This window comes from Lygodium microphyllum, chromosome 13 (assembly GCF_053477565.2).
Source record: "Lygodium microphyllum isolate KBCC chromosome 13, Lygodium_microphyllum_v1.1.10, whole genome shotgun sequence".
Lineage (NCBI taxonomy): Eukaryota > Viridiplantae > Streptophyta > Polypodiopsida > Schizaeales > Lygodiaceae > Lygodium > Lygodium microphyllum.
This window is the reverse complement of record NC_141147.1, coordinates 102,261,465-102,333,553: the sequence shown is the minus strand read 5'-3', so window position 1 is coordinate 102,333,553 and position 72,089 is coordinate 102,261,465.

Here is a 72,089-nt window from a genome sequence, read left to right as displayed (position 1 = left end):
TACATTTTCTTTTCCGGGTTGATATTGAATGATAGGATGAAAACTTTGAATAAAGGATGCCCATTTGATATGTCGGTCAGAGATTTGGGGTTGGCTAAGTAAATGTCTTATACTTTGCTGATCGGTCTTAATCATAAATTCTGAACCCATTAAGTAGTGTTTCCACTGTCTTAATGCTTGTACAACAACTAATAGTTCTTTGTCATATGTGGAATATTTCAGTTCAGAGGGTTTCAGCTTACAACTAGAATAGGCTATAGGATGATTATCCTGCATAAGTACAGCTCCTATTCCTGATCCACTAGCATCGGTCACTACTAGAAAGAATGATCTATTAAAATCAGGCAACTGTAGGACAGGGGCATGGGTTAATGCATGTTTCAATAAGTCAAAGGATTTATGTTGATCTTCGGACTAATGATAGACAATTCCTTTCTTCAGAAGTTTAGTCAGTGGTAGAGCAAGTAAGGAAAAATTACGTACAAACTTCCTATAGAAACTAGCAAGACCAAGGAATGATCGTAACTCATGCACGTTTTTAGGTACAGGCCAATTCAATATTGCATCTACTTTCTTAGGATCAACTTTAATTCCATCAGATGATACAATATGACCTAAATACTCAATTTCTGTTTTAAAGAATTCACTCTTTTTAGGATTTGCATACAGTTGATTATCTTTTAGTAACTGGAAAACCAATGACAAATGCTCATAATGTTCTTTCTCATTTTGACTAAACACCAAAATATCATCAAAGAAGACAATTACACAATACTGATATTTCAAAAATATACGATTCATCATTCTACTAAACGTAGCAGGTGCATTAGTCAATCCAAATGGCATCACTAAAATGATTTTATCTTTTTCTGCATAGGTTTCCTCATGGAAATAGTCGTCAAACTGACTAATGAATGCAAGAATAGTTTTTCCCTCTCGTATGCCATTGAAAGTACGGAATTTGAATTTTCTTTTACTTATCTTTGATTCCTTGCGGATGGTTTGAGCTTCGAGAGTTGCGTCGATGGTACGTCGGATAAGATCTTCAGATTGAGGTTCTTCTTTGTCGGTAGACGATCTTTGTAAATTTGCCAATTGAACTTGCAATGCTTGCCTAGCCCTTCGTTCTTCATCCATTTGCATCATTATTAAATCCAGCTTTTGCTCCATCGTAGGCTCAGGTAGGTCGCCTTCAGCCATAAGATCATCCATATGTGGTTCCGTCATCCTGCAAAACTCAAAAGACCTTTCTCACTCAAAATCAAGTTAGCAGGATGAGCGTAGCTCAAGTTCGGGAATACAAGGCTTATGTATTTTTGGGTGTGGCTTTCACAATCTTTGGAAAATCTGCGTTTTATCCTTCTTCGTATGCTGAAAATACTTCAGCAAATCTGCGTATGGGTAGAGTACCTTACAATGAACAACTTTGCAGTTCGAAGTTTCTGCGCAGGAAAAGCCCTTCTATGAGTTTTGGACAGAAGTCAATTTTGACTCCAGTTGACTTGTCTGACTTGCAGAGTACCAGACTAATGTGACTTGCAGAGTTTGTAGACTTGCAGAACTTAGTCGCTTTACGGAACTTGCAGAACTTCAACTTGATAGACTTGCTGAATCTAATTGTGTAACCTGACTGACTCAAGCTTAGGTAACTTGTTGTTTTGCTGAATCTAATTGTGTGACCTGACTTATACCTAGTGCCTAAGAATGCTGCTTTGATGCGATAATGCGTAGGTACAGTCTGTAACTTCAATTCTTTTACTAACTTTGCTGAAATAAAATCATGAGTACTACCGTCATCATGCAAAATAATCTTTTCCTTTCCATGCACCAAACATTTCATAGTCAATAAAGAATGTGGAGTTGGCATACCTGGTAAAGTATCCGAAGGAGTAGTGATGTCCTCCTCATCTTCCATGAAATCAGGTATATCTTCATGTTCTTCATCGTCCATTGCTCCAAGGTAGTTGATATGGGCAGGTGGCTTCTTCGAATGGCAATTTGCTGTTAAATGTCCAGGCTGGTGGCATTTATAGCATACTATTGGTTTGGCTTTGGTTACATTATTTGCAATGGCAGGAAGTCGAGGTACATTAGGATTTGGCTGTGGAATAGGCTTGGAATTGCTGTGGACGTCTGTCTCTACCTCACAACTTGTCTTCAGTGTCGTGAGGTAGTGAAATTGCGTCTTCAAGAGTAGCAAGCTTGAACATGTTAACTTCAGCGTAGAAATGCCCAAGGAGTCCAGACATATACTTGCGCTTGTGTGTCGCTTCAGGTACATCTTCAAGCATGAGTAACTCGAGTAGTGCATTCCAAAAACGCTCTGTATACTGAGGAATAGGCTCACGATCCCGTTGCTGAAGAAGATCCCATTGCTTAATGGCTTTCTCATAAAATTGTGGAGGAAGGAAATTCTGCATGAACTTCTTCTTGAAATTCTCCCAGGTAGCGGGACAATCTATACTCTTGCGTACTACAGTCCACCAAAGAGATGCTCTGTCCACTAAATAATTAGTAACACACTTGATTTTATCTTTTTTGGCATAGGTTTCCTCATGGAAATAGTCGTCAAACTGACTAATGAATGCAAGAACAGTTTTTCCCTCTCGAGTGCCATTGAAAGTACGGATTTTGAAATTTCTTTTACTTATCTTTGATTCCTTGCGGATGGTTTGAGCTTCGAGAGTTGCGTCGATGGTACGTCGAATAAGATCTTCAGATTGAGGTTCTTCTTTGTCGGTAGACGATCTTTGTAAATTTGCCAATTGAACTTGCAATGCTTGCCTAGCCCTTCGTTCTTCATCCAATTGCAACATAATTAAGTCCAACTTTTGCTCCATTGTAGGTTCAGCTAGTTCGCCTTCAGCCATAAGATCATCCATATGTGGTTCCGTCATCCTGCAAAACTCAAAAGACCTCTCACTCTAAAATCAAGTTAGCAGGATGAGCGTAGCTCAAGTTCGGGAATACAAGGCTTATGTAATTTTGGGTGTGGCTTTCACAAGCTTCGGAAAATCTGCATTTTATCCTTCTTCGTATGCTCAAAATGATTTAGTAAACCTGCGTGTGGGTAGAGTACCTTCCAATGAATAACTTTGCAGTTCGGAGTTTCTGCGCAGGAACAGCCCTTCTATGAGTTTTGGAGAGAAGTCAGTTTTGACTCCAGTTGACTTGTCTGACTTGCAGAGTACCAGACTAATGTGACTTGCAGGGTTTGTAGACTTGCAGAACTTGCTTGCTTTGTGGAACTTGCAGTACTTCAACTTGATAGACTTGCTGAATCTGTTTCTGTGACCTCACTTACTGAAGCTTAGGTAACTTTGTTGTTTTGGTAAGTAAGCTTTAGCTTACTACCAAAACGTAAAATCGTGGGGGGGGGGGGGGGGGGGGGGCCGTTTTTCAGGCAAGGGCGCAAAAATCTGAGGTATTAAGATACCTCGCGCTGACAAATTGAAGCTTTTAGCTTCTTCAAGCTTAAGCTAAGCTTCTTAAGCTTTAGTGTTTAAAGCTTGAAGATATTGAGTTATGGGGTTTATGACTTATCTCTCTGTTCTTGACGACTTGATGAAGAAGATGTAGGACTGGTCCTCCGCCTCTGCAGACTAGTCCTTCGCGATCCGATGATGGAAACAGGGGTTCTTGATCGCGAGAAATCTGCCTGTATCGACCGTTCGCGACGAGATTGACCGTAGAGCCCGATCGTTCCAAGAGCTCCGCCTTCGCACGAGATGGGTAGCGATTGGAAGCTCTTGATCTCAGCTTCGCTCTGATACCGCTGCTGTGCAGATCGGATATTGTACGCTCGCGTAGTGAATGCCGGAAGGTCTCCAAGAATAATAGAACTCTACTTTTTGCACAAATTACAAGGTAAAAAGCATGAACGACAATAGCAAGAGACCAATTGGGTGCAATCTCCCCCCATGCCTTGTGTGAGCACTCCATAAAGCATGTATTTTATGTATTATTCATCTTCAAGCTCAAATAATAGCCCAAATTACAAAATAGCAAGCTTTTAGCTTTTGAGTTTGCTTTAACACAAAATAGGAATAAAGCTAATGGACGGTGCCCAAAGAGTCTGGCACACCCAATACAATGTCCAAATAGAAATAACATAATCGTACGCCCATGCGCATACAAAATAATAATAAATATCCAACGCCTCAATAAATAGGCGTGACAAAATATAGGCGCCATGCCTAAGGTATGCGCCCATCAAAATATAATCCATAAATCGAATACTCGCTATCCTCCAATGCTTTCCTCCGCCACTACTGCTATCTCTACACATCAACTGAAGCATTCACAATCGTTAGTAAAATAATACAATTAAACCGACAAAAGTGAATACCTAGCAGTCTTTAACTACATAAATAAATCAACTGGTTAGAAATAAATCCTAACCTTAATTTATTACGAGTACGCACTCTAAACTCATAAACGTTTATTAATTAAATGTGCATTTTGCGGAATCACCCGCTATGGAATCACCCATGTACACACTAAATTAATGAAATGCCCGAAAAGGACAGGCGTCATCATCAACTTCTCGCACAAAGAATCCACTTTGTGTATGAGCCCCGGTCATCAAAGTTTACGGAATCCACCGTAAAACCTCGGAATCCACCGTGGCACGGAATCCATCGTGAAATATGCCTCCGGGCATCATACCCCCAGGGTGGGATAGCAATTGACCTCAATTGCTATTAGCTCAATGTGGAGCTAACAAAGTGGGGAAAGCATTTAAGTCTCTAGCATGCATCCATTGTGCTTCTTCTACAGGATGGTTCTTAAATTTAACTAGATATCTAGAATATCTTCGGCCAATTCCAGTGGTCATAAAATCAGTATCTATGATAGCTTCAGGTTCAAGTATTTCAGTCTCTTCCTCTAACAAAGGTGGGTTTTCATAAACAGGGTGTACAGGTAATTGGCCTCTAAAAGGTCTTAATAAACTAATGTGAAATGTGTTGTGAATTTTCCAATGAGGTGGTAATTCTAACTTGAATACATTGTCATTAATTTTATGAATGATCCTAAATGGTCCATAGAATCTAGGGGCTAATTTCACAACTGGGTGTCTATCTACACTTTGTAGTCTACGTTTTTCTATTCTTAACCAAACATAGTCATCAACTTTGAAATTCATTGCTTGTCTTTTCTTGTTGGCTTGTTTGGTATATGATTGCTGGGCTTTAGCAATCATGTCTTTTACCTCATCAAAAATAGTATTATGCATAGTAGCAATATCATCAGCACTCTGAATTCTATTTGACAAAGATGCAACAGGTGTAGATAATCTATAACCATAAATCACTTCAAACAGTGCTTTCTTTATAGATGTGTGTGGTGTATTGTTATATGCAAACTGCAATAAATGCAAATGTGTGTCCCATGTCTGAGAGTTAGAGATAGTATATGCATGTAAGAGATCTAGAATAGTGCTATTAGTGGCTTCTCTTTGTCCATTAGTTTCAGGATGAAATGCAGATGAGAAATCAATCTTTGTGCCAAGGTTAGCAAAGAGAGTAATCCAAAAGTTGTTACAAAATCTAGAATCACGATCTGAAATAATAACTTTTGGCAATCCATGGTTAGTGAAAACAGTTTTCAAAATTAATTGTGCTGCTTGTGATGCTGTTAAAGTTTTCTTACATGGAATGAAATATGCTTGTTTACTAAACCTATCTACTACTGTCCAAATCATATCGTGGTTAGATTTAGTATTAGGTAAACCAGTAATAAAATCCATAGAAATTTGTTCCCATGGTCTAGATGCAATAGACAAAGGCATAAGTAATCCATACTGTTTACCATGATGTCTCTTAACTCTTTGACAAATCAAACATTCAGAAACAAAGTTAGATACATCAGTGTCCATATGCGGCCAATAAAAATCTTCAGTTAATGTACGTAAAGTAGATATGATACCTCTATGACCTTGATATGGGGGACAATGAATCTCATTCAAAACAAAAGATCGGAATGGAATTGTAACACACAATCTCTTTTCATAAAACATAAATCCATCATTATATAACACTGAATCAATAGGAATCAAGTTATTTTGAACTAATTTATTCCAATCAGCATGAAAAGTAATATCCTGATGATAAGTATCTTTTATAGCAATCAAAGAATCAAAAGATATAACAGAAATATTATGAATGGCAGGTCTTCTAATTAATGCATCAGCCACTACATTTTCTTTTGCGGGTTGATATTGAATGATAGGATGCAGGTTGATGTTGAATGATAGGATGAAAACTTTGAATAAAGGATGCCCATTTGATATGTCGGTCAGAGATTTGGGGTTGGCTAAGTAAATGTCTTATACTTTGCTGATTGGTCTTAATCATAAATTCTGAACCCATAAAGTAGTGTTTCCACTGTCTTAATGCTTGTACAACAGCTAATAGTTCTTTGTCATATGTGGAATATTTCAGTTCAGAGGGTTTCAGCTTACAACTAGAATAGGCTATAGGATGATTGTCTTGCATAAGTACAGCTCCTATTCGTGATCCACTAGCATCGGTCACTACTAGAAATAATGATCTATTAAAATCAGGCAACTGTAGGACAGGGGCATGGGTTAATGCATGTTTCAATAAGTCAAAGGATTTCTGTTGATTTTTGGACCAATGATAGACAATACCTTTCTTCAGAATTTTAGTCAGTGGTAGAGCAAGTAAGAAAAAATTACGTACAAACTTCCTATAGAAACCAGCAGGACCAAGGAAAGAGCATAACTCATGCACATTTTTAGGTACAGGCCAATTCAATACTGCATCTATTTTCTTAGGATCAACTTTAATTCCATCAGATGATACAATATGACCTAAATACTCAATTTCTATTTTAAAGAATTCACTCCTTTTAGGGTTTGCATACAATTGATTATCTTTTAGTAACTAGAAAACCAATGACAAATGCTCATTATGTTCTTTCTCATTTTGACTAAACACTAAAATATCATCAAAGAAGACAATTACACAATACTGATATTTCAAAAATATACGGTTCATCATTCTACTAAATGTAGCAGGTGCATTAGTCAATCCAAATGGCATCACTAAAAATTCATAATGACCAAACTGTGTCCTAAATGCAGTCTTGAATACGTCTGACTTATCTAGTCTCACCTGATGATAACCAGACTTAAGGTCTATTTTACTAAATATAGCAGATCCTTGCAGTTTGTCCATAAGGTCATCAACTCTAGGAATGGGATACCTATTTTTTACAGTAATCTTATTTAAAGCTCGATAGTCAATGCACATACGATAAGTATTATTCTTTTTCTTGACTAATAGAACAGGTGCACCGAATGGAGAACTACTAGGTCTAATCAATCCTCTATTTAGTAATTCCTCAACTTGACTCTGAATTTCTTTTTGCTCTATCTGGTTATGCCTATATGGTGCTTTGCAAGGTGGTTATGTACCAGGAATCAAATCTATTTTATGGTCTTCTGGACGTGAAGGAGGTAAACCAGGTGGTAGGTCTTCGGAAAAACAGTCCTTAAAATGTGCAAGAAATTCTTTATGCCTAGGATACATATGATTTTCTTTAACTTGCAGTTCATTCACCCAAATGAGATAAGATTTACTACTCTTGCGTAATGCACGTTTAGCTTGAGTATGCGAAAGCAGTGGAAAAACATTAGATGCATGCATACCATACAATGTAATATGTTTTCCTTGAAAATTAATATTCATTGAATGTGTGGAATAGTCTATATCTAGGTTATGCTGATGACACCAAGGCATACCTAAAATAATGTCACTCGACTGTAATGGAACAACTAGGAAATTTCTTCTTTCTGTGTATTGACCAATTTGAATCTCTAAGTCATGCACTTCATGTGTACCATTATACCTAGTGCCTAAGAATGCTGCTTTGATGCGATAATGCGTAGGTACAGTCTGTAACTTCAATTCTTTTACTAACTTTGCTGAAATAAAATCATGAGTACTACCGTCATCATGCAAAATAATATTTTCCTTTCCATGCACCAAACATTTCATAGTCAATAAACAATGTGGAGTTGGCATACCTGGTAAAGTATCCGAAGGAGTAGTGATGTCGTCCTCATCTTTCGTGAAATCAGGCATATCTTCATGTTATTCATCGTCCATTGCTCCAAGGTAGTTGATATGGGCAGGTGGCTTCTTCGAATGGCAATTTGCTGCTAAATGTCCAGGCTGGTGGCATTTATAGCATACTATTGGTTTGGCTTTGGTTACATTATTTGCAATGGCAGGAAGTCGAGGTATATTAGGATTTGGCTGTGGAATAGGCTTGGAATTGCTGTGGACGTCTGTCTCTACCTCGCAGCTTGTCCTTAGTGTCGTGAGCTAGTGAAATTGCGTCTTCAAGAGTAGCAGGCTTGAACATGTTAACTTCAGCGTAGTAATGCCCAAGGAGTCCAGACATATACTTGCGCTTGTGTGTCGCTTCAGGTACGTCTTCAAGCATGCGTAATTGGAGTAGTGCATTCCAAAAACGCTCTGTATACTGAGGAATAGGCTCACGATCCCGTTGCTGAAGAAGATCCCATTGCTTAATGGCTTTCTCATGAAATTGTGGAGGAAGGAAATTCTGCATGAACTTCTTCTTGAAATTCTCCCAGGTAGCGGGACAATCTATACTCTTGTGTACTACAGTCCACCAAAGAGATGCTCTGTCCACTAAATGATTAGTGACACACTTGATTTTATCATTTTTTGCATAGGTTTCCTCATGGACATAGTTGTCAAACTGACTAATGAATGCAAGAACAATTTTTCCCTCTCGAGTGCCATTGAAAATACGGAATTTGAAATTTCTTTTACTTATATTTGATTCCATGCAGATGGTTTGAGCTTCAAGAGTTGCGTCGATGGTACGTCGGATAAGATCTTCAGATTGAGGTTCTTCTTTGTCGGTAGACGATCTTTGTAAATTTGCCAATTGAACTTGCAATGCTTCCCTAGCCCTTCGTTCTTCATCCAATTGCAACATAATTAAGTCCAGCTTTTGCTCCATTGTAGGTTCAGGTAGGTCGCCTTCAGCCATAAGATCATCCATATGTGGTTCTGTCATCCTGCAAAACTCAAAAGACCTCTCACTCTAAAATCAAGTTAGCGGGATGAGCGTAGCTCAAGTTCAGGAATACAAGGCTTATGTAATTTTGGGTGTGGCTTTCACAAGATTTGGAAAATCTGTGTTTTATCCTTCTTCGTATGCTGAAAATGCTTCAGCAAACCTGCGTATGGGTAGTGTACCTTCCAATGAACAACTTTGCAGTTCAGAGTTTCTGTGCAGGAACAGCCCTTCTATGAGTTTTGGACAGAAGTCAGTTTTGACTCCAGTTGACTTGTCTGACTTGCAGAGTACCAAACTAATGTGACTTGCAAAGTTTGTAGACTTGCAGAACTTGCTTGCTTTGTGGAACTTGCAGTACTTCAACTTGATAGACTTGCTGAATCTGTTTGTGTGACCTGACTGACTGAAGCTTAGGTAACTTTGTTGTTTTGGTAAGTAAGCTTTAGCTTACTACCAAAACGTAAAATCGTGGGGGGGGGGGCCGTTTTTCAGGTAACGGCGCAAAAATCGGAGATATTAAGATACCTCGCGCTGACGAATTGAAGCTTTTACCTTCTTAAAGCTTAAGCTAAGCTTCTTAAGCTTTAGTGTTTAAACCTTGAAGATATTGAGTTATGGGGTTTATGACTTATCTCTCTTTTCTTGACGACTTGATGAAGAAGATGTAGGAGTGGTCCTCCGCCTCTACAGACCGGTCCTTCGTGATCCGATGATGGAAACACGGGTTCTTGATTGCCAGAAATCTGCCTATATCGACCGTTCACGACGAGATTGACCGTAGAGCCCGATCATTCCAAGAGCTCCGCCTTCGCACGAGATGGGTAGCGATTGGAAGCTCTTGATCTCAGCTTCGCTCTGATACCATTGGTGCACAGGTCGGATGCTGTCCGCTCGCGTAGTGAATGCCGGAACATTCCCAAGAACAATAGAACTCTACTTTTTGCACAAATTACAAGGTAAAAAGCATGAACGACAAGAGCAAGAGACCAATTGGGTGCAATCTCCCCCCATGCCTTGTGTGAGCGCTCCACAAAGCATGTATTTTATGTATTATTCATCTTCAAGCTCAAATAATAGCCCAAATTACAAAATAGTAAGCTTTTAGCTTTTGAGTTTGCTTTAACACAAAATAGGAATAAAGCTAATGCATGGTGCCCAAAGAGTCTGACATGCCCAATACAATGTCCAAATAGAAATAACATAATCGTGCGCCCATGCACATACAAAATAATAATAAATATCCGACGCCTCAATAAATAGGCGTGACAAAATATAGGCGCCATGCCTAAGGTATGCGCCCATCAAAATATAATTGATAAATCGAATACTTGCTATCCTCCAATGCTTTCCTCCGCCACTGCTGCTATCTCTACATATCAACTGAAGCATTCACAATCGTTAGTAGAATAATACAATGAAACCGACAAAAGTGAATACCTAGCAGTCTTCAGCTACATAAATAAATCAGCTGGTTAGAAATAAATCCTAACCTTAATTTATTACGAGTGCGCACTCTAAACTCATAAACGTTTATTAATTTAATATGCATTTTGCGGAATCACCCGCTATGGAATCACCCATGTACACACTAAATTAATGAAACACCCGAAAAGGACAGGCGTACCCATCAATTTCTCGCACAAAGAATCCACTTTGTGTATGAGCTCCGGTCATCAAAGTTTACGAAATCCACCGTAAAAACCTCACGGAATCCACCGTGGCACGGAATCCACCGTGAAATATGCCTCCTACCATCATACCCCCGTGGTGGGATAGCAAGCTTTTAGCTCTTAATCTCAGCTTCACTCTGATACCACTGGTGCGCAGATCGGATGCTGTATGCTCGCGTAATGAATGCCAGAAGGTCCCCAAGAACAATAGAACTCTACTTTTTGCACAATTTATAAGGTAAAAAGCATGAAAGACAAGAGCAAGAGACCAATTGGGTGCAATCTCCCCCCATGCCTTGTGTGAGCGCTCCACAAAGCATGTATTTTATGTATTATTCATCTTCAAGCTCAAATAATAGCCCAAATTACAAAATAGCAAGCTTTTAGCTTTTGAGTTTGCTTTAACACAAAATAGGAATAAAGCTAATGGATGGTGCCCAAAGAGTCTGGCACACCCAATACAATGTCCAAATAGAAATAACATAATCGTGCGCCCATGCGCATACAAAATAATAATAAATATCTGACGCCTCAATAAATAGGCGTGACAAAATATAGGCGCCATGCCTAAGGTATGCGCCCATCAAAATATAAATGATAAATCGAATACTCGCTATCCTCCAATGCTTTCCTCTGCCACTGCTGCTATCTCTACACATCAACTGAAGCATTCACAATCGTTAGTAGAATAATACAATTAAACCGACAAAAGTGAATACCTAGCAGTCTTCAGCTACATAAATAAATCAGCTGGTTAGAAATAAATCCTAACCTTAATTTATTATGAGTGCGCTCTCTAAACTCATAAACGTGTATTAATTAAATATGCATTTTGCGGAATCACCCGCTATGGAATCACCCATGTACACACTAAATTAACGAAATGCCCGAAAAGGACAAGCGTCCCCATCAACTTCTCGCACAAAGAATCCACTTTGTGTATGAGCCCTGGTCATCAAAGTTTACGAAATCCACCGTAAAACCTCACGGAATCCATCGTGGCACAGAATCCACCGTGAAATATGCCTCCTGCCATCATACCCCCGCGGTGGGATAGCAATTGACCTCAATTGCTATTAGCTCAATGTGGAGCTAACAGAGTGGGGAAAGCATTTAAGTCTCTAGCGTGCATCCATTGTGCTTCTTCTACAGGATGGTTCTTAAATTTAACTAGTTATCTAGAATATCTTCGGCCAGTTCTAGTGGTCATAAAATCAGTATCTATGATAGCTTCTGGTTCAAGTATTTCAGTCTCTTCCTCTAACAAAGGTGGGTTTTCATAAACAGGGTGTACAGGTAATTGGCCTCTAAAAGGTCTTAATAAACTAATGTGAAATGTGTTGTGAATTTTCCAATGAGGTGGTAATTCTAACTTCAATGCATTGTCAGTAATTTTATGAATGATCCTAAATGGTCCATAGAATCTAGGGGCTAATTTCACAACTGGGTGTCTATCTACACTTTGTAGTCTACGTTTTTCTATTCTCAACCAAACATAGTCATCAACTTTGAAATTCATTGCTTGTCTTTTCTTGTTGGCTTGTTTGGTATATGATTGCTGGGCTTTAGCAATCATGTCTTTTACCTCATCAAAAATAGTATTATGCGTAGTAGCAATATCATCAGCACTCTGAATTCTATTTGACAAATATGCAACAGGTGTAGATAATCTATAGTCATAAATCACTTCAAACGGTGCTTTTTTTGTAGATGTGTGTGGTGTATTGTTATATGCAAACTGTAATAAATGCAAATGTGTATCCCATGTTTGAGGTTTAGAGATAGTATATGCACGTAAGAGATCTAGAATAGTGCTATTAGTGGCTTCTGTTTGTCCATTAGTTTCAGGATGAAATGCATATGAGAAATCAATCTTTGTGCCAAGGTTAGCAAAGAGAGTAATCCAAAAGTTGTTACAAAATCTAGAATCACGATCTGAAATAATAACTTTTGGCAATCCATGGTTAGTGAAAACAGTTTTCAAAAACAATTGTGCTGCTTGTGATGCTGTTAAAGTTTTCTTACATGGAATGAAATATGCTTGTTTACTAAGCCTATCTACTACTGTCCAAATCATATCGTGGTTAGATTTAGTATTAGGTTAACCAGTAATAAAATCCATAGAAATTTGTTCCCAAGGTTTAGATGGAATAGATAAAGGCATAAGTAATCCATATTGTTTACCATGATGTCTCTTAACTCTTTGACAAATCAAACATTCAGAAACAAAGTTAGATACATCAGTGTCCATATGCGGCCAATAAAAATCTTCAGTTAATGTACGTAAAGTAGATATGATACCTCTATGACCTTGATATGGAGAACAATGAATCTCATTCAAAACAAAAGATAGGAATGGAATTGTAACACACAATCTCTTTTCATAAAACATAAATCCATCATTATATGACACTGAATCAATAGGAATCAAGTTATTTTGAACTAATTTATTCCAATCAGCATGAAAACTAGTATCCTGATGATAAGTATCTTTCATAACAATCAAAGAATCAAAAGATATAACAGAAATATTATGAATGGCAGGTCTTCTACTAAATGCATCAGCCACTACATTTTCTTTTGCGGGTTGATATTGAATGATAGGATGAAAATTTTGAATAAAGGATGCCCATTTGATATGTCGGTCAGAGATTTGGGGTTGGCTAAGTAAATGTCTTATACTTTGCTGATTGGTCTTAATCATAAATTCTGAACCCATTAAGTAGTGTTTCCACTGTCTTAATGCTTGTACAACAGCTAATAGTTCTTTGTCATATGTGGAATATTTTAGTTCAGAGGGTTTCAGCTTACAACTAGAATAGCCTATAGGATGATTGTCTTTCATAAGTACAGCCCCTATTCCTGATCCACTAGCATCGGTCACTACTAGAAATAATGGTCTATTAAAATCAGGCAACTGTAGGACAGGGGCATGGGTTAATGCATGTTTCAATAAGTCAAAGGATTTCTGTTGATTTTTGGACCAATGATAGACAATACCTTTCTTCAGAATTTTAGTCAGTGGTAGAGCAAGTAAGGAAAAATTACGTACAAACTTCCTATAGAAACTAACAAGACCAAGGAATGAGCGTAACTCATGCACATTTTTAGGTACAAGCCAATTCAATATTGCATCTATTTTCTTAGGATCAACTTTAATTCCATCAAATGATACAATATGACCTAAATACTCAATTTCTATTTTAAAGAATTCACTCCTTTCAGGGTTTGCATACAATTGATTATCTTTTAGTAACTGGAAAACCAATGACAAATGCTCATAATGTTCTTTCTCATTTTGGCTAAACACCAAAATATCATCAAAGAAGACAATTACACAATACTGATATTTCAAAAATATACGGTTCATCATTCTACTAAATGTAGCAGGTGCATTAGTCAATCCAAATGGCATCACTAAAAATTCATAATGACCAAAGTGTGTCCTAAATGCAGTCTTGAATACGTCTGACTTATCTAGTCTCACCTGATGATAACCAGACTTAAGGTCTATTTTACTAAATATAGCAGATCCTTGCAGTTTATCCATAAGGTCATCAACTCTAGGAATGGGATACCTATTCTTTACAGTAATCTTATTTAAAGCTCGATAGTCAATGCACATACGATAAGTATTATTCTTTTTCTTGACTAACAGAACAGGTGCACCGAATGGAGAACTACTAGGTCTAATCAATCCTCTATTTAGTAATTCCTCAACTTGACTCTGAATTTCTTTTTGCTCTATTTAGTTATGCCTATATGGTGCTTTGCAAGGTGGTTGTGTTCCAGGAATCAAATCTATTTTATGGTCTTATGGATGTGAAGGAGGTAAACCACGTGGTAGGTCTTCGGCAAAACAGTCCTTAAAATGTGCAAGAAATTATTTATGCCTAGGATACATATGATTTTCTTTAACTTGCAGTTCATTCACCCAAATGAGATAAGATTTACTACTCTTGTGTAATGCACGTTTAGCTTGAGTATGCGAAAGCAGTGGAAAAACATTAGATGCATGCATACCATACAATGTAATATGTTTTCCTTGAAAATTAATATTCATTGAATGTGTGGAATAGTCTATATCTGGGTTATGCTGATGACGCCAAGGCATACCTAAAATAATGTCACTCGACTGTAATGGAACAACTAGGAAATTTCTTCTTTTTGTGTATTGACCAATTTAAATCTCTAAGTCATGCACTTCCTGTGTACCATTATACCTAGTGCCTAAGAATGCTACTTTGATGCGATAATGCGTAGGTACAGTCTGTAACTTCAATTCTTTTACTAACTTTGCTGAAATAAAATCATGAGTACTACCGTCATCATGCAAAATAATCTTTTCCTTTCCATGCACCAAATATTTCATAGTCAATAAAGAATGTGGAGTTGGCATACCTGGTAAAGTATCCGAAGGAGTAGTGATGTCCTCCTCATCTTCCATGAAATCAGGCATATCTTCATGTTCTTCATCGTCCATTGCTCCAAGGTAGTTGATATGGGCAGATGGCTTCTTCGAATGGCAATTTGCTGCTAAATGTCCAGGCTGGTGGCATTTATAGCATACTATTGGTTTGGCTTTGGTTACATTATTTGCAATGGCAGGAAGTCGAGGTACATTAGGATTTGGCTGTGGAATAGGCTTGGAATTGCTGTGGACGTCTGTCTCTACCTCACAACTTGTCTTCAGTGTCGTGAGGTAGTGAAATTGCGTCTTCAAGAGTAGCAAGCTTGAACATGTTAACTTCAGCGTAGTAATGCCCAAGGAGTCCAGACATATACTTGCGCTTGTGTGTCGCTTCAGGTACATCTTCAAGCATGAGTAACTCGAGTAGTGCATTCCAAAAACGCTCTGTATACTGAGGAATAGGCTCACGATCCCGTTGCTGAAGAAGATCCCATTGCTTAATGGCTTTCTCATGAAATTGTGGAGGAAGGAAATTCTGCATGAACTTCTTCTTGAAATTCTCCCAGGTAGCGGGACAATCTATACTCTTGCGTACTACAGTCCACCAAAGAGATGCTCTGTCCACTAAATAATTAGTAACACACTTGATTTTATCTTTTTTGGCATAGGTTTCCTCATGGAAATAGTCGTCAAACTGACTAATGAATGCAAGAACAATTTTTCCCTCTCGAGTGCCATTGAAAGTACGGAATTTGAAATTTCTTTTACTTATCTTTGATTCCTTGCGGATGGTTTGAGCTTCGAGAGTTGCGTCGATGGTACGTCGAATAAGATCTTCAGATTGAGGTTCTTCTTTGTCGGTAGACGATCTTTGTAAATTTGCCAATTGAACTTGCAATGCTTGCCTAGCCCTTCGTTCTTCATCCAATTGCAACATAATTAAGTCCAGCTTTTGCTCCATTGTAGGTTCAGGTAGGTCGCCTTCAGCCATAAGATCATCCATATGTGGTTCCGTCATCCTGCAAAACTCAAAAGGCCTCTCACTCTAAAATCAAGTTAGCGGGATGAGCATAGCTCAAGTTCAGGAATACAAGGCTTATGTAATTTTGGGTGTGGCTTTCACAAGCTTCGGAAAATCTGCATTTTATCCTTCTTCGTATGCTCAAAATGATTCACTAAACCTGCGTGTGGGTAGAGTACCTTCCAATGAACAACTTTGCAGTTCGGAGTTTCTGCACAGGAACAGCCCTTCTATGAGTTTTGGACAGAAGTCAGTTTTGACTCCAATTGACTTGTCTGACTTGCAGAGTACCAGACTAATGTGACTTGCAGGGTTTGTAGACTTGCAGAACTTGCTTGCTTTGTGGAACTTGCAGTACTTCAACTTGATAGACTTGCTGAATCTGTTTCTGTGACCTCACTGACTGAAGCTTAGGTAACTTTGTTGTTTTGGTAAGTAAGCTTTAGCTTACTACCAAAACGTAAAATCGTGGGGGGGGGGGCCGTTTTTCAGGCAACGGCGCAAAAATCTGAGGTATTAAGATACCTCGCGCTGACAAATTGAAGCTTTTAGCTTCTTCAAGCTTAAGCTAAGCTTCTTAAGCTTTAGTGTTTAAAGCTTGAAGATATTGAGTTATGGGGTTTATGACTTATGTCTCTGTTCTTGACGACTTGATGACGAAGATGTAGGAGTGGTCCTGCGCCTCTGCAGACCGGTCCTTCGTGATCCGATGATAGAAACAGGGGTTCTTGATTGCCAGAAATCTGTCTGTATCGACCGTTCGCGACGAGATTGATCGTAGAGCCCGATCGTTCCAGGAGCTCCACCTTCGCACGAGATGGGTAGCGATTGGAATCTCTTGATCTCAGCTTCGCTCTGATACCACTGGTGCGCAGATCGGATGCTGTACGCTCGCGTAGTGAATGCCGGAAGGTCCCCAAGAACAATAGAACTCTACTTTTTGCACAAATTACAAGGTAAAAAGCATGAACAACAAGAGCAAGAGACCAATTGGGTGCAATCTCCCCCCATGCCTTGTGTGAGCGCTCCACAAAGCATGTATTTTATGTATTATTCATCTTCAAGCTCAAATAATAGCCCAAATTACAAAATAGCAAGCTTTTAGCTTCTGAGTTTCCTTTAACACAAAATAGGAATAAAGCTAATGGACGGCGCCCAAAGAGTCTGGCACGCCCAATACAATGTCCAAATAGAAATGACATAATCGTGTGCCCATGCGCATACAAAATAATAATAAATATCCGACGCCTCAATAAATAGGCGTGACAAAATATAGGCGCCATGCCTAAGGTATGCGCCCATCAAAATGTAAATGATAAATCAAATACTCGCTATCCTCCAATGCTTTCCTCCGCCACTACTGCTATCTCTACACATCAACTGAAGCATTCACAATCCTTAGTAGAATAGTACAATTAAACCGACAAAAGTGAATACCTAGCAGTCTTCAACTACATAAATAAATCAACTCGTTAGAAATAAATCCTAACCTTAATTTATTACGAGTGCGCACTCTAAACTCATAAACGTTTATTAATTAAATATGCATTTTGCGGAATCGCCCGCTATGGAATCACCCATGTACACACTAAATTAATGAAATGCCCGAAAAGGACAGGCGTCCCCATCAACTTCTCGCACAAAGAATCCACTTTGTGTATGAGCCCCGGTCATCAAAGTTTACGGAATCCACCGTAAAACCTCACGGAATCCACCGTGGCACGGAATCCACCGTGAAATATGCCTCCTGCCATCATACCCCCGGGGTGGGATAGCAATTGACCTCAATTGCTATTAGCTCAATGTGGAGCTAACAGAGTGGGGAAAGCATTTAAGTCTCTAGCGTGCATCCATTGTGCTTCTTCTACAGGATGGTTCTTAAATTTAACTAGATATCTAGAATATCTTCGGCCAGTTCTAGTGGTCATAAAATCAGTATCTATGATAGCTTCTAGTTCAAGTATTTTAGTCTCTTCCTCTAACAAAGGTGGGTTTTCATAAACAGGGTGTACAGGTAATTGGCCTCTAAAAGGACTTAATAAACTAATGTGAAATGTGTTGTGAATTTTCCAATGAGGTGGTAATTCTAACTTCAATGCATTGTCATTAATTTTATGAATGATCCTAAATGGTCCATAGAATCTAAGGGCTAATTTCACAACTGGGTGTCTATCTACACTTTGTAGTCTACGTTTTTCTATTCTCAACCTAACATAGTCATCAACTTTGAAATTCATTGCTTGTCTTTTCTTGTTGGCTTGTTTGGTATATGATTGCTGGGCTTTAGCAATCATGTCTTTTACCTCATCAAAAATAGTATTATGCGTATTAGCAATATCATCAGCACTCTGAATTCTATTTGACAAAGATGCAACAGGTATAGATAATCTATAGCCATAAATAACTTCAAACGATGCTTTCTTTGTAGATGTGTGTGGTGTATTGTTATATGCAAACTGTAATAAATGCAAATGTGTATCCCATGTTTGAGGTTTAGAGATAGTATATGCACGTAAGAGATCTAGAATAGTGCTATTAGTGGCTTCTGTTTGTCCATTAGTTTCAGAATGAAATGCATATGAGAAATCAATCTTTGTGCCAAGGTTAGCAAAGAGAGTAATCCAAAAGTTATTACAAAATCTAGAATCACGATCTGAAATAATAACTTTTGGCAATCCATGGTTAGTGAAAACAGTTTTCAAAAACAATTGTGCTTCTTGTGATGCTGTTAAACTTTTCTTACATGGAATGAAATATGCTTGTTTACTAAACCTATCTACTACTGTCCAAATCATATCGTGGTTAGATTTAGTATTAGGTAAACCAGTGATAAAATCCATAGAAATTTGTTCCCAAGGTTTAGATGGAATAGATAAAGGCATAAGTAATCCATATTGTTTACCATGATGTCTCTTAACTCTTTGACAAATCAAACATTCAGAAACAAAGTTAGATACATCAGTGTCCATATGCGGCCAATAAAAATCTTCAGTTAATGTACATAAAGTAGATATGATACCTCTATGACCTTGATATGGGGGACAATGAATCTCATTCAAAACAAAAGATCGAAATGGAATTGTAACACACAATCTCTTTTCATAAAACATAAATCCATCATTATATGACACTGAATCAATAGGAATCAAGTTATTTTGAACTAATTTATTCCAATCAGCATGAAAAGTAATATCCTGATGATAAGTATCTTTCATAACAATCAAAGAATCAAAAGATATAACAGAAATATTATGAATGGCAGGTCTTCTACTTAATGCATCAGCCACTACATTTTCTTTTGCGGATTGATATTGAATGATAGGATGAAAATTTTGAATAAAGGATGCCCATTTGATATGTCGGTCAGAGATTTGGGGTTGGCTAAGTAAATGTCTTATACTTTGCTGATTGGTCTTAATCATAAATTCTGATCCCATTAAGTAGTGTTTCCACTGTCTTAATGCTTGTACAACAGCTAATAGTTCTTTGTCATATGTGGAATATTTTAGTTCAGAGGGTTTCAGCTTACAACTAGAATAGCCTATAGGATGATTGTCTTTCATAAGGACAGCCCCTATTCCTGATCCACTAGCATCGGTCACTACTAGAAATAATGGTCTATTAAAATCAGGCAACTGTAGGACAGGGGCATGGGTTAATGCATGTTTCAATAAGTCAAAGGATTTCTGTTGATTTTTGGACCAATGATAGACAATACCTTTCTTCAGAATTTTAGTCAGTGGTAGAGCAAGTAAGGAAAAATTACGTACAAACTTCCTATAGAAACTAACAAGACCAAGGAATGAGCGTAACTCATGCACATTTTTAGGTACAAGCCAATTCAATATTGCATCTATTTTCTTAGGATCAACTTTAATTCCATCAAATGATACAATATGACCTAAATAATCAATTTCTGTTTTAAAGAATTCACTCCTTTCAGGGTTTGCATACAATTGATTATCTTTTAGTAACTGGAAAACCAATGACAAATGCTCATAATGTTCTTTCTCATTTTGACTAAACACCAAAATATCATCAAAGAAGACAATTACACAATACTGATATTTCAAAAATATACGGTTCATCATTCTACTAAATGTAGCAGGTGCATTAGTCAATCCAAATGGCATCACTAAAAATTCATAATGACCAAACTGTGTCCTAAATGCAGTCTTGAATATGTCTGACTTATCTAGTCTCACCTGATGATAACCAGACTTAAGGTCTATTTTACTAAATATAGCAGATCCTTGCAGTTTGTCCATAAGGTCATCAACTCTAGGAATGGGATACCTATTCTTTACAGTAATCTTATTTAAAGCTCGATAGTCAATGCACATACGATAACTATTATTCTTTTTCTTGACTAACAGAACAGGTGCACCGAATGGAGAACTACTAGGTCTAATCAATCCTCTATTTAGTAATTCCTCAACTTGACTCTGAATTTCTTTTTGCTCTATCTTGTTATGCCTATATGGTGCTTTGCAAGGTGGTTGTGTACCAGGAATCAAATCTATTTTATGGTCTTATGGACGTGAAGGAGGTAAACAAGGTGGTAGGTCTTCGGCAAAACAATCCTTAAAATGTGCAAGAAATTCTTTATGCCTAGGATACATATGATTTTCTTTAACTTGCAGTTCATTCACCCAAATGAGATAATATTTACTACTCTTGCGTAATGCACGTTTAGCTTGACTATGCGAAAGCAGTGGAAAAACATTAGATGCATGCATACCATACAATGTAATATGTTTTCCTTGAAAATTAATATTCATTGAATGTGTGGAATAGTCTATATCTGGGTTATGCTGATGACGCCAAGGCATACCTAAAATAATGTCACTCGACTGTAATGGAACAACTAGGAAATTTATTCTTTTTGTGTATTGACCAATTTAAATCTCTAAGTCATGCACTTCCTGTGTACCATTATACCTAGTGCCTAAGAATGCTGCTTTGATGCGATAATGCGTAGGTACAGTCTGTAACTTCAATTCTTTTACTAACTTTGCTGAAATAAAATCATGAGTACTACTGTCATCATGCAAAATAATCTTTTTCTTTCCATGCACCAAACATTTCATAGTGAATAAAGAATGTGGAGTTGGCATACCTAGTAAAGTATCCGAAGGAGTAGTGATGTCGTCCTCATCTTCTGTGAAATCAGGCATATCTTCATGTTCTTCATCGTCCATTGCTTCAAGGTAGTTGATATGGGCAGGTGGCTTCTTCGAATGGCAATTTGCTGCTAAATGTCCATGCTGGTGGCATTTATAGCATACTATTGGTTTGGCTTTGGTTACATTATTTGCAATGGCAGGAAGTCGAGGTATATTAGGATTTGGCTGTGGAATAGGCTTGGAATTTTGATTGACATTGGATGGTAAAGCAGGTGGTTTTGCCAAATTTTTATGGAAAGATGATGAAGAGAAACGACCTGGATTAAATCTTTTAAAATTGGAGTTGAATTGCTTAGATCCATAATTACCATTGGCTTGGAATTGTTGTGGACGTCTGTCTCTACCTCGCAACTTGTCTTCAGTGTCGTGAGCTAGTGAAATGGCGTCTTCAAGAGTAGCAGGCTTGAACATGTTAACTTCAGCGTAGTAATGCCCAAGGAGTCTAGACATATACTCGCGCTTGTGTGTCGCTTCAGGTACGTCAAAGAATCCACTTTGTGTATGAGCCCCGGTTATCAAAGTTTACGGAATCCACCGTAAAACCTCACGGAATCCACCGTGGCACGGAATCCACCATGAGAAAGCCATTAAGCAATGGGATCTTCTTCAGCAACGGGATCGTGAGCCTATTACTTAATATACAGAGCGTTTTTGGAATGCACTACTCCAGTTACGCATGCTTGAAGACGTACCTGAAGCGACACACAAGCGCAAGTATATGTCTGGACTCCTTGGGCATTACTACGCTGAAGTTAACATGTTCAAGCCTGCTACTCTTGAAGACGCAATTTCACTAGCTCACGACACTGGAGACAAGCTACGAGGTAGAGACAGACGTCCACAGCAATTCCAAGCCAATGGTAACTATGGATCTAAGCAATTCAACTCCAATTTTAAAATATTTAATCCAGGTCGTTTCTCTTCATCATCTTTCCATAAAAATTGGGCAAAACCACCTGCTTTAACATCCAATGTCAATCAAAATTCCAAGCCTATTCCACAGCCAAATCCTAATGTACCTCGACTTCCTCCCATTGCAAACAATGTAACCAAAGCCAAACCAATAGTATGCTATAAATGCCACCAGCCTGGATGTTTTACAGCAAATTGCCATTCAAAGAAGCCACCTGCCCATATCAACTACCTTGGAGCAATGGACGATGAAGAACATGAAGATATGCCTGATTTCACGGAAGATGAGGACAACATCACTACTCCTTCGGATACTTTACCAGGTATGCCAACTCCACATTCTTTATTGACTATGAAATGTTTGGTGCATGGAAAGGAAAATATTATTTTGCATGATGACGGTAGTACTCATGATTTTATTTCAGCAAAGTTAGTAAAAGAATTGAAGTTACAGACTGTATCTATGCATTATCGTATCAAAGCAGCATTCTTAGGCACTAGGTATAATGGTACACAGGAAGTGCATGACTTAGAGATTCAAATTGGTCAATACACAGAAAGAAGAAATTTCCTAGTTGTTCCATTATAGTCGAGTGATATTATTTTAGGTATGCCTTGGCGTCATCAGCATAACCCAGATATAGACTATTCCACACATTCAATGAATATTAATTTTCAAGGAAAACATATTACATTGTATGGTATACATGCATCTAATGTTTTTCCACTGCTTTCGCATACTCAAGCTAAACGTGCATTACGCAAGAGTAGTAAATCCTATCTCATTTGGGTAAATAAATTGCAAGTAAAAGAAAATCATATGCATCCTAGGCATAAAGAATTTCTTGCAAATTTTAAGGACTGTTTTGCCGAAGACCTACCACATGGTTTACCTCCTTCACGTCTAGAACACCATAAAATAGATTTGATTCCTGGTACGCAGATCGGATGATGTACGCTCGCGTAGTGAATGCCGGAAGGTCCCCAAGAACAATAGAACTCTACTTTTTGCACAAATTACAAGGTAGAAAGCATGAACGACAAGAGCAAGAGACCAATTGGGTGCAATCTCTCCCCATGCCTTGTGTGAGCGCTCCACAAAGCATGTATTTTATGTATTATTCATCTTCAAGCTCAAATAATAGCCCAAATTACAAAATAGCAAGCTTTTAGCTTTTGAGTTTGCTTTAATACAAAATAGGAATAAAGCTAATGGACGGTGCCCAAAGAGTCTGGCACGCCCAATACAATGTCCAAATAGAAATAACATAATCGTGCGCCCATGCGCATACAAAATAATAATAAATATCCGACGCCTCAATAAATAGGCATGACAAAATATACGCGCCATGCCTAAGGTATGCGCCCATCAAAATATAATCCATAAATCGAATACTCGCTATCCTCGAATCCTTTCCTCTGCCACTGCTGCTATCTCTACACATCAACTGAAGCATTCACAATCGTTAGTAGAATAATACAATTAAACCGACAAAAGTGAGTACCTAGCAGTCTTCAGCTACATATATAAATCAACTGAGTAGAAATAAATCCTAACCTTAATTTATTACGAGTGTGCACTCTAAACTCATAAACGTTTATTAATTAAATATGCATTTTGCGGAATCACCCGCTATGGAATCTTCCATATACACACTAAATTAATGAAATGCCCGAAAAGGACAGGCGTCCCCTTCAACTTCTCGCACAAAGAATCCACTTTGTGTATGAGCCCCAGTCATCAAAGTTTACGAAATCCACCGTAAAACCTCATGAAATCCACCGTGGCACGGAATCCAATATCACGGTTAGATTTAGTAATAGGTAAACCAGTAATAAAATCCATAGAAATTTGTTTCCAAGGTTTAGATGGAATAGATAAAGGCATAAGTAATCCATATTGTTTACCATGATGTCTCTTAACTCTTTGACAAATCAAACATTCAGAAACAAAGTTAGATGCATCAGTGTCCATATGCGGCCAATAAAAATCTTCAGTTAATGTTGAGTGTTGAAATGACTTGTTTTTTTGGTTGATTTTTGTTGTTTTTGAGAGCTGAATGGTTGATTTTATGAGATGATTGATTGATTTGGAAGTGGTTTGAGAATGTTTTGGATGATATTGATTGTGTTTTGGAAGATCATGATGTTTGTTGGTGGTTCTGTGATGTTCTGATAGGTTCTGATTGGTTCTGTATACCTTCTGTTTTGCTCTGTTTTGGTCTATTTTGTTCTGATTGTCTTCTGTGAAGAGGGATGGAGTATTGATTGATGAAGAATGAGATATTGTGAAATCTTATTGAATGGTTTGTGAAAGTTTAGAATGATTTGAGAATGAGTTATGTGGTTTTGATGACCTTCTGTAGGTCTTCTGTAGAGCTTCTGCTTCTGTTCTGTTCTGTACTGTAGCTGTTCTGGTACTGTTCTGTAGACTGTTCTGTATGCTTCTGTAAGTGTTCTGTGGAATGTATGTGTGACTTTGGAAAATTTTTCTAGCCTTGGAAAGAGGTGAATACAAGTGCAAAAGAGCTGAAAGAAGTGGAAGAAGTAGCTGCTGAAGACTCAAGTGAAGACTAGAGTGAAGTGACAGTAGTGAGCTATGAAAAGACACTGTAGTGGCTCTGGTGACCCTTCATATCAGACATACCTCTTGGGAGGGGTATCCACGACCTAAGAAGGGTTATTAAGAGTGATTTTTGAGAGATTATAGTGAGGATATGATGTATTATTGATGGAGAGAGAGAGGGAGAGTCAGAGATAGCTAATTCTACTCAAACAAAGTGATTGTATATGAGAGATTGAGAGAGAAGACTATGAAGATATTGAAGATGAATACTATGTGATGTATTTCCATTCAAAGATGGTGTACTTCTTTGCTTTCTTTGTTCTATTGATGGATTTTATGAAGATGTTGAAGAATATGGTTGATTCTATTAAAAACCGTGGGAGATCTACATGGTGCTGCATGAAGATTTGTTGTGCGTGGTGTTCTTTTCTTCATTGTGATCATATGAAACATGATATACAAGCTTGTTGATGTTACAAGATAGATTTTCTTGCAAGAGAATTCCCTTTTCCTTGGTGTTCCTCTCGGGGCTCCATGTTTTTGGTGTGCAGCCGGGGAATCTTGCCATCAACAAGCACCAAAAGAGGCTGAAAATGAAGGAAATGGCATTGCCAAGAAGAGAAGAATTCAATGGATGTTTGTAAAGTTCCTTCTTCCACTGAAGAGTTGGAATTTCTCATAATCAAAGCCACTTTCCACAAGAAGTTCATCCCACAATGGCGGAAACACATCACCATCATGATGCATGCTCTATGTGGTGGACAGTTTCCTCTTTCTGTTGAAGTAGCAGAAACTTGCATCTTGGTGGCAAACTGTTTGGGGACAAATTGAAGAGCAGAAACAGAGAGAATGACCATCCATGGAAGATTTGGCATTCATTGAGAAGTTTCCAGATAACATCAAGTGGGAGATTGTGAAGAAGCTTCAGGAGTCTTGGTCTGTAGAGGTTCACAAAGACAAGAAGGAAAAGAGTTGGAATTTGTTCGTGGACGCTCAACAGCAAGATACATGGGATGCTTGGTGTACTGATAATCTTCTGTTTGTTCAATTAGAAACCCACTGGAACTTGGTAGATAGAGTGTTTTTCACAACATACACTATTGAAACCATCAGAAGCTGGCATTACTATGATGATGGCACCACCACAATGCTCAGACGTATGCATTTTGACACCTTCAGAACCGAATACCTTCCTCTGTGCAGTGGCATGAAAGCAGAATTCAGGGACGTTGAAAAGAAAGAAGTAGAAGAAATGTTGGCAAGAGAGTCCTCCAGAGACTGAAGCCTTCTGTTAACCCTCTGTGGAGCACTAACAACCTAGTGGAGCCAACCCCCTGATGAATGACGCAATAAAGAGGCAAGCGTTAGAACGAGTCCAGAGGTACGTGAGAAGAGAGAAAGCAAAAATCAGAGCCGAGAACGAGCTCGCAGCAGAAGCCGCCTTTGACGCCCTTGCGGAACTCTTTACAGAAGTCCCAATGGCACATCAAGCCCTTCCTCCTCCTGCTGGAGGTCCACTTCCAAGCCAGATCCGTCCTGGAAATATTGATGACAGGCCAGCGAATGTAGTCCCATTGCCGGTTTTTAAGGGAGAGTACAATGAAGACCCCGATCTTCATATAGCAGAATTTATGGTAGCATGTGTGGCTAACAATGCCAGAACCCCTGAGCATTGGTTAGCAATATTCCCCGCCACTTTCAAGGGCGCGGCGTTTCAGTGGTATGAGAGACAAGCAGCAGGAACTTTTGGCACATGGGACGACCTGAAGTTGGCCTTCCTCACTAAATTCAGGCGTGAAGGTTTTGAAGAGCGGATGCGAGAGGAATTCATGAACCTAAGTCAGTCCTCTGGAGAAAGAGTAGAAGCCTATGTCTCACGAATGGAATCCATCCTGAAGAGATGGACTAACCATAATCTAGATGATGGCATTCAGAAGGGGGTGTTTCTCAGAGGATTACAACCGGAAGTCCGTAAGTTTGTGGAGCTACAAAGACCAGCCACCCTGCAAGCTGCAACAGAAGGTGCAAGACTGTACGATGAAGTGGAAGCTCGATTAGCAATCAATACAGGAAGAGGAGTCCTACCTCCTCTGATGCCAGGAATGATGTACCCACCAAATGCAGTTCCAGGGACTGTTCCCTACCCTTACCAACAGATGCCCCCAGTATCACAGTACAGTGCACCAAATCCACAGTGGCCACAATCCATGCCTCAAATGATGGCTCAACCACAACAACAATGGTCCCAACCAATTTCCTCACTGCCAAATCAGCAGCAACAGTGGAATCCTACCAACTGGAGCCAACAGCCAACAGTTCAAACAGGAGCTCTGAATCAGAACCAGAACAGAGACCCCTCTGTACCAGCCCAACCCGTTTATGCAGTGATTACAGAGACTCCTCAAAACCCTCCTGCCAGTACGTCCGGAGGAGAAAGCTTGAAGGACTACTTATCTAACTCAGTTGCAAACATCAAAAAGGAGTTGATGGATGTGATTACAGAACAACTATAGACGCTGAAAGTGAATACCGCAAGCATATCCAATGTTGTAGGAGCAAGAAGAGATGTGATGCGGTCAAATACTTGGTGTGGTAAGTGTCATCAAGCAGGCCATTTAGCCACTGAATGTACACGAAAACCAACCATCCCTGGAGCCTTCTGTTCCTACTGTTTGCGGAAGAATCATACAGAGGACATTTGCTCTCTGAAGGAGATGCATGATAGGAGAAGGAAGGAAGAAGACGCAAGATTTAACTTGCTGGAATCCAAAATGACAACACAAGATATTGGACCCAAGCCTAGAGAGTTTGGTCCTAATTTCGGACCCAGAAGATTTCCTTCCCAAAGTTACAGAGGAAGACAGTCTGGCGATGGTCAGAGATCAGAAGTGGAATGTTACAGATGCGGAGAAAAGGGACACATCTCACCAAATTGTCCAAATCCTCGAAGGTCAGTGGATTACAAGCCCTTATGCAGTCGATGCAAAGGAGAAGGCCACACTGCAAAAGACTGTCCGAGCCCAGCCCCAGTGAAAAACAGTGCTACTGATAGTCCAGCCAAGGCCCAAGAGCCTACCTCCAATTTAGTGGAATTGGAAGTTGCTGCCATCACGCGTGCAAAGCAGAAGGAACCACCTATCCAGAAAGAAAATAACCCTCCTGCCAGAACAGTGAAGTTCAATCTTCCACCAGAAGAACAGAGCCTAACAGTGCCGTAAAGAGCCCTACAGTGCCACAGACAGTTACAGAGACAGTTACAGAGACAGTTACAGAGACAGGACCAGAGGTCCAGGATACAGAAGAGGAGGAAGTGCCACAGGTGGCAGAAGAAGTTCCCATGATTCCTCTGATGGAAGAAAGAGGGAAAATGAAAATGGGTGTTGCCCCATTCCCTAATCGTTTAGAGAAGCCAGTGGATCCTATTAAGGAATACGATCTGGTCGGAGATCTAGATACCTTTAAACCAAACCTCACATTCCGACAATTATTGATGTTGTCTCCCAGTTGCCGGAAAAGGTTCAAAAGTATACTGACAAGAAGACGTGGCTTAAGGATTGCTCCCTCAATAGCAACAAAGTCCAACAAGGCTCCAGAGCCTGTAAAAGAAGTGGATGTGGCTAACGCTTTCCTAGATCCGGGTACTCCAGAGACTGGCGTGTGGATAGAAGGCTGCTTCATTGCAAACGCACTGATTGATGGTGGTTCATCAGTAAACATTATGACGGATGTGACAATGAAGGATCTAGGCCTACAAGGTGTGCAACCCACCCAATGGCTCATCAGACTGGCGGATCAGAGTAGAATCAAGCCTTTGGGCATTCTCCCATATGTGAAGACTATAGTGGCTGGAAAAGATTATTGGCTGACCTATTTGGTGGTGAAGCCAAACTCTTATGGTACATCTTATCCTCTGTTACTGGGCAGACCATGGCTTTTTGAAGCCCGAGCAAGGACGGATTGGTTCAAAGGAATCTTGACCTTGGGTAGAGGACCCAACAAAGTGGTGCTGAAACTGTATGGTTCTCAAAAAGGACATGGATCCACCTCCTTGGAATTATCTTCTGACTCCCCTAATGAGGTTGCGGATGGAACATCAGCAGACGAAGATGCTGTCAAATAGATACTTCCCAAGAAAACAGTGGCACATTCCTTAACAGTGGATACTGTAAGCCGACTTCCAACAGATGCAAAGCCATTATCAATGGGTGAATACTTCCTGCCTGAACCGGGCATGACTTCTGAAATCACTTCTGACAGTGAGATAGAAGCATGGATGTACTACTCTCCCTGTTACATGGCCACAGCAGAGACAGAGGCAGGAGAGGAAACAGAGAATCTGTTCTTCTGTTACAGAGCTCCTACAGAGACAGAGACAGAGACAGAAGCAGAAGCAGAAGCAGAAGCAAAAGCAGAAGCAGAAGCAGAGGCAAAAGCAGAAGCAGAGACAGAGACAGAAGAGGTTGGATATGAAATGGACGAAGAAGGTTATGAAAGAGAAACGGAAGAGTCTATCCCACCTGAAGAGGATACATTTGAGGAAGAAGTTCTAGAAGCATCAGAAGCAGACGAGCTCATGCTACGGGACAGAATGGCAATAGTACCATTTGGTTTGGTAAATGGATCTTCTCATATGCAAAACCTTTATAAGAAATGGATTAAGAAGAGCAAGCCGTCTTTCAAGAGTGGCTCCTGCCGTCCTAACCCATCCTTGCCAAAGAAAGATGATGATGATGCACCGTGCCAACAAGCACCAATCCCACAAACCCAACAGGCATCAGAGGGTCCCTGTTATGTGACATTCTTGGATGTGTCATCTTCAGAAGAGGAGTCTTCAAGCCAAGAGGTAATTAATTTTGAAACCAAACCCGAAACGGCGCTTATCCCATTCCAACGTCTTAAGGAGCAACCTAAGTCTCCACCAAAAGAAGAAGTTGGTTCTAGTGGGACATCAGAAGAGGACACCACTCCCTTGAAGGAGTCAGATCTCTACCCAGAAGCAGTCCGCGGGACCTTTATCCGTGAAGTAGAAGGTGAAAGGCAGTTAACCTTTGTGGATGCAGAAGGCACTGAACGCCACTTGAAGGTGGGTAGCAGCCTCCCAGAAGAGGAGTTGTCAACCTTGTACAACTTGTTGAAAGAAAATTTGGACGTGTTTGCATGGTCCTACAAAGACCTAAAGGGGATTGATCCCACAATATGTCAACATCATATTGACTTGGAGCCTGATGCCAAGCCAGTACGGCAACGACAGAGGCGAATGAACCCGAATTATTCCACATTGGTGAAAGCGGAGCTGCTGAAGCTTCTAGAAGCCGAGTTCATCTATCCAGTGGCAAATAGTGAATGGGTTTCACCCATCGTGGTTGTACCCAAGAAAAATGGCAAATTGCGAATATGTGTGGATTTCCGAAAGCTTAATTGCAAAACAAAGAAAGATCACTTTTCTATCCCTTTCACAGATCAACTGTTGGACACAGTGGCAGAACATGAACTTTATTCTCTTTTGGATGGATTTAGCGGGTATAACCAAGTCCAAATTGCGGAAGAAGACCAATCTAAAACAACCTTCACCGCAGAATGGGGGACCTACGCTTACCGAGTGATGCCGTTTGGGCTCTGCAATGCCCCTGCTACTTTCCAACGAGTCATGATGGCCGCATTTCAAAATCATCTGCACGACTTTATCGAGGTATATTTGGATGACTTCTGTGTCTATAGTTTGATCCGTGAACACTGGGAACACCTGGAACAATGTTTTGACCGATGCCGGGAGTATGGGATTTCCCTCAACCCCGACAAATGCATCTTTGGGGTCTCTTCTGGAGTTCTGTTGGGCCACATTGTCTCTGCACAAGGGATATCAACAGACCCTGCAAAGATTGAAAAGATCGCAGCTCTGGCAGCACCCACCAACCTCAAACAGTTGAGGGGATTCCTAGGCCATGTGGGTTACTACAGAAGGTTTATAGCCCACTTTGCAACAAAGGCAACCTCCTTGCACAAGCTCCTGAGGAAAGATGCAGAGTTTACTTGGACGGAAGAATGTGACAAAGCCTTCCACATTCTGAAGCAGTGTCTGATAGAGGCACCCATTCTGCAACCTCCTGATTGGACGAAAGAGTTCCATGTACACACGGATGCATCTATTGAAGGGTTAGGTGCTGTCCTCTGCCAAAAGGGCTCCTCGAAGTTGGATCAACCGATCTATTATGCAAGCTGAAAAGTCACTGATAGGGAACAGAACTATACTGTGACAGAGCTGGAGTGCTTGGCAATGGTGTTTGCCCTGGAAAAGTTTCGCCATTACCTTCTATCCACCCACTTTAAATTTTATGTGGATCATGAGGCCCTATCCTTCCTGATGAACAAAGCAGATGTGAAAGGACGAATGATGAGATGGCTCCTTTTATTCTAGGAGTTCGACTTTGAGGTGATTACTAAGCCTGGTCGTTCCCATGTTCTGGCTGATCATCTGTCGCGTATCCCACAAACTGCAGACGAGGAGCAGGATGATCCAGACCTCCCTGATGCTTCCCTATTCTTGGTAGAAACTGTCACTCCCTGGTATGCAGACATTGCCAATCTGCTGGCAACCCAACAGTACCCTCCTGGTATTTCTAGTCGGGAAAGGCAGAAGCTCATGCTAGAATCAGCCCCCTGCACCTTGCTAGGCAGTGCACTGTACAAGAAAGGCAAAGATGAAGTGCTCAGAAGATGTGTTGCAGGAGAGGAGATTGGGATTGTTCTGAAGGCTTGCCATGACGAGCCATATGGAGGTCACTTTGCAGGAGAAGCTACAGCCAGGAAGGCTCTGCTAGCAGGATATTGGTGGCCTACCATTCATAAGGATGCCTATGATTACTGTAAAAGATGTGATGCTTGTCAAAGAATGGGGAAACCCACCAAGACAAGTGCCATGCCACTACAACCTATCCTTCCTTTGAAGCCGTTTGAGAAGTGGGGCATCGACTTCGTCGGTCCGATCGATCCTCCTACCAGAAGGAAACAGAACCGATACATCCTCGTATGTACGGATTATGTTACAAAGTGGTGTGAAGCTAAAGCCCTAAAGCGGGACGATGGTAACAGCGTGGCCCTGTTCATGTACGAGAATATCATCACCCGTTTTGGCAGTCCCTTAGAGCTGGTAAGTGACAGAGGTACTCATTTCCTTAACAAAGTCATGGAAGAATTGACAGAGTTGTATAAGATCCGCCATCGCAAGTCCACTCCCTATTACCCCAGAGCCAACGGCCAAGTCGAAGTCACCAATCGCATCCTCTATTCGATTCTGACAAGAACAATTGCCGCACATCGTCGTGATTGGGACGATCGACTTACAGAGGCCCTCTGGGCATACCGAACCTCCCATAAAGCCGCAACAGGACAGACACCCTTCCAGTTGGTATATGGTACAGAAGCTGTTTTTCCTGTTGAATTGGAACTACCCTCCTTGAGAGTGGCTATCAAAGAGCGTTTGGGGGATGATGATTCACTGCAACGTTGTCTCCTGCACTTGGAATGTTTGGACGAAATTCGTAGGATGGCTCTACAGTGCATGGAAGCCACGCAAGCTCGACGTAAGGCTTACCATGACAGCTTCATCAAGCACAAGGAGTTCAAAGAAGGTGATTTGGTCCTAGCCTATGATTCACGATTTGGCAAGTTTCCTGGCAAGCTCCAACAGCGGTGGATGGGCCCCTATAAGGTACTTGCAGTCAACCCTAATGGCTCTGTCCAAGTGCAGACCGTTGATGCCTCTGATGATCCCTTTCTGATCAATGGATATCGCCTGAAGAAGTACTTCCCTCCTTGGGGATCTTGACAATTACGGACACTTGATCCTTTCCCTCGTTGGCGCGGCACTGTACTTCTTATGATGCTACTTCTGATAGCCGTTCTTCAATCACTCCTGATGAAGTGGACGCAACCCTCTGTCCCCTTAAACCCCCCTTCCAGCCTTGATCTCTTATCCTCTATTTTCCACCAGCGACAGTGGCGAGGTTGGTCTTGATACATGGTTTTTCTACCATTCCCTTGCTCACTTTGCAGAAAAAAAAAAACAAAACAAAACAAAACAAAACATATCGGTCATGGGAGAAAAGGACTTAGGTCCCTGTCATGCCGACCTATTCTTCGAGAAAAGGTGGAAACACCCTCAGGAATAGGGGAAAACAAGAAAAAGAAAAAGAAAAAAAAAAACACAAATCTGTTATGAGAGAAAAGGAATCAATTCCCTGTCATAGCAGGCCTCGTTCCACGAAAAGGTGGTAAACACCCTTGGGCGAGAAGCTGACTGTGGAAAAGGTGGTAACACCCAGCAGTACAGAAAGTGGATTCATTAATTGATATCCCTAGGATCCAATTCCGACGCTACCTCCCTTGGTACGCTGTGTCCTGGGTCTCTCTGTAAAGTGACTACCTGTCCTCTAGCAGACGACATGTTCCTATCCAATACAATATTCGATTTGATGGCTACCTCCCTAGGTACGCCTCTTCAACAACTGATGACGCGATCTTCATCGACAAACAATCGAGTGATGTGAGCTTTCATCCTAACTGGATGGGGATGTGAGTATGGGCTGCCCTCTTATAACTATCAACAGAGAGTGAGACAGAGGGTGGGGCGAGAGATCAGTCTTTTCCCTTCAAATCAAATGAGAGGTGAGTAGTGTGAATGAAGTGTTGCACACACGGGATGGGCCTCTCAATGCACAAAGCACAATTTGTTTCTGTGCACTGCACCATAAGGCTCCTTGGCCTTCCTTCTCGCACCGTATGCCGGCACAGGGCGGGATGCACTGTTGCACCATCAAATGCGCACAAGGCATACAATCTTTGCACAAGTGCCTGTGAGGATTACATCAATGGGTTTCAGGAAAAGACTGCCCTTCTGTATTTATCAACAGAGCATGAGACAGAGGGTGGGCTGAGTGTGACTGGAGTTTCTTCAATCAATTACCGAGAGGTGAGATTGAGGGACATTACGACACTTGGAGTCAGGTATGTTCCCGTTTCCCTGTGCACCCACGGGATGGGTCTTTACCGTCAACACAAGACACGCCACCTTGTTCTGTACATTGCACTGTAAGGCTCCCTTGCCTTCCTCCTTGCACTTATGCCAGACGGGTTGGACGCACTAATGCACCATCAACTGTGCACCCTGGCATACTCCTTCTGCACCATTCCCCCCTTGTCGATTCCTCAACCGGGTATGAGATATGGGTTTCAATCCTTTTTCCTCGAGTGATATTAGTCATGGGGCGAGTGACTGTTCTTTCATTCCAATTGAGTGACTGTGAGTTGAGTGTAGTATTCCTCATCATCGATGAATTTCCTGCGATTCCTTCGACCAGCTACCTCCCTGGGTGCTACCGCGTGGTCCCTTCCATGACGAACGTGTGCCGAAAAGTTGCCTTGGTCCCTCCAGTAGCCGACTGCCGCCTCTCGACCGCCCTCGACCTCGTCCGTAGCGCCGCCCTCTGCGCCCATTGCCGCCTCTGAACACGCCGCTGGAAGCGCCCGCGCCCCGCGCCCAGAGCTCGCCGCCGTCTGGAGCCCGCCGCAGCCGTCGCCGCCGTTTCTCGGCCGTGCCACCGCCCTCCTCCCCTTCCTCCTCCTCCTACTCTTCCACCACCTCCTTCCTCACTAACTCAGTGATCTTTACTTTTCCTTTACTGGATTCACTTCTTTTGGGGAACTCTTCCGTGCGCATTTCTACATTACATACACACCCCTTCCAGGCATTCTCCTTGATTGTCTGTGTTTGTGGTGTGTGTGTAACCATCTGAATGGCGCCTTCTCATGCTCCTCCCCCTATCCAGTACGTCCCATTAGTTAGTAGGGATTACTCTTCCCTACTTACTTTTGAGCCTCTCACGAAGGCGGGACTTGCTGCTTTTGTGGCCACTCCTTTTCCATTGCTTCCAAAGGATCCGTCGTTATGTGATAAGTTCCTGGCCTCTTACAGCAAGAAGACAGGCGTAGTCCAAGGAATGTCTATGACTTTGACATCTCAAGGCTTAGGGAAGGCTCTGTCTCTACCCTTCAAAGGTGAACCTTTTGTGACCACTCGTCAGCTCTTCTCTAATGAAGAGATTCTCAAGCTGTTGCAGAAGCAGACAAGGAAAATCCTCGATGTTAAGAAGGTGATAAACTCTTCAGGAGTTTCCTTTTCTATGATCACTGATCCCGTATGGAAGACGATGTGTCAGTTCCTTCAGGACAGGTTTATGCCTGCCAAAACGCCATCCCACTATTTGTCCAAAGAGCTTTTCACAGCTTCCAGGATGGTGCTGAAAGGAGTTGTTATTGATTGGAGCACATACCTCCTCACTAAAATGGATCAGCATTTTGTTAAAGTCACCAGGGGTAATGTTACCAATGTTACCTACGGATCATATTTGTCTGCCTTCTTGACCTATTCAGGTTTACAGAAGAGTGTGCCTCCACCTCCTCCATCAGATCCAGTACCTCCTCCTCCACCTTCAGAAGAGTCAGAACCCATTGACATAGAGGATGATGATTCTCCGCCTCCCCTGGTCATACAGCGCAAACGCTTGAAGCGGGTAGCGGATAAAGCCCCTGCTGTACTTCCCTCAGTGCCTATCCCTGCTACCTCTGGCAGTGAACTCCCTGGGTATCTCACTTGTAATAACCTGTTCCGAGCACATCGAGAAGGATCATTGGAGATCTCAGTTCCTTCCCTGAACAGTCTCGTCTCAGGAGATGCCATTCCTTTCCTCTGCAAGGATATTCAAAGTTCCATTGAGTTGTCCGTGACAGCCTGTGTTCAACAGCTGTACGCATCTTTCTATGAAGAGCTCATGCAGTCCAAAGACCAGTTGCATAAGGCAACATCTGAGTTAGCTTCTGCTAAGGATACCCTAGCAGATTTATTTAAGCAAATGGAACAGCAAACCCAACTGGTTGCCACCCAAAGCGATGAGATTTCTTCATTGAAGACCCAGTTACTCGAGGCTCAATCCCAGGTTACTAGCCTTTCAGCAGAGAAGGAGAGGATGTCCAGTGAAGCGACGGAATTCCACGCTATCTTAGATGACAAGCTTTCAGCTTTACAGACTGCTAATGACACAGTGGCCAACCAAGCCTCCCAAATCCAGCAGTTGCAAGATCAACTGGCAAAGTCCCGCTCTGTTCCTCCAAGCCCTCCTGTTCCATTGATTCCTTCTCTTTCACAGCAGGACTTGGCTGCTCTTCAGAGACAGGCTACTTTGTGCCCTCTATTCCAAGATAAAGTGGAAAGATTGCAGTCCAGAATGGACTTGTTATGGTCTACCTTTGAGCAGTTTCAGGAATATGTCTTACCAGACCATTCTTTCTTTGTCCACTACCACTTACAGAAGTTGGTCTTCTACATGAAGCTTTCCACGATGGATTTACCTTTTCCAGAGGATGGCTGGAGTGGGGCTTGGTCTGCTGAGTTGTTGACAGAGGTAGTCAGAATGGTCTTTGAAGATTCTGTCACGCCAGATACCATGTTGATGTCATACATGTATCTCCGAGGAGATTTGTTAATTCCAGATGAGGTAGATATGGCATGGTATGTGGGGGATGTGGTCTTACAGGCTGTTTTGTATGTCAATCATTTGGAGTTGCGCATAGCCGATATGTTCCCAAGTTATTCCTCCAAAGTAGCTGATTGTCATGATAATTTGTGGCATCCCATGATTGATTCGGTGGTCCTAAATCAAAGACAAAACACAGCTCCTACCTTTGCCCAGAGTACTAATCAACTGAGGATGGATCTTTTAACCTATCTTTCCAAACATAATCCATTTGATGCTTATCATAGACGATCTCTTCTGGGACCTTCTGTTCCTACCCTCCTCTATTACCAACAAATGGCTCACCGCTATGCTATATATATTTCCCTTTGTCAATCTAATTCCACAATAATTTTACCCCTTCTTTTCCAACCTTCATCTTTCCCTCAAATTCCTATTTTCACTTACTGTTCCTTTATTGAGGATAGGGTATTTTTCCCTTCTCCACCCTGTCCTTCTCCCTCTATTAATGTACCCTCCACATTTCCTATTTATCAGTTAACACCGTTCCTTAGTGATTCCTTACAAATTTCTGCCACTCTTTCTTTAACCTTTTCTTCCTTTTATGATTTTTCCTATCCTTCCCTTCATCCACTTTCCCTTATTCCACTACCCTCTCCTAACACTTCCATATCTCAACCACCTCAGTTGGTTAGTGACTGTGACGGGTTTGATAATCAGATTTCTAGAAGAAGGGGATGGAGTTCGGATGATTGCCTTACAGGACCGCAGATTAATTGGCCAGTAATTCCAGGAGAATGGACAGCTTCCAGTCAAGCTTATCAAAACTATGTTCATTTTGCCCAACAGTATTCACAGTCTGCAGATCCCTCAGTGAGATTAACTGCTCACTTTGCTTGGTACATGGCGTATATGCATAGGCACTCTCATACTGATTCAAAGCCTATTCCAAAGTTGTGCATGAATGTCAATGTTAGCATTGATTCCCAGCAGCTGGAGATATTGTATTTTCATGCCCTTTGTTTGCCTAGCAGATACTTGGTCCTGTTGGAAAGGATGTGCTGTCTCCAATTTTTTCAAAATCCTCCCAAAAACTTTGTAGATGAATCCTTATCTATGGATCGCTTCCGACAACATCAATCTTTTAAGAGGGATCATCTTCATTGATACCTTTCCAATGTATGGTGGAAGCTTTTAATGCAAAACTCTCTTTTTGAAGGAGTCATTCAGATGGTTGTGTTGTGTATTAGTGTTTGTGTTGTGAGTTCATTTATATCAAACGAACGTGGTGGTTTTCTATTGGATTTCGTGTACGAGCTACGTTTTGGAAAATTGTGGTGTTGGGTTCGTGGATGGAGAATTGAAGCAGATGCAGATGCAGAAGAAGCAAACTCTTATATCCTTTACAAATTTGTTGTGATTTTCTTGTTTGATAAGAAGTGTTAATGTCTAAAGGGTTTTCCTTTCTTTGAATTTTTCTATCAGAAACAGGTTATAAGTTGGGGTCGTGGTGGATGGATTCTTTTTGAGGAGATATTGAAGATCAAAGTTGAACTTGTATTCCCTTTTTCCTGGGTCGCGAGGACGCTTCCTTATTAAGTGTGGGGATATGTTGAGTGTTGAAATGACTTGTTTTTTTGGCTGATTTTTGTTGTTTTTGAGAGCTGAATGGTTGATTTTATGAGATGATTGATTGATTTGGAAGTGATTTGAGAATGTTTTGGATGATATTGATTGTGTTTTGGAAGATCATGATGTTTGTTGGTGGTTCTGTGATGTTCTGATAGGTTCTGATTGGTTCTGTATACCTTCTGTTTTGCTCTGTTTTGGTCTGTTTTGTTCTGATTGTCTTCTGTGAAGAGGGATGGAGTATTGATTGATGAAGAATGAGATATTGTGAAAGCTTATTGAATGGTTTGTGAAAGTTTGGAATGATTTGAGAATGAGTTATGTGGTTTTGATGACCTTCTGTAGGTCTTCTATAGAGCTTCTGCTTCTGTTCTGTTCTGTACTGTAGCTGTTCTGGTACTGTTCTGTAGACTGTTCTGTATGCTTCTGTAAGTGTTCTGTGGAATGTATGTGTGACTTTGGGAAAGTTTTCTAGCCTTGGAAAGAGGTGAATACAAGTGCAAAAGAGCTGAAAGAAGTGGAAGAAGTAGCTGCTGAAGACTCAAGTGAAGACTAGAGTGAAGTGACAGTAGTGAGCTATGAAAAGACACTGTAGTGGCTCTGGTGACTCTTCATATCAAACATACCTCTTGGGAGGGGTATCCACGACCTAAGAAGGGTTATTAAGAGTGATTTTTGAGAGATTGTAGTGAGGATATGATGTATTATTGATGGAGAGAGAGAGGGAGAGTCAGAGATAGCTAATTCTACTCAAACAAAGTGATTGTATATGAGAGATTGAGAGAGAAGACTATGAAGATATTGAAGATGAATACTATGTGATGTATTTCCATTCAAAGATGGTGTACTTCTTTGCTTTCTTTGTTCTATTGATGGATTTTATGAAGATGTTGAAGAATATGGTTGATTCTATTAAAAACCGTGGGAGATCTACATGGTGCTGCATGAAGATTTGTTGTGCGTGGTGTTCTTTTCTTCATTGTGATCATATGAAACATGATAAATAAGCTTGTTGATGTTACAAGATAGATTTTCTTGCAAGAGAATTCCCTTTTCCTTGGTGTTCCTCTCGGGGCTCCAGTTAATGTACGTAAAGTAGATATGATACCTCTATGCTTGTACAACAGCTAATAGTTATTTGTCATATGTGGAATATTTCAGTTCAGAGGGTTTCAGCTTACAACTAGAATAGGCTATAGGATGATTATCCTGCATAAGTACAGCTCCTATTCCTGATCCACTAGCATCGGTCACTACTAGAAAGAATGGTCTATTAAAATCAGGCAACTGTAGGACATGGGCATGGGTTAATGCATGTTTCAATAAGTCAAAGGATTTTTGTTGATTTTCGGACCAATGATAGACAATTCCTTTCTTCTGAAGTTTAGTCAGTGGTAAAGCTAGTAATGAAAAATTACGTACAAACTTCCTATAGAAACTAGCAAGACCAAGGAATGAGCGTAACTCATGCATGTTTTTAGGTACAAGCCAATTTAATATTGCATCTATTTTCTTAGGGTCAACTTTAATTCCATCAAATGATACAATATGACCTAAATACTCAATTTCTATTTTAAAGAATTCACTCTTTTCAGGATTTGCATACAGTTGATTATCTTTCAGTAACTGGAAAACCAATGACAAATGCTTATAGTGTTCTTTCTCATTTTGACTAAACACCAAAATATCATCAAAGAAGACAATTACAAAATACTGATATTTCAAAAATATACGGTTCATCATGCTACTAAACGTAGCAGGTGCATTAGTCAATCCAAATGGCATCACTAAAAATTCGTAATTACCAAACTGTGTCCCAAATGCAGTCTTGAATATGTCTAACTTATCTAGTCTCACCTGAAGATAACCAGACTTAAGGTCTATTTTACTAAATATAGCAGATCCTTGCAGTTTGTCCATAAGGTCATCAACTCTAGGAATTGGATACCTATTCTTTACAGTAATCTTATTTAAAGCTCGATAGTCAATGCACATACGATAGGTATTATTCTTTTTCTTGACTAACAGAACAGGTGCACCAAATGGAGAACTACTAGGTCTAATCAATCCTCTATTTAGTAATTCCTCAACTTGACTCTGAATTTCTTTTTGCTCTATCTGGTTATGCCTATATGGTGCTTTGCAAGGTGGTTGTGTACCAGGAGTCAAATCTATTTTATGGTCTTCTGGACATGAAGGAGGTAAACCAGGCGGTAGGTCTTTGGCAAAACAGTCCTTAAAATGTGCAAGAAATTGTTTATGCCTAGGATGCATATGATTTTCTTTTACTTGCAATTCATTCACCCAAATGAGATAGGATTCACTACTCTTGCGTAATGCACGTTTAGCTTGAGTATGCGAAAGCAGTGGAAAAACATTAGATGCATGCATACCATACAATGTAATATGTTTTCCTTGAAAATTAATATTCATTGAATGTGTGGAATAGTCTATATCTGGGTTATGCTGATGACGCCAAGGCATACCTAAAATAATGTCACTCGACTGTAATGGAACAACTAGGAAATTTCTTCTTTCTGTGTATTGACCAATTTGAATCTCTAAGTCATGCACTTCTTGTGTACCATTATACCTAGTGCCTAAGAATGCTGCTTTCATGCGATAATGCGTAGGTACAGTCTATAACTTCAATTCTTTTACTAACTTTGCTGAAATAAAATCATGAGTACTACCGTCATCATGCAAAATAATCTTTTCCTTTCCATGCACCAAACATTTCATAGTCAATAAACAATGTGGAGTTGGCATACCTGGTAAAGTATCCGAAGAAGTAGTAGTGTCATCCTCATCTTCTATAAAATTAGGCATATCTTCATGTTCGTCATCGTCCATTGCTCCAAGGTAGTTGATATGGGCAGTTGGCTTCTTCGAATGGCAATTTGTTGCTAAATGTCCAGGCTGGTGGCATTTATAGCATACTATTGGCTTGGCTTTGGTTACATTTTTTGCAATGGCAGGAAGTCGAGGTACATTAGGATTTGGTTGTGGAATAGGCTTGGAATTTTGATTGACATTGGATGGTAAAGCAGGTGGTTTTGCCAAATTTTTATGGAAAGATGAGGAAGAGAAACGACCTGGATTAAATCTTTTAAAATTGGAGTTGAATTGCTTAGATCCATAGTTACCATTGGCTTGGAATTGTTGTGGACGTCTGTCTCTACCTCGCAGCTTGTCTTCAGTGTCGTGAGCTAGTGAAATGGCGTCTTCAAGAGTAGCAGGCTTGAACATGTTAACTTCAGCGTAGTAATGCCCAAGGAGTCCAGACATATACTTGTGCTTGTGTGTCGCTTCAGGTATGTCTTCAAGCATGCGTAATTGGAGTAGTGTATTCCAAAAACGCTCTGTATACTGAGGAATAGGCTCACGATCCCGTTGCTGAAGAAGATCCCATTGCTTAATGGCTTTCTCATGAAATTGTGGAGGAAGGAAATTCTGCATGAACTTCTTCTTGAAATTCTCCCATGTAGCGGGACAATCTATACTCTTGCGTACTACAGTCCACCAAAGAGATGCTCTCTTCACTAAATGATTAGTGACACACTTGATTTTATCTTTTTCTGCATAGGTTTCCTCATGGAAATAGTCGTCAAACTGACTAATGAATGCAAGAACAGTTTTTCCCTCTCGTATGCCATTGAAAGTACGGAATTTGAAACTTCTTTTACTTATCTTTGATTCCTTGCGGATGGTTTGAGCTTCGAGAGTTGCGTCGATGGTACGTTGGATAAGATCTTCAGATTGAGGTTCTTCTTTGTCGGTAGACGATCTTTGTAAATTTGCCAATTGAACTTGCAATGCTTACCTAGCCCTTCGTTCTTCATCCAATTGCAATATAATTAAGTCCAGCTTTTGCTCCATTGTAGGTTCAGGTAAGTCGCCTTCAGCCATAAGATCATCCATATGTGGTTTCGTCATCCTGCAAAACTCAAAAGACCTCTCACTCTAAAATCAAGTTAGCGGGATGAGCGTAGCTCAAGTTCAGGAATACAAGGCTTATGTAATTTCGGGTGTGGCTTTCACAAGCTTCGAAAAATCTGCGTTTTATCCTTCTTCGTATGTTGAAAATGCTTCAGCAAACCTGCGTGTGGATAGAGTACCTTCCAATGAACAACTTTGCAGTTCGGAGTTTCTGCGCAGGAACACCCCTTCTATGAGTTTTGGAGAGAAGTCAGTTTTGACTCCAGTTGACTTGTCTGACTTGCAGAGTACCAGACTAATGTGACTTGCAGAGTTTGTAGACTTGCAGAACTTGCTTGCTTTGTGGAACTTGCAGTACTTCAACTTGATAGACTTGCTGAATCTGTTTCTGTGACCTCACTGACTGAAGCTTAGGTAACTTTGTTGTTTTGGTAAGTAAGCTTTAGCTTACTACCAAAACGTAAAATCGTGGGGGGGGGGGGGGGGGGGGAGGCGTTTTTCAGCCAACGGCGCAAAAATCGGAGGTATTAAGATACCTCGCACTGACGAATTGAATCTTTTAGCTTCTTAAAGCTTAAGCTAAGCTTCTTAAGCTTTAGTGTTTAAAGCTTGAAGATATTGAGTTATGGGGTTTATGGCTTATCTCTTTGTTCTTGACGACTTGATGAAAAAGATGTAGGAGTGGTCCTCTGCCTCTGCAAACCGGTCCTTCACGATCCCATGATGGAAACAAGGGTTCTTGATCGCCAGAAATCTGTCTGTATCGACAGTTCGCGACGAGATTGAACGTAGAGCCCGATCGTTCCAGGAGCTCCGCCTTCGTACGAGATGGGTAGCGATTGGAAGCTCTTGATCTCAGCTTCACTCTGATACCACTGGTGCGCAGATCGGATGTTGTACGCTCGCGTATTGAATGCCGAAAGGTCCCCAAGAACAATAGAACTCTACTTTTTGCACAAATTACAAGGTAAAAAGCATGAACGACAAGAGCAAGAGACCAATTGGGTGCAATCTCCCCCCATGCCTTGTGTGAGCACTCCACAAAGCATGTATTTTATGTATTATTCATCTTCAAGCTCAAATAATAGCCCAAATTACAAAATAGCAAGCTTTTAGCTTTTGAGTTTTCTTTAACACAGAATAGGAATAAAGCTAATGGACGGTGTCCAAAGAGTCTGGCATATCCAATACAATGTCCAAATAGAAATTGAAAGGTGAGAAGGATCGAAGCTTGCACGCGAGCTATGGCGGGAGAGCAAGAGCAAGAAAAGAGAGAGACAAGAAATGGGAACTCCAACGGTCACAATGTGTGACGGGGCCTTCCTTTATTCAAACTGTCACTAAAAGAATAAAGAATAAAGTGACGTGACGGGCGCCCGCCACCTGCAATGTGCAGTGGCGGGTACTGTCAGTGTAGTAATACATGGGGCGGCACAGCGGAGGCGCCTTTACCCCCAACAACCTCCCACTTAAAGGCGAATCTGCCCTAGTGAGAGAGAAAAGAAAAAAGAAAAGACAGTACAAACGTACATAGGTACAAGGGATGAGGAAAGGCGACATCTCATCCAACGCCCATCAACCTCCTGAGGAAGGCAAAGCGCTCAGTAGTGAGGCTCTTCGTGAGCAGATCTGCAGGATTCTCATCAGTGGAGATCTTGACAAGGTCAACAGACCTGTCCTCCACGACACCACGTATGAAGTGATACCTCACCTCAATGTGTTTCGTCTTCGCATGGAAGACCGGATTCTTAGCCAACTGAATGGCACTCATAGAATCCGAATGCAGTGTAGGTGTAGCATCAATCCCAAGGTCAGCAACTAGACGGCCTAACCATATGGCTTCCTTGCAAGCCTCAGTGGCTGCAACATACTCGGCCTCAGTGGTAGACAAAGCCGTATACTTCTGAACCCTGGACATCCAAGAGACATCCCCTTCAGCATAGGTGAATACATAGCCAGAAGTGGACTTCCTACTATCTGCATGTCCTGCATAATCGGAGTCAGTGTACCCCACGACCCCTGTATCCTGGCTGCCATAGCAAATACACATATCTGCTGTGCCCTTCAGGTACCTCATGATACCCTTCACGGCATCCCAATGTCTGCTGCCAGGTGTAGCCATATAGCGTGCCACAACACCAACTGCATGCGCAATATCTGGACGAGTGGCTATCATGGCATACATCAAACTGCCCACGACTGAAGCATAAGGGATCTTGGCCATCTCGGCCCTCTGCTCATCTGTCTGCGAACAATCGTCCTGTGATACCTTCACATAAGAAAGTAATGGACAGCCAATAGGCTTTACGTCCTGCATGCGAAAGCGCTCAAGGACTTTATGAATGTACTCCCGCTGTGAGAGATACAAAAGCCCCTGATGCCTATCGCGCTTAATGCGCATCCCAAGTATATGTGAGGCCTGTCCCAAATCCTTCATCTCAAAGCTCTTCTTCAGCTGAGATTTAAGAGCATCTAACTCATCATGAGCTTTCCTTGCTATCAGCATATCATCAACATAGAGTACCAAGATAAGCAAACTGCCATCATGGGCTTTCTTTGTGTAAAGACACGGATCCATAGCACTCCTGCTGTAGCCCTGTGACTGCATAAAGGCATCAAACTTATGATACCATTCCCTAGGTGCCTGCTTCAAGCCATACAAGTTCTTCTTCAACTTGCACACTAGGTGCTCCCTGCCAGGTTCTCCAAAGCCCTTAGGCTGATCCATATAGATCTCATCATGCAAGTCCCCATGTAGAAAAGCCGTCTTGACATCCATCTGATATAGATCTAAGTCAAGCTGTGCAACCAAAGCCAAGACTAAGCGCAGGGTGGTCATCTTAACCACAGGAGAGAAGACCTCATCAAAGTCCACACCATGTTCCTGCTTAAAACCCTTTGCTACCAATCTAGCCTTGTATGCCGGTTTGGGGTATCCAGGGGTACTTTTCAGCTTGTACACCCACTTGCATGGCAAAGCCTTCTTGCCCTTAGGTAAGGCAACCAAATCCCAAGTCTCATTCTTATGCAGGGAGTCTATCTCAGACTGCATAGCCCTCTCCCAGGAGTGACTGTCACCCCTGCGCATAGCCTCATCATAAGTGAAAGGCTCTCCTGCATCTGTAACCAAAACATAATGCATAGAGGGCTGAAATCTGTCAGGTGGATGTCTGTCTCTAGCAGACCGTCTCACCGCAGGCTCTGCTGCCTATCTAACTGCCTGTCCAACACCCTGGCCCTGTGAAGGAACTGCTGCAGGCTGTACTACTGGCTGTGCTGGAGCTCTAGGCTCCTCCTGAAAGATCACTCTGCGGATCTCAACCACCTTCTCAGGCTGCCTGTGCATCTTGTCTTCATGGAAGACGACATCATGGCTGCGTACTATTTTCCGCACCTGCGGATCCCATAGGCGATAGCCCATCTCTCCTGACTCACCATAGCCAAGGAATATGCATTTAATGCTCTTTGGATCCAATTTACTCCTCTTGTCCTTGGGCACATGGCAGAATGCCTCACATCCAAAGACACGGAGATGCGCATAAGAGGGTGGCTTACCAACCCAAACTTCCTCTGCAACCTGGAAATCCAATCCACTGGAAGGCGATCGGTTTATGACATGCACTGCCGTACTAACTGCCTCAGCCCAAAAGCTCTGTGGTAGGCCTGCATGGCTAAGCATAGAGCGGACACGCTCCTGAATAGTCCTATTCATGCGCTCAGCCAAACCATTCTGGGCGGGGGTATAAGGGGCGGTCAACTGGCGCTTAATACCCCTATCATCACAAAACTGCTCAAAAGCACGTGAGACATATTCTCCCCCATTGTCAGTCCTAAGGCATTTCAGCCTATACCCAGTCTGGTTCTCAACAAGAGCAAGCCAACGCTGAAAGACTGCCAAGACATCGGACTTTTGCTTTATGGGATAAGCCCACACTTTCCTAGAAAAATCATCAATGAAGGTAACAAAGTACTTCGCACCACCCATAGACATACATGGCATGGGCCCACAAACATCTGAATGCACCAAAGCCAAGGGCTCACTCATGCATGGCCTACCCGATTTCTTATGCGTAGACCTATTCTGCTTACCATAAAGACAATGATCACACGAGTCAAAACGTGCATAGTCCAAAGGCGGAAGATACTGCAAACCAGATAACATTTTCATTCCCTTCAAAGACATATGCCCCAAACGGGCATGCCAACGTGATACATGTGGGATAGAGCCCACTGCCAAAACATGGTCTACAGAAGACCCAGATACAACAAGAGGATAGAGGCTGCCAGCCTTGGCGCCTCTAGCAAGCACAAGTCTGCCTTTGGTAATCTTCCAGGCAGAATCCCCAAAACAAACATGAAACCCTGCATCATCTAACTGTCCTGCAGACATAAGACTGTGTGTAAGCGCAGGTACATGACGTACATCCCTACGCAAAAATGAACTGCCAGTGGAAAACTGCAACTGAATATCACCCATGCCCACAATGTGAAGAGACCTGTCGTCTCCAAGTCTGACTGAACCAGATATAGTGCGGTAAGAGTGGAACCACTCACGGTAAGGCGTCACATGGAAGGATGCTCCTGAATCCAATAACCAGCACTGTGCATACATACTAGATGTCTCAGTCAAGTGTGAAGCATCAGAAGAACTAGCTGCAAGTATAAACTCATCACCACCATCGGACTCCTCAGTCTGCGTGACATTAATTTCCTCAATCTTGACGCTAGACTTCGCAGGTACTATGCTGCGATCAGAGGACTTCTCCTGCACTTTATCTTTCCCCTTATCCTTGCGCTTCTCATTGCGCAACTCATGATACTGTGGTCTAATATGGCCCTTTTTCCCACAATGATGACAAGTGACATTTGCATTGCGCCCACGCGACTTGCCACGAGATTTAGACCGACCCTTCTGCGAGTCACGGCCTCGGCCATTACCATGGTCCTACCTATCATCCTGCCTCTAACTGTCAAAGCATGACTATCACGAGAGGCATCTAAGTTTTTGCGATTCACCTCTTCCTGAAGAAGAGCACTCTCAACATCTGCCAATTTTAGAGTAGCACTAGAGGCATAAAGAGCAGTACGGAAAACATCCCATGACTCATTCAGAGTCCCAAGCAAGAAAAGAGGAGTTACTTCCTCTCCAAAGGTGATATCCTGCGAAGTCAGGTTCTTCAGTATAGCATGGAACTGGCTCAAGTGAGTAGACATAGTCGCATTATCCTTCATGCGCAGATCCATAAGCTGCTTCAACCAGTACATCTGACTCGCCGGACTTTTCTGATCATAAAGATTCTTGATCTTATTCCATAGATCCCATGCACTCTGTGCTTCCTCAAATACATTATAATGTACATGTTCAGTGAGAGACAATACAATCGTGGACTTGCATAGCTCATCAAGTTCAAGCCAGTCGTCATTGTCCATAGTTTCAGACTGCTCCCCACTCAACCGAAGTGGCTTAATCTGAGATTTCTGCACCAAGACCTGCCAAATTTGACTCTTTCAATAAGAGTAGTTGGTACCATCCAACTTTGTAATGTTAAAGATGGCACTATCATGCGAAGATGACGCCATTATGCAGGTTGGAAATGCCCAAACAGTCCAAAACTACTTGTTGTTTTACTGCAGAAACTGCCCAAAAATGACCAAAACGGGGTCCAAAGGGCGAGCAAAGTGTGCCAAAAGTTGCTGCCCACTTAGTACTAGGTGCGGTACACCAAATTAGGATATTTCAGCATGAAAAGTACACCTCAGTCCACCAATAACTGCTTGCTGTAATAAATTGGAGGTATGCAGTCTAGAGAGCAAACTGTCCCAAAATAGGATCCAATGTCAAGCAAACAATGCTAGGTCCAAAGCCGGCATGAAACGGACATAAGCAAGGCCAATGACAGTGAAAAGAACATGAGCTCAACACCGAAGCATGTCAAAATAACATCTGCCAGTGAAAGGCACACCCCCAGACACTCTAGGCAAAGTGTTCCTGTAACTGCCAAAACCTGACACAAATAGGTGTCTGCTCAAAGAGAAAGATCCAAATATGAGACTCAGCTCATAAGCATCCTGTGAACCAAGAGTACATCAATGCATATCCATAAAGATCGGAGTATGATCCCAAAGTCTCAATGCGTATGTAGCTGCTCAAGACATAAACTGCTCCAAATACATGTAAGTGCTCCAATAGCATGCAACTGTCAAAGGTCAAGCAAGCATGTAAAATGCTCCCACTGGCACAAAAGGCGTACAAAGCGAGCTCAGAAGCTCAAACAACCCAAGAGAAAGCACCAGTGATAAGTGACCCTGTCAATGCATCAAGCGCATCCAAGAGAGCATGACATGAAGCACCGGTCGTATTAACCATGAAGCAATACATAAGCCCAAATAAGCTCTCGGTCAACTCAATGACATCCAAATAGCAACCAAGATCAGTGATCAAGTAAGCCGGGAATGCTCAAATACATCCAAATCCAAGCTCCAAATGTCGGTATGGCATACACGAACCAAATAGCATATGTCACGAACCAAAGCATGTAATGCAAAAGCCTAACTGTCAAGCAGAGACATGAGGCATAGGCGGTCCACGAGCATGCCAAGTCAGTCCAAATGCCAGTGAAGACGGAGCTAATGCGAAGCTCAAAAGCATCCCATAATCTCATACATATGCTCCAAGCCGTCCCCAAATGTCAGAGACATCATGCCAAAGCTCAAAGCATACATCCGGTATCGGTAGGTAAGTGCCAAAGCATGTAAAGTACCTTCAGCCCACTGTTATTCCAGCATGTATTTACTGTTCTAAACAGTCGATTTCAGCCCCGAATTCAAGCCAAAATCATGGTCAAACCAAATGCATACATCCCCAATACATCCGGGTAGGAAGTAGACCGCATACGGGCATCAAATAAGGTAACCGGAGTAGAGTATAAGCATCAAATGCCAATGCCAAGTGTGGCTGCCCTGTTTCCAGCACTGTATAACAGTAAATAATAGTCCCAAATCAGCCAATATTTCAAGCCAAAATCATGGCATAATCATGTGCATACATTCCCAAGGCACTAGGCATCATGTAGACCGCATACGGGCATCAAATAGCACAACCGGAATGGAGTATAAGCAACAAATGCTAATGCCAATGGTGCTGCCCTATTTTCATCCTGTTATGACAGTTTATGACAGTCCCAAATCTGAAGAAATCAGCCCCAAATGATCAAGACCAATGCCCAAAGCTTGAATGACATCAAACATGAAGTTTATAGCCCTCTTGATCAAGGTAGAGAGCAAGAAGCAATGGCCAAGTGTGGAGCTGAAGTACATGAGTGCTCACAGCCTAGAAAAAAATGATGCAATCTGCCGTGTTGGTGCTGAACTTGTTGCTGCTCGACATGGGCGGAAAAGGGGGTAATGGGGGGCTCAAGAAGGGCCTATCAAAGGCCTATGACAAGCCTCTTTGAGCCTTGATAGGTGTAAGGCACAATATGAGGGGAATAAGCTTCAAGGGTTTGAAGCCATGGCTGCCCTTACTGTTTGCAACCTGTAGACTAAAATAAAACACTGAAACAATGATCAAATACCTCAGTATCAACGCCTTGAAGGTTCCTCAATAGGCTGGGAAGGTGCTCGGGAAGCCGAGGAGTGACGGGAGCTCGGGGAGATTGGATATGGCTGCCGGGATGGAGATCCAATGCGTGAAGCGAGTCGATGCGAAGGTCAAGAAGCACCCAGTCGAGCTCGAGCAAGAGAATGCCAAGCTCTGATACCAGTTGAAAGGTGAGAAGGATCGAAGCTTGCACGCGAGCTATGGCGGGAGAGCAAGAGCAAGAAAAGAGAGAGACAAGAAATGGGAACTCCAACGGTCACAATGTGTGACCGGGCCTTCCTTTATTCAAACTGTCACTAAAAGAATAAAGAATAAAGTGACGTGACGGGCGCCCGCCACCTGCAGTGTGCAGTGGCGGGTACTGTCAGTGTAGTAATACACGGGGCGGCACGGCGGAGGCGCCTTTACCCCCAACAGAAATAACATAATCGTGCGCCCATGCGCATACAAAAGAATAATAAATAACCGACGCCTCAATAAATAGGCGTGACAAAATATAGGCGCCATGCCTAAGGTATGCGCCCATCAAAATATAATCCATAAATCGAATACTCTCTATTCTCCAATTCTTTCCTCCGCCACTACTGCTATCTCTACACATCAACTGAAGCATTCACAATCGTTAGTAGAATAATACAATTAAACTGACAAAAGTGAATACCTAGTAGTCTTCAACTACATAAATAAATCAACTCGTTAGAAATAAATCCTAACCTTAATTTATTACGAGTGCGCACTCTAAACTCATAAACGTATTAATTTAATATGCATTTTGCGGAATCACCCGCTATGGAATCACCCATGTACACACTAAATTAATGAAACGCCCGAAAAGGACAGGCGTCCCCATCAACTTCTCGCACAAAGAATCCACTTTGTGTATGAGCCTCGGTCATCAAAGTTTACGGAATCCACCGTAAAACCTCACGGAATCCACCGTAAAATATGCCTCCTGGCATCATACCATTATTCATCTTCAAGCTCAAATAATAGCCCAAATTACAAAATAGCAAGCTTTTAGCTTTTGAGTTTGCTTTAACACAAAATAGGAATAAAGCTAATGGACGGTGCCCAAAGAGTCTAGCACGCCCAATACAATGTCCAAATAGAAATAACATAATCGTGCGCCCATGCGCATACAAAATAATAATAAATATCCGACGCCTCAATAAATAGGCGTGACAAAATATAGGTGCCATGCCTAAGGTATGCGCCTATCAAAATATAATCCATAAATCGAATACTCGCTATCCTCCAATGCTTTCCTCCGCCACTACTGCTATCTCTACACATCAACTGAAGCATTCACAATCGTTAGTAAAATAATACAATTAAATCGACAAAAGTGAATACCTAGCACTCTTCAGCTACATAAATAAATCAACTGGTTCGAAATAAATCCTAACCTTAATTTATTACGAGTGCGCACTCTAAACTCATAAACGTTTATTAATTTAATATGCATTTTGCGGAATCACCCGCTATAGAATCACCCATGTACACACTAAATTAATGAAACGCCCGAAAAGGACAGGCGTCCCCATCAACTTCTCGCACAAAGAATCCACTTTGTGTATGAGCCCCGGTCATCAAAGTTTACGGAATCCACCGTAAAACCTCACGGAATCCACCGTGGCACGGAATCCACCGTGAAATATGCCACACTGGTACGCAGATCGGATGTTGTACGTTCACGTAGTGAATGCCGGAAGGTCCCCAAGAACAATAGAAGTCTACTTTTTGCACAAATTACAAGGTAAAAAGCATGAATGACAAGAGTAAGAGACCAATTGGGTGCAATCTCCCCCATGCCTTGTGTGAGCGCTCCACAAAGCATGTATTTTATGTATTATTCATCTTCAAGCTCAAATAATAGCCCAAATTACAAAATAGCAAGCTTTTAGCTTTTGAGTTTGCTTTAACACAAAATAGGAATAAAGCTAACGGGCAGTGCCCAAAGAGTCTGGCATGCCCAATACAATGTCCAAGTAGAAATAACATAATCGTGCACCCATGCGCATACAAAATAATAATAAAGATCCGATGCCTCAATAAATAGGCGTGACAAAATATAGGCGTCATGCCTAAGGTATGCGCCCATCAAAATATAATCAATAAATCGAATACTCGCTATCCTCCAATGCTTTCCTCCGCCACTGCTGTTATCTCTACACATCAACTGAAGCATTCACAATCGTTAGTAAAATAATACAAGTAAACCGACAAAAGTGAATACCTAGCAGTCTTCAGCTACATAAATAAATCAACTGGTTAGAAATAAATCCTAACCTTAATTTATTACGAGTGTGCACTCTAAACTCATAAACGTTTATTAATTTAATATGCATTTTGCGGAATCACCCGCTATGGAATCACCCATATACACACTAAATTAATAAAACGCCCGAAAAGGACAAGCGTCCCCATCAACTTCTCGCACAAAGAATCCACTTTGTGTATGAGCCCCGGTCATCAAAGTTTACGGAATCCACCGTGAAATATGCCACACTGATACATAGATCGGATGATGTACGCTCGCGTAGTGAATGCCGGAAGGTCCCCAAGAACAATAGAACTCTACTTTTTGCACAAATTACAAGGTAAAAAGCATGAACGACAAGAGCAAGAGACCAATTGGGTGCAATCTCCCCCCATGCCTTGTGTGAGCGCTCCACAAAGCATGTATTTTATGTATTATTCATCTTCAAGCTCAAATAATAGCCCAAATTACAAAATAGCAAGCTTTTAGCTTTTGAGTTTGCTTTAACACAAAATAGGAATAAAGCTAATGGACGGTGCCCAAAGAGTCTGGCACGCCCAATACAATGTCCAAATAGAAATAACATAATCGTGCGCCCATGCGCATACAAAATAATAATAAATATCCGATGCCTCAATAAATAGGCGTAACAAAATATAGGCGCCATGCCTAAGGTATGCGCCCATCAAAATATAATCCATAAATCGAATACTCGCTATCCTCCAATGCTTTCCTCCGCCACTGCTGCTATCTCTACATATCAACTGAAGAATTCACAATCGTTAGTAAAATAATACAATTAAACCGACAAAAGTGAATACTTAGCAGTCTTCAGCTACATATATAAATCAACTGGTTAGAAATAAATCCTAACCTTAATTTATTACGAGTGCGCACTCTAAACTCATAAACATTTATTAATTTAATATGCATTTTGCGGAATCACCCGCTATGGAATCACCCATGTACACACTAAATTAATTAAACGCCCGAAAAGGACAGGCATCCCCATCAACTTCTCGCACAAAGAATCCACTTTGTGTATGAGCCCCGTCAAAGTTTATGTAATCCACTGTAAAACATCACGGAATCCACCGTGGCACGGAATCCACCGTGAAATATGCCTCCTGGCATCATACCCCCGCTGGTGCGCAGATCGGATGCTGTACGCTCGCGTAGTGAATGCCGGAAGGTTCCCAAGAACAATAGAACTCTACTTTTTGCACAATATAGGCGAAGGACTGGCGGCAAAGCTCCTTCATCAAGTTGTGGAAGAACAGATAAGAGATTCTCCTCCATAGCTTCACACCTTTCAAGCTTAAGTAAAAAGCTTATTAAGCTTTACAAAGCTTATTAAAAAAAAGCTTTGTTAATCAAATTTCTGCGCCTGCGGCGGCAATATGAACTGTCCGCCGTCAACGCTAGCGAAAAGATATTGAGGTCCTCAAAAATTATGCATTGGTCACTAAAGCTTAAGCTCTAAGTTCTCCAAGCTCCTCAAGTCCCCAAAGTCACTAAATTCTTCTTCAATAACTACTTAAGAGGCAGTTCATACTCAGAAGCATATGAATCACTTTACTACTTTCGAGAAGTCCCTGTTCACACTTGGAGAATTGCTGAACCAGTTTCAGCAAAAACAGAACTTCACACGCAGTCTATACGCAGTTTATACACAGTCTATACGCAACACTATTCTCTTGGAAGACGATTGTGACTACGAACTCTGCAATCATAAAGGAGAGATACTACAAAAGCCAAACAAAAATATACAAGCCTTGCAAACCCGCCTTTGAGCTACGCTCATTCCGCTAACAAGGTTTCGAGTGTGTGAGGTCTTTTGGAATTTTGTAGGATGACTAAACAAAACATGGATGATCTTATGGCTGAAGGTGATTTACCCGAACCAATAATGGAGCAAAAGTTGGATTTGATAATGATGCAGTTACAAGAGGAATGAAGAGCCTGACAAGCTTTGCAAGTTCAATTGGCCAATTTGCAACGATCTACCACCGACCAAGATGGATCGCAACCCGAAGATCTTATACGACATACCATCGATGCAACACTTGAAGCCCAATCCATTCGCAAAAACAAAGATAAGTAAAAGAAACTTCAAATTTCATACTTTCAATGGATCACGCGATGGAAAGACTATACTTGCTTTTATCAGTCAATTTGATGATTACTTCCATGAAGAAACATATGCTGAGAAAGAAAAAATTAAATGTGTCACTAACCATTTAGTTGACCGAGCATCTTTATGGTGGACTGTGGTTCGCAAGAGCGTTGATTGTCCCACTACATGGGAGACTTTCCAAAAGGAATTTTTGCAAAATTTCCTTCCTCCTCGATTCCACGAAAAAGCCATTAAGCAATGGGATCTTCTACAACAAAGGGATCGCGAACCTATTTCACAATACACTGAACATTTCTGGAATGCCCTATTGCAACTACGAATGCTCGAAGATGTACCTAAAGCAACTCATAAACGCAAGTTTATGTCAGGCCTACTTGGACATTTCTATGCGGAAGTCAATATGTTCAAGCCAACAACACTTGAAGATGCAATTTCCTTGGCCCATGACACTGAAGACAAAATTTGCGGACGAGACAAGTGACCATAACAATTTCAAACTAATGGTAACTATGGTTCCAAACAATTCAATTCAAATTTTCAAAGATTCAATCAAAGTCGTTTTCTTCCATCTTCATTCCGTAAGTCTTGGACACGACCACCTACTTTGCCATCAAATACCAATCCAAACCCTAAGCTATCCTCACAGCCAAATCCCAATATTCCTAGACTTCCTGCCATTACTAACAATGTATCTAAAGCCAAACCCATAGTTTGTTACAAATGCCATCAACCTGGACATCTAGCATCCAATTGTCAATCGAAAAAGCCACCTGTCCATATCAATTATCTTGGAGCAATGGAAGAAGAAGAACATGAGGAAATGCCTGACTTTACGAAAGATGATGACGACATTGGTACTACTTCGGATACTTTGCCAGGTATGCCAACTCCCCATTCTTTGTTAAGAATGAAATCTTTTGTGCATGGTAAAGAAAAGACTATTTTACATGATGATGGGAGCATACATGACTTTATTTCTGCAAAATTAGTCAAAGAATTGAATTTACAAACTGTTTCTACACATTATTGCATTAAGGCTGTATTCCTAGGTACGAGATATAATGGAACACAAGAGGTACATAATTTAGAAATTAAAATTGGTGATTATACTGAACGAAGAAATTTCCTAGTTGTACCTTTGCAGTCTAGTGACATTATCTTAGGAATGCCTTGGCGTCATCAATACAATCCTGATATAGATTATTCTATGCATTCAATTAGAATTTATTTTCAAGGAAAACAAATCACACTGCATGGTATGCACGCTTCCAATAATTTTCCACTGCTTACTCATACTCAGGCTAAACGTGCATTACGTAAAAGTAGCAAATCCTATTTAATATGGGTGAATGAAATTCAAGCTAAAGAAAAATAGATGCATCCTAGGCACACACAATTTCTTGCCCAATTTCAAGATTGTTTTATTGCTGATTTACCACACGGATTACCACCTTCACGTCCTGAAGATCATAAGATAGATTTAATTCCTGGAACACAACCACCATGTAAAGCACCATATAGACATAACCAAATTGAACAGAAAGAAATTCAAAACCAAATAGAAGAATTGCTTAACAGAGGATTAATTCGACCTAGTAGTTCTCCATTTGGTGCACCTGTCTTATTGGTAAAGAAGAAAAATAATACCTATCGCATGTGCATTGATTATCGTGCCCTAAATAAAATTACTGTTAAGAATAGATACACGATTCCTAGGGTAGATGATCTTATGGATAAACTACAAGGATCTACCATATTCAATAAGATAGATCTTAAATCTGGATATCATCAAGTAAGATTGGACAAATCTGATATATTCATTTAGAACACAATTTGGACACAATGAATTTCTGGTTATGCCTTTCGGTTTAACTAATGCACCAGCCACATTCAGTCGCATGATGAATCGCATATTCTTGAAACATCAGTATTGTGTCATTGTTTTCTTTGATGATATATTAGTTTTCAGTAAAAATGAGAATGAGCATTATAAACATTTGTCTTTAGTTTTTCAGTTGTTAAAAGACAATAAATTATATGTTAATCCCAAAAAGAGTGAATTCTTGCAAACCGAAATTGAATATCTAGGACATATTATTTCATCAGAATGTATAAAAGTCGACCCTAAAAAGAAAGAAGCAATTTTAAATTGGCCCACACCCAAAAATATACATGAATTACGTTCTTTTCTAGGTCTTGCTAGCTTTTACAGAAAATTTGTAAGGAATTTCTCATTACTTGCATTACCTTTGATAAAACTTTTAAAGAAGGGTATTGTGTATAACTAGTCTGACAATCAACAAAAGTCCTTTGATTTGCTGAAACATGCTTTAACTCATGCTCCTGTATTACAATTACCTGACTTCAATAGACCATTCTTCTTAGTAGTTACTGATGCTAGTGGATCTGGAATAGGAGCAATCCTTATGCAAGATTCTCATCCCATAGCTTACTCTAGCTACAAACTCAAACCATCTGAACTTAAATATTCTACCTATGACAAAGAATTGCTAGCTGTAGTACAAGCCTTACGTCAATGGAAACACTACTTAATGGAATCTGAATTTATGATCAAAACTAACCAACAAAGCATTAGACATCTTCTTAGTCAACCACAAATATCTGACAGACACATTAAATGGGCCGCTTTTATTCAAAGTTTTCGTCCCCTTATACAATATCAACCTGAAAAAGAGAATGTTGTTGCTGATGCTTTGAGTAGAAGACCGACAATTCAAAATATTTATGTCATATCATTTGATTCCCTTATCCCTATGAAAGATACTTATCATCAAGATCCTACTTTTCAAGTTGATTGGAATAAACTAGTTGCAAATAATTGGATTCCTATTGATTCATTGTCTTACACTAATTGATTTATGTTTTATGAAAAAAGATTATGTGTGACTGTTCCATTTCGATCTTTTGTTTTGCATGAAATTCATTGTCCTCCATATCAAGGTCACAGAGGAATTATATCTACTTTGCGTACATTGACTGAAGATTTTTATTGGCCACACATGGACACTGATGTATCTAACTTTGTATCTGAATGCCTAATTTGTCAACGAGTTAAAAGACACCACGGTAAACAATATGGTTTACTAATGCCATTATCTATTCCATCACGACCATGGGAACAGATTGCAATGGATTTTATCACTGGTCTACCTAACACTAAAGCTAACCATGATATGATTTGGACTGTTGTAGACAGGTTTAGCAAACAAGCATATTTCATTCCATGCAAGAAAACTTTAACTGCATCTCAAGCTACTCAATTGTTTTTGAAAACTGTTTTCACTAACCATGGTTTACCAAAAGTCATTATTTCTTATCGTGATTCTAGATTCTGCAATAATTTTTGGATTATTTTGTTTGCTAACTTAGGAACAAAGATTGATTTTTCATCTGCATTTCATCCTGAAACAAATGGTCAAACATAAGCTACTAACAGTACTATTTTAGATCTTTTGTGTGCTTACACCATTTTAAAACCACACACATGGGATACATATCTACATTTACTTCAATTTGCATATAATAACACACCACATACAGCTACAAAGAAAGCACCATTTGAAGTTATTTATGGATATCGATTGCCTACACTTGTTGCATCATTGTCAAACAAAATTCAAACTTCAACATATTCCACGGTGGATTCCATGAGCTTTTGCGGTGGATTCCGTAAAATTTTATTATTACCAGGGCTCATACACAAAGTGGATTCTTTGTGCAAGAAGTCGATGGGGACGCCTATCCTTTTCGAGCGTTTTGTTAATTTTATGTGTACATGGGTGATTCCATAGCGGGTGATTCTGTAAAATACATATTTAAATTAATAAACGTTTATGAGTTTAGAGTGCGCACTCGTAATAAATTAAGGTTAGGATTGATTTCTAACCAATTTATTTTTTGTAGCTGAAGACTGCTAGGTATTCACTTTTGTCAGTTTAATTATATTATTTTTCTAACAAATGTGAATGCTTCAGTTGATGTGTAGAGCAAGCAACGGTGGCATTGGGAAGCATTGGAGGATAGCGTGTATTCAAATTATCGTCAATTTTTTATGGGCGCGTATTTTTAGTATGGCGTCTATATTTTGTCGCGCTTATTTATCAAAGCGCTTGATATTTATTTATTATTTTTATATGTGATGCCAGGAGGCATAGAATTCAGAGTGCTGATGATACTGTTAGTATGCATAATACTATTTTTGATGAGGTTAAAGATATGATTGCCAAAGCCCAGCAATCATATACCAAACAAGCCAACAAGAAAAGACAAGCAATGAATTTCAAAGTTGATGACCATGTTTGGTTGAGAATAGAAAAACGTAGACTACAAAGTGTAGATAGACACCCGGTTGTGAAATTAGCCCCTAGATTCTATGGACCATTTAGGATCATTCATAAAATAAATGACAATGCATTCAAGTTAGAATTATCACCTCACTGGAAAATTCACAACACATTTCACATTAGTTTACTAAGACCATTTAGAGGCCAATTACCTGTACACCCTGTTTATGAAAACCCACCTTTGTTAGAGGAAGAGACTGAAATACTTGAACCAGAAGCTATCATAGACACTGACTTTATGACCACTAGAACTGGCCGAAGATATTCTAGATATCTAGTTAAATTTAAGAACCATCCTGTAGAAGAAGCACAATGGATGCACGCTAGAGACTTAAATGCTTTCCCCACTCTGTTAGCTCCGCATTGAGCTAATAGCAATTGAGGTCAATTGCTATCCCACCCCGGGGGTATGATGCCAGGAGGCATATTTCACGGTGGATTCCGTGCCACGGTGGATTCCGTGAGGTTTTACAGTGGATTCCGTAAACTTTGAAGACCGGGGCTCATACACAAAGTGGATTCTTTGTGCGAGAAGTTGATGGGGACGCCTATCCTTTTCGGGCGTTTCATTAATTTAGTGTGTACATGGGTGATTCCATAGCGGATGATTCCGCAAAATGCATATTAAATTAATAAATGTTTATGAGTTTAGAGTGCACACTCGTAATAAATTAAGGTTAGGATTTATTTCTAACCAGTTGATTTATTTATGTAGTTGAAGACTGCTAGGTATTCACTTTTGTCGGTTTAATTGTATTATTTTACTAACGATTGTGAATGCTTCAGTTGATGTGTAGAGATAGCAGCAGTAGCGGAGGAAAGCATTGGAGGATAGCGAGTATTCGATTTATCATTTATATTTTGATGGGCGTATACCTTAGGCATGGCGCCTATATTTTGTCACGCCTATTTATTGAGGCGTCAGATATTTATTATTATTTTGTATGCGCATGGGCGCACGATTATGTTATTTCTATTTGGACATTGTATTGGGCGTGCCTGACTCTTTGGGCACCGTCCATTAGCTTTATTCCTATTTTGTGTTAAAGCAAACTCAAAAGCTAAAAGCTTGCTATTTTGTAATTTGGGCTATTATTTGAGCTTGAAGATTAATAATACATAAAATACATGCTTTGTGGAGCGCTCACACAAGGCATGGGAGGAGATTGCACCCAATTGGTCTCTTGCTCTTGTCGTTCATGCTTTTTACCTTGTAATTTGTGCAAAAAAGTAGAGTTCTATTGTTCTTGAGGACCTTCCGGCATTCACTACACGAGCGTACAGCATCCGATCTGCGCACCAGTATGCGCATGGGCCCACGATTTAAATATTTGTATTGGATATTGTATTTGGGTACCGCCTAACTTCTTGGGCGCCCAATAGCTTTAATTCTTTAGTGGCACAAAAGCAAACACAAAAGCTAAAGCGTGCTATTTTGTAAATTGGGCTATTATTTGAGCTTGAAGATGAATAATATATTAAATACATGCTTTGTGGAGCGCTCACACAAGGCATGGGGGAAAATTGCACCCAATTGGTCTCTTGTTCATATCGTGTAAGCTTTCTTCATTGGTTTTTGTGTAAAAAGTAGAGTTCTTTTGTTCTTGGGGACCTTCTGACGCTCACTACGCGTGCATACGGCGACCTATCTGTGCACCACTAATAGCTGCACCTCTTACTGATTTGCTGAAAAAGCAAACTGCTATTGTGTGGATGCCCATTGAGAAAACCAATTTTGAGCAGCTCAAGAAAAGTTTGGTAACATCACCCATTTTAAAGCTACCTGACCTAAGTCAAGAGTTTGAAGTCGTAACATATGCAAGTTCTCTTACACTAGGTTGTGTGCTTATGCAACAAGGTCATCCAATAGCTTATTCCTCAAGGAGACTCAAAATCCATGAGAGGAATTACGCCACCCATGATCTTGAGCTGTTAGCTGTGATCCATGCTCTCAAATTGTGGCAACACTATTTGCTTGGAAGCAAGTTTACTTTGGTCACTAACCCCAAAAGTCGCAAATGGATCTTTACTCAACCAGATCTCAACATGAGGCAGCGTCGATGGATTCAAGTCTTGCAAGAATTTGATTTTGAAATCAATTTCAGACGTGGGAAAGTGAATGTGATTACTGATACATTAAGTCGTAAAGCTTTATCATGGAAGAGCCATCTAAAGGAGAGACTTTAGCTACCATGATATTGATGCCTAGCAATCCAGTCATTGAGCTAGCCAAAGAAGAGGCAGACAAGGATCCTAAGTATCAGTTAATGCTTAGAGAAATCCTAGTTAAGGATATTGATCCTAAGCTCAGAGTCAAATATCAAAATTTCACTGTGGATATTGGACTTGTCTATTTCAGAGCAAGGCTCTGCATTCCCCTCAGTCAAGTGCTGAAAAAGAAGATATTATGGGAAGCCCATGACTCCCCATTCTCAGGACACCTTGGGTATGCAAAAACTCTTAATGCAGTTAGGAAAAGTTACTATTGGGAAAGACTGAAGCATGATGTACTCAAATATGTTAATGAATGCCTAAGTTGTCAGCGGGTGAAAGCTGAGCGTGTCAAAATTCCAGATAAGCTCCAGCCACTTGACATTCCATAGATGAAATGGGAGTTCATCAGTATGGATTTCGTGGTTGGCTTAGCTTCTGTTCAAGGGGGATGTAATTCAATCATGGTGATTGTGGATATGCTGACAAAGGTCACTCATCTTATCCCAGTCATCAGGACCAACTACAAAGCTTCAGATATTGTACAATTGTTTGTGAAAGAAATCTTTAGGCTTCATGGATTGCCTAAACGGATCGTTAGTGACCGCGACTCTCTGTTTACGTCAAATTTCTAGAAAAGCCCATTTGAAGTAATTGGAACCCAACTTTGCTTTAGCACAGCTTACCATCCCCAAATTGATGGTCAAATAGAGCGAGTTAATCAGGTCATTGAAGATATACTAATGAAAGCTTACTGTTCCAAAGAACCGACAAAGTGGATACAGTATTTGCCCTTAGTAGAATTTTCCTACAATGCATCATATCACCAGAGTATTCAAATGACTCCATTTCAAGCATTGTATGGACAAGATTGTTTGACGCCATTGAATTTCTCTGATCCAACCCTAAAGGTCGAGGCTTCTAACAAAATGCTAGAAGACATGGACGATCAAGTCAAAACTATCATACAAGACATCCAAGCTGCCAAAAATCGCGAGAAAGCTTATGCTGATCTAGGACAGCAAGAGCGCATCTTCCAAGAGGGAGACATGGTTTTCATCCATGTACGCCCAAAGAAGAGTTCTTTGTCATTAGGAAACTTCAAAAAGTTGAGTCCAAGGTATTGTGGACCATACAAGGTTCTCAAATGCCTAGAAGCTAATGTATACAAACTGCAACTTCCTGATCATGTGAAAGTCCACAATGTATTTCACGTTCGTCTTTTGTAAGCTTATGTGGCAATTCAAGATCATATTCTTTATGACCAGCAAAATGTAATGCCTAGTCAAGAAGCCCTTGAACTCCAACTTGATAAGATCCTAGATGTAAAAGAGAAACCTCTTAGAAACAAAACCATTAGAGAGTATCTTATCCAGTGGAAAGACTATCCTGAGGAGGATGCTACTTAGATAGAAGAGACAGCTCTAGAAAAACAGTTTCCCCAATTCTTTTCGAGATGAGGACATCTCGATTCCTCTAAGGAGGAGAGGATGTAATATTCCTGCTAGAACACTTCATAAAACAAATTCGGGCTTGAAATTTTTTTAAAAATTACTCGTTGAGTTATCACATAAGTGACCGCATGTAATATCAAATCTTGCATTAAATCAATTTTGCAATCCGACACGAGAAGACGCCTCAATGAACCCAGCCCATAAAAAAGCAAATACGCCTCGTAAATAATATTACGACAACTTGATCATCATATTTTTCGTATTATATTTGATTTATCATTCCCGATTTCATTTAATACATCAAAGATCGCATTGATTTTGCAATGGCAAGACAAATCGCAAAAGCCTTAATCGATAGACAAAGAACGCGTAAGAACAAGCATGATATTGAGTAAGTTAAGTATCAAAGAGTATAGCATGACTTTATAAACTAGATAAGTCATGAGGTAACTTGGCCAAAAACTACCAGATGAAGTCGTTTTGATTTAAAAAATACATTTTTAAAAAAATAAGCAAAAAATCATGACTTTTTTACGCTTGGAGGGAGAGAAAGCATTTTAAAATCATCCTCATGCCACCATCCAACAGGTAGGCAATCAAAAAGCATTTTTTATCAAGCTTACTTAGCTCTTGACAAGTAGCCAAAAGAATGAGTCACTGCATGCGTCCCCCTCATGGCTATAAATATAACCCCTCTCCCTCACAAAGAAAGCAAGAAGGAAGACCTCCTAATGATGGGAAAATTTCTCTACATCTCTTTTCCATTCTAGCTTGAGCCTTGAAGAAGGAAAATACCCCTCTTCTACATCATTTCCATTTTCTCTACCCCCTGTTATGCCTTTCTTCCATACAGCCATATTGCTAAGCAAAACGCTGGCGAAATTTTTCTAGACGACCGCCAACTCTCCCTGAGCTACCACGTTAATTTCGCCCGACATCCATGGCTCGACGAGGTCGCAAAAATTCAAGAAGCCCATTTGAAGCAAAAGAAGCAAGAAACACGGTCGATGGAGAAAATGATGCGGTAGAAATTGGCGAAACCCCCGTTACTACAAACCTGATAGAGGTAACATCTCATCGGTTTGGAAAAAAATAATGTTTTATAAGCTTATTGTTATATTTGGCTTTAAATGATTATAAACGCATTTTAAAGAAAATGCATATAAATTGCCTCTTAGAAAAATGGCTAAGTAATATAATAATATTCAGTGAAAAGACTCTTTTACTTGAAAAGGATTATATGCCTATCATGAAGAAAATATCATAATTATGGTTTATTTTGTGATATTTATTGTTATTTCATTAATGACGCGTATGATTATAATAACTAAAAAAAGGTAGACGGTGTTAGGGAAGGGAATATTTTATAATTTTTTCTTGAAAGTGACTATCTTTATTTCATTTTGCTAATGATAAACAGACAGATATGTTTCTTATAATAATTTATGGAAAATCATTTAGATAATATCATGAAATAATCAATGCATTAAATCAACAGAAAACTGTATAGGAAAATATATACTAGACGCACATAAATTCGGTGCGTAGTAATATAATTCGATGTTTGAAAGATGAAAGAAAAATTACACTTATGATTTTTACATTGCTCAGAATAAATTTTTCAAAAAAACAATTAGCATTGCATTTATGACATAGCTAAATGAAAATTGATCTTCCTAGATAATGTTGAAAGTTCGACAAATGGTCGGACATCGTCGATTAAACCATAGAATACGAGCAGAATAAAATAAAAATTATTTTCTTGTTGAAAACACACACAATGTTAATATTAATGGTTATATTAGTGAGAGCGTCAATATCATGAGTCACCCCACATATGAATCAACGAGAAAACCTTACCTAAAATATCGAGGATGTTGAAGCAAAAACAACTATGAAATACTCGACAACCCTCAAACTATCAGTATCAGGAAATTAAATAAATATCAAAAGTCTGTAAGACTTATTGGACATTGATAAGAATTTATCGATACAAATTCTAATGTCTAAGCAAAATTGGAAAAGCGTTTGAAATCCTCCTAAGTGTGGATTAGGGCAAGGCAACGCATGAATCGCTTGCCATAGGTATAAATGCCCATATTATCTTTTAGGGCGAAAATACCAAGTTTTCATAAGGATAAAATAAACTTCAGATTTGTGAAATAACTTGTGGATCTGAAAAAAAGAGTTGCAAGTAGGAAGCGAAACCCTAAGAATAAGGTGGGACCTTAAAAGAGAAACCCTAGAATTGGGTGGGACTGCTTCCTATGCTAAAAACACTTGCTGCCGTTTCTTTTTTTTATTTGTGCATGTGTTGATGGTTGCACAAGAATGATTAATTATGATTGTAGCAGTTAGATCTGATTGTAAATATATCATCAAGATAATAAGAGGAAAGATCGTGCTATGCCTCCCCCACAGCTAGACGCATAACCCTACTCCAAGGAGGATTGTTTTGTACCGCCACGAGGAGCTTTGGACCGGCCTTAATGGCAAGAGGTCGCTCGATGAGGAATCCATTAGGCAGGAGGAGGCGGGAGTGCCAGGGGGCTCTGGTCATAAATCTCTCGATCGCTCCTAGGAACTGCCTGACCCTCACACGAATCAGGATGGGATCCTAGAGTCCCCAGTACTAGTGAAGGGACGGAAATCTTGAAGGGTTTGCTTTCTTCTGCACAAACAAAAGGGATTTTCCGATGAACGGAGGTTTTATCTTATGCATAGGTAGAAGGAGAAAAGCATTGTAAATAAATTTTGCAAAATAATAAATAAATATGTTTTTCCAAAAGATTGTTTGTCTCTATCTTTGTGTTGTGTCGTAAAATTACGCAAAGGAACCTATGATAATGGGTTAATTAACGAATCTGATTTTATATGTCATAACTTAATGTGATAGGTAATTAGAAAACTACAGAAAACCGTTTGTGGGAAGTGGGTGGGCGATATCCCTGATGACAGATCCGTCCTACAGATGGGTGGGTGCTTGCTTTAGTGCATATGTAGCTTAAGTTTTAAAGAATATTGGGAGCATTATCCTAGTTGAGAGAGAGAGAGAGAGAGAGAGAGAGAGAGAGAGAGAGAGGGCTTTTGATTGGTGTTGATTCCATGTGAATGCATGCAAACAAGAGGGAGATTGGTGCACATTGGGAAAATTGAAATTTGCAAATTCCTATCTTGATTGATGTGCATGCAAGTTGAAATAGCCTTTTGGAGAGTGGGAGTGTGGTGTGGTAGGGCATGTGCTCCCCTCCCAATTCAGTACTTGCACTAATTGTGCACCACCTAAGGCCACAAACATTGCAACACTCTTCCCAAATATAGGAAAGAAGGCCCTATATTCATGAACCCCATAAAAAAGCAAAGGTTTTCCCTCTAAATGTTGTGCAAAGGAGTCCCCTCAAAACTATTGGTTTTCACCCAAAATTGAAAACCGGTGCCATGACCTCAACCATTTTTTATTTTGGGTATTGGAGACTACTTCTAGGAAACATCTCTATGGGGATAGCTCTAGAAAGTGTTTATGTGAACACTAGCATGGGATATGAGTAATTTTTACAAATAGTCAAGGTTTGATGTAAAATAAGTCATACAAAGTTTCAAAAAATCATGTAAATTTTAAAGAAACGTTAAAACTTTGGTCTTTACAAACTTTTTAGTTATAAACATGTTAAATTCATTATTGCCTTATCACTTAAAGAATAAAGAATTAGTGTATAGTTAGGGTTAGTAAGATGGACAACCAGCCACATTGGCCTTTATCCCAACAACCTCCCACTTAAAGGCCAACATGCCCTTAAGGAAGGCAAAAGAATAAGAGATATGTGAGGTAAATACATGTGAGTTAACCTCACCCAATGCCCATCAACTCCTTGCAATGTTCAAACTTTTTAGAGGATGGACTCTGGTGAGAAAGTATGTACGGTTATCCTCAGGAACCATGAATGAAGTAATATCTCACTTCTATGGGTTTGATTTTCACATGAAACATAGGATTCTTTGCCAACATGATATCATTGTGACTATCACATTGTAATAATAGCATGCATTCATTAAGCCCATGTCTTCCACTAGACGAGTGAGCCATATGGCTTACTTACTTCTAGCTACATTATACTCAACTCTAGTAGTAGATAATGCCACACATATCTACAAATGAGCCATCCATGAGATTGCACCACCATACAAGGTAAAAGCATATCATGTGGTTGACTTTCTATTGTCAACATTCCCTATATAGTCTCCATTTGTGTATCCAAGTACACAACTATTACTCCTTCCAAAGCATATACACATATCTCTTATACCACTCAAGTACCTCAAGATTCCTTTCACTTCTTTCCAATGCTTCTTGCTAGGATTTGATATTATCACACATTTTCCTGCAAGCTCCCTTTATTCTAAATAAGGCAAATTTTCCTCTAGGTGAGGTGAAGCTCAAATAAACTATCATGCAAACTGTGCTCAAGGGATTTGTTATTTTATGTTGTCATATATAGTAGGTAGTAGATGGTATTAATTTTCATTGGCATGGCTAAGGGTTCAGCAACTACTATATTGATTTTGGAATGTAGCGGATCCTTTCTAGAAGGCATATATATTAAAAAACATGAAAACTTTGACCAATAGTCTACCTTGAGTGCATACTTCAAGGTTTTGAAGAATAGATGATATGAGGACACAACACATGATATAGTATTCTCCAAAAAAGAATTGATTTTATTAAAAAACTATGAAAAATATGGTGCCAAAAGAACCATAGGACTGAGAAAGCAAGGATTGAAAAAACTAAGGCTATTAAGCTTTAGTACAAAAGAAAAAACCTTTTAAAGAATAGAGAAACACAAGCTATGAGAGGCTATATATAGTTAAGGAGGTAGACTGATTGGGCATCCTCCTTTCCTTGATAAATATGATTGCCTAGTATTCAGTAGTGATGTTTGATGGGAAAGTGACCTAGAGTTGCAGTAGCGATGACGATCCTAGACATGTCATGTATTGCAGAGGTGGTGAGCCAAAAGAAGGATGATGGCATGATGGCTTGGATGATGTGCAACAGGGTAACACGTTCATCGAGGAACATAGACTGCATTTTTTGGAGGTGAAATGAACGCATAATGGTTGGACTAGTTTGGTGCCAATTTAGAAGCATTGGTCAACATGTCCTTGGGTGGGGTAGCCATTGATTGGAGAGGAGCTCCACACTTCTACATATAAAGTTTTCTATGCTCATTATGGGGGCCTACATGAGCTGGCCAAAGGTGAATTTGCATTGATGATTGTCATGGAGACTTCGGTGTGCTAAAACAACTTGGCATGTCTGCATATGTAGAGGAGCAATCATTGTGCTAATAGCCTCAATTTGGATTACAGAGAGAGGAGTGGACTAAATGTGATATAAGGCAACTACTTGCTATGTAGAATCATGGTAGTGTCAAGATTGTGGGAGAGAAGGAAGGAGTCTCACTTGTAGCTTTCTTGCTTGCACAATGGGGGAATACACACAAGGGTGGAGGCTGAAAACAGTTTTCCTCTTCTTAGTTGTGTAAGCCAAAAGAACTCAAGTACAAAGAAATAGAAGAACCCTATATATGGGTCTCAAACCAAACTCAACTAACTAAGGTGGCATACTAACTGAGCCACGAACTAGAATAGATAAGGATAGCTATCATGTAGCTATTATTCATGGGCGGTGTACCAACCGCATCTGCAACTGACACGTCGGTGACATAAATGCACAACAGTCACCCTGGCGTATCACGAGTGGAGCTTGATATCTCAACACTCCCCCTCGAGCTCAATCCCAATTCCTGCACACCAAGTAGGTCTCTAAACTTGCGCAGCTTCTCTGCGCCCAATGCCTTCGTGAATATGTCAGCTACCTGATCCTCTGTGCTGACATAAACTAGATCAATAAGACCTAGTAAAACCCTCTCTCGCACATAGTGATAATGCACCTCAATGTGCTTTGTTCTAGCATGATAGACTGGGTTATTTGCCAAGTGTATACTACTCATGTTGTCACAATAAATGACAACTGGCCCATCTGTAGGCTCATGCATATCATAAAGTAGCTTATGCAACCAAGCTACCTCACATGCAGCCATTGCTGCACCCCTGTACTCGGCCTCTGTGCTCGACAAGGCAACTGTAGGCTGTTTCTTGTTGCTCCAAGTGACTGCAGCACTCCCAAAAGAGAACACATATCCACTGGTAGATCGTCTATCAGAAATACTACCAGCCCAATCAGCATCAGTGTATCCATGCAACTGTATCTGAACCCCAGTCTCATAAAATAGTCCATACTGCAATGTGGACTTCACATACCTGAGTATGCGTCTAGCTGCATCCAAATGCGGTTTCCTTGGAGCCTGCATAAACTGACTTACCAATCCAACAGCATAGCTCAAATCTGGCCTGGTAATAGTCATATAAATCAAGCTTCCTACTATGCGTCTGTACATAGTAGGGTCTTCCAGAAGCTCACCTGCATCTGCGCTTAGCTTCACATTCTGCTCCAAAGGAACTGAAATAGGCTTACAACCTGTCATCCCATATTTGGACAGCATGTCCAATCCATACTGCCTCTGCAAGAGCTGTATCCCACTTGGTGATCTAATCACCTCAATGCCCAAGAAATAACGCAGCTCTCCCAAATCCTTCATCTCAAACTTTTGCTTCAATAGCATTTTCACATGAAGGATATCTTCATCACTGTCACCTGTCATAATCAAATCATCAACATAAATGACAAGCAGCATAATACCTTTCTCTGTCTTTCTCACATAAAGTGAGAAATCTGCCTTGGAAATCTGAAAGCCAATAGTGACAAGATACTGCCCTATCTTGTCAGACCATGCTCTAGGTGCTTGCTTCAAACCATACAAGGCTTTCTTCAACCTGCAAACAAACTCAGGATGAACAGTATGCACATAACCTGGTGGCTGCTCCATATAGACCTCTTCTTGCAAATCACCATGCAAGAAGGCATTCTTTACATCCATCTGATGTAAAGACCATCCCTTTGATGCAGCCATAGCAATGACTGCTCTTACGGTTGCCATCCTTGCAACCGGACTGAATGTTTCTTCATAGTCAATGCCATATGTTTGTGCATACCCCTTGACTACTAATCTTGCCTTGTATCTGTTCACAGAACCATCTGCATTGTGCTTCACCTTATAAACCCACTTACAGCCAATTGCATTCTTACCTTTAGGCAAAGGTACCAATTCCCATGTAGCATTTGCTTCCAAGGCATCCATTTCTTCATCCATGGCTTTCTCCCATTTTTCTTTTCCCATGGCTTGCTCAAAAGAAGTGGGTTCTGGTTCCTGTATCACCTTGACCATATATGCATAGTGAATGGCTGTAAATCCATCATATTTCAGCCTATCCACAGGATACCTAACTCTGGTAGACCTGCGCAAAGTGGGTTCACTCCCAGGTGCTCTCAAAACATCCCTGGTCTTCCTTACTCCAGGTGTAACAATAGAAGGAATACCCAACTCATCATCAATGCTCTGTTCTGAGCCACTGGATTCACCATCCACATAAGAGTGACCTGCATTCACATCAAACATGGGCTGATCAACCTTCTCTTTTCCTTTTCGTGATACCTGCATACCACTATCTGCATTACTTTGAGAAGATTCTCCTGATCTCAATCTGCCTGTCCATGGCGAAGAATGTGAAGCACTGCTAGAGGACGCTCCAGGTCCACTAATAATTTGTGACTGCTGCTGTGAATTCTGTGCAGCATTACCATTTTGTGCATCTACATCATCAATCACATTTACTAGTTTATACCAGCTACTCATCTCATCAAAAACAACATCTCTGCTCACCGTAAACTTACGAGTAGAAGGGTTATAGCATCTATACCCTTTTTGCTGCAAAGAGTAACCAATAAAGATGCACTTCTCAGCTTTTGGATCCAACTTGGATCTCAACTCATCTGGCACATGTACATAGGCAATGCAACCAAAAATTTTCAAATGAGAAATATCTGGTTTCCTACCAGTATACCTCTCCTCTGGAGTCATTCCATGTATTGCTGCAGTGGGAGTCCTGTTCATTATGTAGACTGCTGTAGCAACTGCTTCAGCCCAATAAAAATCTGGCAGGTCTTTTTCATTGAGCATGGCACGAGACACCTCTCCAATATGTCTATTTTTTCTTTCTGCAATTCCATTTTGCTGTGGGGTATGACTGCATGAATATTGCTGCTTTATGCCATGCTCCTGCAAGAACCTTGCAAACTCATTTGAGAGGTACTCTCCCCCTCCATCTGACCTTAGGCATTTTATCTGCAGACCTGTTTCTTTTTCAACCATAGCTTTAAGAGTTTTGAAATGCCCAAAAACTTCACTTTTCTTTTTCATAAAATACACCCAAACTTTTCTGCTATAGTCATCAATAAAAGTGACAAAATAATGACAGCCTCCAAGAGATGCAGCTTTAGTAGTCCACACATCAGAGTGGATTAATTCCAATGGCTTCTTACTCTCTTGAACATGTCTAGGAAATGGTTTCCTTGCCTGTTTTCCAAACTGACAGGCTTCACATACCTTATGCATTTTTGCAACCTTGAACTTAGGCAATCCTGCAACAATGTTTTGGGCCTGCATTGATTTAAGTCGCTGTACATTAACATGACCAATGCGTTTATGCCAGATATCAATATCTGCAACTACACCGGTCCCATGTGCAAACATTGCTGCACTCAATTCAGGCATGTCTACATCCAATGTAAACATTATGCCCTTCTTCTTTCCTTTTGCTATCAAGCGACCTTTATTTTTCATATCCTCAACAAAGCATCCATGAGGATTAAATCTGACCTGCAAACCCTGCTCAACCATTTGACCAACAGAAACCAGATTCTTGGTGATATTCGGGACATGAAATACATCGGACAGGTATTTCTTTTTCCCATCCTGCATAGACAAATGAATTTTTCCAATCTGCACAATAGGATGTGCAGTATCATCACCAGTCTCCACAAATCCTGGTTTTTCCATTTTCCTTGCATCCTCCATCCATTCTGAATGACCTGTCATGTGGTTTGATGCACCTGAGTCAACATACCATACATCATTGCTTTCTTCTGCACTTGTCACAGAATTGTTCATGTGCTGCACCATGAACAAATGCTCATTTCTGTCATCACCCTGTCTACTAGAAGATGCATAATTCCCTTGTTGCAGTTTTCCATTCATAATGTCATTCTGCTTTTTATAGCAGTCTTTAGCCATATGACCCATTTTACCACAGTAGTAGCATTCAACATTACTGTTTGCATTTTGACCTCTTTGCCATCCACCACGACCTCTTTGGCTCCCCCTGCCTCTAGAGTTACCACGTCCTCCTCCATAGGACTGGTTTTCTTGAGTTTGCTGCATATTCTGATTTCTACCACGGCCTCCAAATCGGCCTCCTCTACCTCTGCCTCTACCTCTTCCAGCATTTGAGTAGAAGACAGCTTCTTTTGAAGTTCCTCTTGAAGAAGATGCACCACCATTTCTCTACTCCTCAGAAATTAGAAGAGCAATCAACTCCTCAAAATCAGGAAATCTTTCACGAACTGAAATGGATGTCCGAAACTGTGCATAATCCTTTCCTAGACCATTCAAGGTCACAGAAACTAAATCATCATCTTCCACTGGCGACCCAATGGAAGCAAGTGCATCTGCAATCTTCTTCACCTTCATGTGGTAATCATTGATGCTCATACTTTCTCTTTGCACATTATGCAACTCTTGCTTGAGCTGCATTTTCCTGGCTTGCGTATTTGTGCTATACATTTTTGACAAAGTATCCCATGCCTCCTTTGGCGTACTTGCATCCTGAATATGCACAATCATAGAGTCTGAAATACTGATAGACAGCCAGTACATAACTTTCCTGGCTCTCTCATGCCATGATTTGAATGCCTGCATTTGCTGTTGATTGGGAACATCAGGAAGAACTGGTTCTTCTTCATTTCCTGCAACAAATTCCCAATATCCTTTTCCCATAAGGAAATTCGTCATTCTAAACTTTCATGCCTGGAAGTTGTTATTGTCAAGCTTTTCAGTGACAATCTGTGAAAGAGAATCAGATGCCATCACAAAATACT